The sequence below is a fragment of the Moschus berezovskii genome, chromosome 12, assembly GCF_049115385.1.
Source record: "Moschus berezovskii isolate FMDL1 chromosome 12, NW_MosBer_1.0, whole genome shotgun sequence".
NCBI classification, from domain to species: Eukaryota; Metazoa; Chordata; class Mammalia; order Artiodactyla; family Moschidae; genus Moschus; species Moschus berezovskii.
Genome location: NC_142471.1, coordinates 39,097,910 through 39,169,998, shown reverse-complemented (window position 1 = coordinate 39,169,998; position 72,089 = coordinate 39,097,910).

The following is a 72,089-nucleotide window of genomic DNA, read 5'->3' as shown; positions in this document are numbered from 1 at the left end:
GAAAAGTTTGGCTTGAAGCTCAACATTCAGAAAACGAAGATCATGTCCTCTGGTCCCATCACTTCTAGGGAAATAGATGGGGAAACAGTGGAAACGGTGTCAGACTTTATTTTTTTAGGCTCCAAAATCACTGCAGATGATGATTGTAGCCAGTAAATTAAAAGACGCTTACTCCTTGGAAGGAAAGTTATGACCAACTTAGATAGTACATTAAAAAGCAGTGATGTTACTTTGCCAACCAAGGTCCGTCTAGTCAAGGCTATGGTTTTTCCTGTGGTCATGTATGGATGTGAGAGTTGGACTGTGAAGAAAGCTGATCGCCGAAGAATTGATGCTTTTTAACTGTGGTGCTGGAGAAGACTCTTGAGAGTCCCTTGGACTGCAAGGAGATCAACCAGTCCATTTTAAAGGAGCTCAATCCTGGGTGTTCATTGGAAGGACTGATGCTAAAGCTGAAACTCCAGTACTTTGGCCACCTCATGGGATGAGTTGACTCACTGGAAAAGAGTCTGATGCTAGGAGGGATTGGGGGTGGGAGGAGACGGGGACGACAGAGAATGAGATGGCTGGATGGCATCACCGACTCTATGGACATGAGTTTGAGTGAACTCCCAGAGTTGGTGATGGACAGGGAGGCCTCGCGTGCTGTGATTCATGGGGTCGCAAAGAGTCGGACACGACTGAGCGACTGAACTAAACTGAACTGAACTGAATACTTGGCCAAAAGTTTAATTTATGACTTCATAAAATTAAAACAACCTCAATCATTTGCTCAGTGGATAGCATTGTAGTCTGAGCTTTCTCACCGACCTGCAAAATGAGGATACTTGTTCCATATTGATAACTTGTCATTATATGGAATAACACATGCAAAGTAACTCACAGTGTCCACACAGAAAACATGCATGATAAAGTGCTACTATGATACATCTCACATGGTATTAGGCTCTAGCAACTACTATCTAAATTCAGTGGTCTGATATTTTTGCTTTCTTGCAGGGCTTGGGCTTAATACACATTTTCCTTAATATGTATAAACACAGCAAGCTAATCAGTGCAGCTGTTTAGGGGATTCAGAAATACTTTTATAAGGTAATGTTGAAGTCAGCATTTGTAGAGAGAAGTTTAAACAAATCTTGTGAAATATTTAAAGAAGATAAATGAACAACACTTTAGCTGACTTCAATATTTATTTCTCTAGACCAAAACTTAGATCAACCTTCCCATTAAAATTTCCTCTGAGCACCTTATATATTAGTTAATGTGAAAATGCAGTTTTTCCCTATACTCTAGATTGTCATGAATATAAATACGTATTATTATAAACAGATAGACCTTGGAAATTGACTGCATTTATAAAGGGGAGAAATCACATAGCAATAACTTTCTATTACTATGACTGTGTATGGAAAAAATCCTATGTTACTGTGGTACAAAAAAAAAAATGTGTTTAGCAATGAAAGATAAGTTATAGGTGGGGTCCTGGGAGAGCTGCCTGCCTGTTTCTTTGACTAATGTTCCAGCCACATCTATGCTTGTGTCTTTGCAAGCAGATCAGATTCATTTCTAGCACATTTCTGCTTTTGAGTTAACATTTTAAGATTGACTGTGGCTTAGATCATCTGGCTTCCCAAATAGATCTGGGGGTATGTAGCTGCATACCAATGAGGATTTACAATTCATTTCAAATAAAGCTCAGGGACATGGCAGTAAAAGTCCAGGGCCATTACAGTAAGTGACTACCACCTGTTAGGATTATTCTGTCAGTTTGTCTATTATTTTGTGTTTCTCTACTGAATTACCACTATATACAACTTACAGCCTTGGCATTGTGGGAGTTAGAAAAAATTGCCTGCAAAATTTTGTGATGATTATAATTCAGCCTCAAACTATTAAGAATAAGATTTTTGGTTCCAATAAAAAAGGATTTGTGGCTCATTTACCTTTATATTATTAGTACCCCTGTCGTTTGTTGTCTTAACAATGAGGACACAGATCACTGAGTGATATACCCAGGAATACCTGTTCTTTGGGGATTTCTTCCAAATTTTGAAGAAGACGACCATGTCATGGCTGCCTTATTTTGACCATATAATCTTAATTAAGAATTAGGTTAGATTCAATGAAAGTGTTAGTCGCTCAGTCATGTTTGATTTGTGGTGATTCCCAAGGACTGTAGCCTGCCAGGCTCCTCTGTCCATGGGCTTTCCCAGCAAGAATACTGGAGTAGGATGCCATTTCCTTCTCTAGGGGATCTTCCTGACCCAGGGATGGAACCCGGGTCTTCTGCATTGCTGGCTGATTCTTTACCATCTGAGCCTTCAGGAAAGCCTAGATTCAGAGATAATAGCCTTGAATGGGGAGTTCAAGTCTGTTCAGTTGCTCAGTCGTGTCTGACTCTTTGTGACCCCATGAACCGCAGCATGCCAGGCCTCCCTGTCCATCACCAACACCCGGAGTTTACCCAAACTCATGTTCATTGAGTTGGTGATGCCATTCTGCCATCTCATTCTCTGCTTTCCCCTTTTCTTCCTGCCCTCAAACGTTCCCAGCATCAGCATCTTTTCAAATGAGTCAGTTCTTTGCATCAGGTGGCCAAAGTATTGGAGCCTCAGCTTTTCAACATCAGTCCTTCCAATGAACACCCAGGATCGATCTCCTTTAGAATGGACTGGTTGGATCTCCTTGCAGTCCAAGGGACTTTCAAAGAGTCGTCTCCAACACCACAGTTCAAAAGCATCAATTCTTCAATGATCAGCTTTCTTCACAGTCCAACTCTCACATCCATACATGACCACGGGAAAAACCATAGCCTTGACTAGATGGACCTTTGTTGGCAAAGTAATGTCTCTGTTTTTAATATGCTGTCTAGGTTGATCATAACTTTCCTTCCAAGGAGTAAGTGTCTTTTAATTTCATGGCTGCAATCACCATCTGCAGTGATTTTGGAGCCCCTCAAAATAAAGTCTGTCACTGTTTCCACCTGCAGTGAAGTGAAAAGACCAGATGCCATGATCTTCGTTTTCTGAATGTTGAGCTTCAAGCCAACCTTTTCACTCTCCTCTTTCACTTTCATCAAGAGGCTTTTTAGTTCCTCTTCACTCTCTGCCATAAGGGTGGTGTCATCTGCATATCTGAGGTTATTGATATTTCTCCCAGCAATCTTGACTCCAGCTTGTGCTTCATCTAGCCCAGTGTTTCTCATGATGTACTCTGCATCTAAGTTAAATAAGCAGGGTTTATTTATACAATATACAGCCTTGACGTACTCCTTTTCCTATTTGGAACCAGTCTGTTCCATGTCCAGTTCTAACTGTTGCTTCCTGACTTGCATACAGGTTTCTCAAGAGGCATGTCAGGTGGTCTGGTATTCCCATCTCTTTCAGAATTTCCCACAGTTTATTGTGATCCACATAGTCAAAGGCTTTGGCATAGTCAATAAAGCAGAAATAGATGTTTTTCTGGAACTCTTTTGCTTTTTTGATGATCCAGCAGATGTTGGCAATTTGATATCTGGTTCCTCTGCCTTTTCTAAAACCAGCCTGAACATCTGGAAGTTCAAGATTCACGTATTGTTGAAGCCTGGCTTGGAAAATTTTAAGCATTACTTTACTAGCATGTGAGATGAGTGCAATAGCGCCATGCAGCCACTCCTGCATGAGTGGGGAAAGAACCATAAATTAAGAGATGAAAACTGAGTTTAGTCTTGACTTTCTACACCTCTGGACTCTCACTCAGTTTCTCTGGATTTCCTAAGCTGGGTTTATGCAGTGCTCTCCATCCTTGCTGTCCATCCTAATCGCCATAGGAATCTGTAAAATATACTAATGCTTGCTTTATTCCCAGGTGATTTGGTGAGAATCTCTGTAGAGGAGACCCGATATTCTAATTTTTAAAATGTTTCCCGGGTGTTCCAGTGGAAGCCAGGATTAATTCCACTCCACTGGATGATTCCTAAGAGCCTTTGCCTGCTACTTAATGCAGGTGGGGGACTTGTCCTCCATTCACTTTTTATTTCTTTCCACCAGGTCTTATTTTCCACCCTCTACTTATTTTCTTTTTCCTTCTTATTTGAGTAACTTACCATGATGTGTGACAATGTAAACGTCTATGTTCCAGTATAAAACCAGGCAACATTTTTTAAAATTTATTTTATTTTCGCTTTATTATTTTTAAACTTTGTATTTTACATTTGAATATAGTTGATTAACAACGTTGTGTTAGTTTCAGGTGTACAGCAGAGTGATTCATTTATACATATTGGCAAAATTTTTATATCAATATTTTCCTAGTATGAAAGCTTAGTGCTGAGGTTCCTTCAGGTTTCAGAGCTGAATTCAGTTACAGAAAAAAACAAAGTTATTTGGCAAATGGGATGGGATAGATGTGGCTCTCATTTGGCCTTTTTCTGAGTATTCTGATGGAAAAATTTCTTTGGGAATAAAAGATGACTATTTGACAAAATAGTTATTTCCTGTTGGAAAATGGCCACAATTCTCTCCTGTATCTTTAAAAATAAATTAGTTTGGTTATACTGTGTTGTTTATGAACTGTGCCTGTGAAGACCATACACCCCACGTATAAGAGATTTCTCAATTTCTCCTACTAAAGAACCTGGGGCATATACCATTTTATATTCTGATGATGAGAGTCTGAGTTGACAGTCTGGATTAATGCAGCCTTCAGCATCCATCTCAGGAGATTAGCAAATTGTAGGGAAGCTGTGATTGGTGGATAAAACATTGCTATCTAACGTGCTCAAATTGACACCTGGTGGATAGATTTTTTTTCTATGTCATTGCTTATAAAATTCTCGTAGGTAAAAACTCTAATAAAGAATTTGCTTTGTTATTTATTTTGGCTTGACTTTACCAAATGCACTGCGACCAGTCTTCATCTTCATTTATCTCTTTACAACTTAGAATGAATAACTTTAAATTAATCAACTGGTTACAAATTCCTTAATTCTATGCATCACATTTCTCATTCTTTGCAGTTCTTCTAACTAAAACTTGGAATTAGACTCATGGGGCTATGCTGTCAGTACTGGTTAGGTATTTAGAAGAGGCAGACTTACATTTTTTCTATGCCTCTGGGGAGTTTCTAGGAAGGACAAAATTATATTCATTAAATATCTGAATTACTTGGAAGGAAACTATAATTCTGTCTGGTCATCTCCTTAAGAAATATACATTTTTATTGCTGCAATCTCCCTGAAGTAGTTCTTTGGGGGATCAGGAAAAATCCAGTATGTCAATCTTCCTTCCTGGTGAAATAATCACCCAGAGTATCAGGTAAATGTCACATTCATTCATTCGTTTTTCTCCCCCAACAAATATCCATGAATGCTGACTATGTGTCAGGCGCTGTCATAGTCCAGGCCCTAAGGATGAGAAATTAACTAAATACTTTGCTTCCAGGATTGAACTAACAGAAAAGTCAAATGGCACTAACTACTGTGGAAGAAAACATAGAGGGTAATGGGCAGAGGGAGGGAGAAAGTGCTGTTATATATCTGGTAGTCAGGAAATTCTCTCTGGTATAGTCACATTTGAGCAGCATGTGAAAGAAACAAAGAAATCAGTCAAGCTGGAATCTGGGGAAACATTTTCAAGGGAGTGGTGACATAGTGTGCAAAGGCTCTCAGGCTGCAGAGTTCTTGGTCTGTTTGGGGAAAACTGAGAAAGCTGGTATGGTTGGAACAAAATGATGAAGACCAGGGCTGTAGAAAGAAAGGTCAGATGCTCAACAAAGAACAGGTCATTAAGTCTCTGTAGGTTATGATAAGGATTTTGGTTTTATTCTGAAAGAGATTGTTGAATTACCTCATTATTATTTTTTAATTTAGTTTTTTATTAAAGGATAACTGCTTTATAGAGTTTTGTTGTATTCTGTCAAACCTCAATATGAATCAGCCATAGGTATAACCTCATTATTATTTTCAAAGGATCAGTTTGGCTTCTGTGATGAGACTAGCTTTGGAAGCATTTGTTGGGACAGAGAGACCAGTTCAGAGGCTTCCTACATTGTTCAGGTGAGCAATGATGATGGGTTGGCTTAGAGAAATGTGGCAAAGGTGGTGTCAAGTAGGTAGATTCTGGAGTCATTTTGAAGACAGAGCTGAGAAATTAGATGATGGATTGAGTTGTGGCATGAGAAAAGAGAAAGAAGACTCTCAGATTTGTTCTACAAATCATTGTCTTGAGCTCTGTTATGGAGCTATCTCAGGTTTAGAAGTGAGAGAAAACAGGATTCAAATCTTCTGTACACTGTTGGTGATTTTCTTAAATGATATGAGCTTCAGTTTCTCCAAAGGTGTGTGCCTGTGTGCTCAGTCACTTCAGTTGTGTCTGACTCTTTGTGACGCTATGGACTGAGCCAGCCAGGCTCCTCTGTCCATGGGGATTCTCCAGGCAAGAATAATGGAGTGGGTTGCCATGCCCTCCTCTTGAGGGGGCTTTCCTGGCCCAGGTATCGAACCTGCATTTCTTATGTCTGCTACACTGTCAGGCTGGTTCTTTCCCACTGGTGCCACTTGGAAAGCCCATACTGCACTAATAATTATACTAATAAGATATACTAACTCCAAGGTTTCAATTAAGTAATAACCAAAACTGTATTAAATTGTATATTGACATCTTAATTTTCATAGCAACACTATGAGAGAAGTGATGTTATTCCAATCATATGGACTCCAAAATCACTGCACATAGGTGACTGCAGCCTTGAAATTAAAAGATGCTTGCTCCTTGGAAGAAGAGCTATGATCAACCTAGACAGCATATTAAAAAGCAGAGACATTATTTTACCAACAAAGATCTGTCTAGTCAAAGCTATGATTTTTGTAGTAGTCTTGTATGGATGTGAGAGTTGGACTATAAAGAAAGCTGACTGTCGAAGAATTGATGCTTTTGAACTGTGGTGTTGGAGAAGACTCTTGAGAGTCCCTTGGACTGCAAGGAGATCCAACCAGTCCATCCTAAAGGAGATCAGTCCTGAATATTCATTGGAGGGACTGATGCTAAAGCTGAAACTCCAATACTTTGGCCACCTGATGTGAAGAACTGACTCACTAGAAAATACCCTGATGTTGGGAAAGATTGAAGGCGTGAGGAGAAGGGGATGACAGAGGATAAGACGGTTGGATGGCATCACTGATTCGATGACCATGAGTCTGAGTAAGCTCTGGGAGATGGTGATGGACAGGAAAGCCTGTCCATGGGGTCCATGGGGCCCATGGGGGTCCATGCAGTCCATGGGGTCACAAAGAGTTGGACATGACTGATTGACTGAACTGATGGATGAGGAAACTAAAACATGAAGAGATTACAGAATTTGTTCACGATCATATAAAAAGCTAAATATGGGATTTGAAATCAGATCTGTCTCATAGCAGAACCCAAGTCCCCAAATGGTTCACTGACAACCATAAAAATAATAATAATTATACTAATATTAATGTAGTAGCTAACATTGGACAACATGCTATGTCTTTTGTTTATTTCCTCAAGTACAGTATTTAATTCTTACAACTTACTTGGTAGGAAGTTGTCCACGTATTATCTTTCTTTCACAAATGAGAAAGTAGAGACTTATTCATATTACGTAGGCAATCAGCTCGCACACTTGGAAGCCTGTCTCACAATTCAACTCAACACTACACAAAGTTGTCTGCTCAGCTAATGCCAAGTGGCCTCTCTATACTAAGGATTCAGTGTGTATCCCTTCTTAGATGTGGGGGAAGGGAGAGTATGTGGGAAAGCTGAATGTAGAGATTCTTATAAAAACCCATAAAGCTCTGAGGAACATCAGGTACCTGCCCACATAAGATGCCAGAGCAGTAGGCAGGAAGTGGCCGCTACAGCTCTCTGGCACATTTCTCTGAGGTTAATATTGCGAAATGTTAATCTGCTTCTTCCTCCAAACGCAGAATTTATTGCATTTCTTTGTTTTTATTTTTCAGATATGATATTTATCAGAAAGCACACTTTTGCAATTTATAAGTACTCTCCTTTCACCAATAAATCCAATAGTTTCATATTGACAGGAAAAAAGTGTGCAAGTGAAAACTTGGCTATCTTTGGGATTCTTCTCCTTGGAGAAATAAAAACAAAAAGAAAAGAAAAAAAATCACCAACTATTTTAAAGGTAAAATCTAACTGTATTTGGCAGATAATAAAGAGAAAAAATGTTATTGTTTTTTCTTGCCAGGATCTGGTCAAAATCTCACAGGAATTAAATCAGTTCTTTATAAATCTACTTTTAGAACGGCAGAGATTAAGGTAGATACAGAGACAGTCGTAGACAGAACTCCTTAGAACTGTCATGGTCATTTAAGATGGCAAATCCATTTATTCTGATGGTGAAATGCAGCTACAGGGATGTTTCTGTACCTTTTGCTGCACCATGGGAAATGCAGTAAAAGGAGTACTCAGGACGCTTAATGGTGGTTGACATATGATGTTGTGATCTAAAATATTAAAGGTGCAGGCATTTTTGAACACCCTTGCCATTTTGAACACCCATGACTAAGCATTCGCATATACTAATTCAATCTTCACAGTCACCACCAGAGTGAGGCAGTTTTTGTCCTTCCCATTTCAGAGATGAGGAAATAGTCTCGGAGAATTGAAATTGTCTAAAATACATATGGAGTACAGTATATGGGGAGCTACTAGGGTATACATCCATAATTGCCTGAGAGCTTCTCATGGCTGCTGTACATTGCAGCACCTTTTCTTAGCATCTTAACCCTCTGTTAGGGCTTCCCTGGTGGCTCAGCTGGTAAAGAATCAGCCTGCAATGCAGGAGACCCCGGTTAAGTTCCTGGGTTGGGAAGATCCCCTGAAGAAGGAATAGGCTACCCACTCCAGTATTCTGGCTTGGAGAATTACATGGATTGTATAGTCCATGGGGTCACAAAGAGTCTGACACAACTAAGCGACTTTACTTAACCCTCTACTAACTTCCCTGTAAAATGGGGGTGTGCATTTTCTGAAAAGATTAACTTTAGATAATGTGTATAAAGTGTACAGTATAATGTCTGGCCTGTTTGAGGAAATTTTGTTATTGCTGTTTTCTTCTATTATTTGTTTGTTTTACCAAGTGTACTCATTTCCATTTTATGGAGTTCTATGACCAGAGTACTAAGGAAAACCATCAAAATTCCTAATGGTCTCCTGACATTGAGAAGTAGAGAAGGAATGCAAATTATTAGATTTTTAAGTTAGTAAAGAGCCATTAATTCTGTGTAATATGTGATATATAATATCTAATAATATAATACTGTACATATATTTTAACCTTAATGGTTTTATTCGGTGCATGTACCAGTCAGGGTTGTACAAGAGAAAAAGAACCAGTAGCATGGAGATTTGTACACCATAGGCTTCCCAGGTAGCTCACTGCTAAAGAATCTGCCTGCCAATGCAGGAAACTTTAAGAGACATGGATTTGATCCCCTGGAGGAGGAAATGGCAAACCACTCCAGTATTCTTGCATGGAAGATTCCACAGACATCGGAGCCTGGTGGGCTGCAGTCCATGGGATTGCAAAGACTCAGACATGACTAAGTACACACATAGACCGACAGAAGCCCAGATGTGTATACTATAATATTATATGTGTGCTGTGCTATTATGTTTTACAAATATAAGATATAAGGTTATAGTATTATAATGATTATAAAAGTTATAATGTTATAGCTGTATGTAACATGGCTACAGTCCACAGGCAGAATTTCTTCTTTCTTCGAGTACTTTACTTTTCCCCTCAAGATCTTTCAACTAATCGGAGGAAGTCCACCCGGATTACCAATTGAAGAATAACCTTCAATTGATTGCAGAGTGTTCACCACACCTGCATACTATCTTTGCAGCAATACCTAAATTAATGTTTGATTAGATGGGTACTATTGCCTACAAAATTAACGCATAAGACTATCTATCACAGTACTTATTTGCCTCATTGTGCAACAGCAGGAAACTTGTCTGAATCATTTTATCACACTTGATAATCAAAGATCCAGGCTGTTATTATTTTTTAGATTATCTCCCATGGGGATAGGGGAATCAATAGAGGAAAAGGCATTGCTTTTCCTTGTGTCTGCACATTTTCCTTTAAAAGTAGCTATTGTAGTATTTGTTCTTACTTACTGAATTATTTGCAAAATGCCTTGAATTCAATATTTTCTTGAAGGCAAACACTTGTTAAATTATTCATAGTGCTTCTTTCTAAGAATAATTCGATTACCTGCTGCCTACATCAGCTAGGAGACTGTAGTACCAAAATTTGAGATTTATAATATTTTATGTGCATTTTTCCTTGACTAATCTAGCCTGTATTTAGAAATGGGAAAATGATAAACTCTGAAAGTAATTTATGGAGTGTGCTTTATGCTGATGGGGTTTGGGATTTTAGAAAAGGTGATCAGAGAAAACTTTGCTGACAAATTGACATTTGAATAAACATCAGAAAGAAACGAAGAGAAGAGGCATGTAATCATCTGGGCAAAATGTATTCTAGGCAAAATTCGTCTGATTGAAGAATGTATGGTGTACTCTGAATGTATGGTGTACACAACGAAATGGTGTGACTAGAAGGGATTTAATGAGAGGAAAGTGATAATAAAAGAAAGAAGTTGTTAGATTATTTTTTAATAATAGTCTCTTCCCTACTTCCTTGCTCCAATTTTGTTGAGTTGGCAATGTAACTGGCATTGAAATAGATAAATATGCTGCTCAGATCTTCAAAAAAGCCTGCTTCAACCATCATAACTGGAACTAGAACTTCCAGTTCTAGTGTGGTCCCTCTGATACATTTCAGTGCTCACACAGAGACAAAACTTCTACTGGACTGTTCTTAGCCAGTTACTGTTCATTGCCTGTACATGAGTACCAGTATCATTTTTGTGGTATGTAACCCTCTTGCATGGGACTTTAGACTCAAAGATTGCACATCAGTCTAGCTGAAACTTTCTTAGAACTGTACTGCAATCTGATAGTCACACTACCTATTTCTTCTTCCTCCCCCTCATTATAAAATTATCAGATTTGGATTGCAACTTTGCAATGAAAATTCTTCCACCTAATAGTATCTACTCCCTTTGTCCTTCACTGGCCTTCCCCTACTGAACCTCTTACAATTCCAATCCATTTCTAGCATCTGGTTTTTAGCAGATCTGAGCAGGTACACTTAACCTAGCTTCATATTGTTACATTGTACTCCCTGCAGATTGATTTTGGATGGTCATGTGGCATTCATTGACCAAAGATAAGGGGTATGTGAAGCAAAACCAGACCCTATCTGTAGTTTGAATCAATTGCAGCTGAGCCTAGACTAACCCCAGAAAACCACAGACAATCATTCCATAGCTATTAGCATTAAAGTATTGTAGTTTTAAACTATTGAGATTTAGCATATTTTGTTATGCATTATTGTGACAATAACTAATTGACACACATAATAAAAATTTGGCTTTTTCTCTAGATTAGATGGGAAACCATTGGAGAGGTTGAAACACTAGATGACATAATCTGAATGATCTTGTTCTAGCAGGTTTATTTTTTTATTTTTTTAATTGAAGTATAGGTGACTGACAGTGGGCTTCCCTGGTGACTAAGACAGTAAAGAATCTGCCTGTAATGCCTGGGTCGGGAAGATCCCCTATAGAAGGGAATGGCTACCCACTCCAGTATTTTTACCTGAGAATTCCATGGTCTGCTACAGTCCATGGGGTCGCAAAAAGTCAGACACAACTGAGCTACTAACACACACACACATATAGGTGACTTACAATGCTATACTAATGTCTGCTGTATAGCAAAGTGAGTCAGTTATATATATAAATATTTTTTGTTTAAAAAAGTATTATTTTCCAGCTTTCATATCACTAAAATGGAAAGTATAATGTAACCTAATAAAAGGACTGCTGTAAAAATTAATTGCCCTCATGTACAGGATAAATGTTTTATTTTAGGAATATCTACAAAGAATTTAATTTGTTTAAAAAGGACAAGTTGACAAATAGCTAAAGTGATCATGTGAAAAATACATCCAGTTTAAATTTGGGAAACATGCTGAAATAGATTAAGGTAAGATGTACATAGTAACTGATGGTGATTATAAAATAAGGACCATATTCTCAAAAAACATCCCAGTGACATGTAGTAAGACAAATTAATGAGTGGATCCAAATAGCAGTTATACTTCTGTTACTTAACATGATATAAAAATGTGTAAGCATCATGGCCAGCAGATGAAACTTATAGCACTTATAAGAAAATTTATGACCAATAGCATAAAATAATAAGACCCATGGAATTAGAGGTTTGTTTGTATTGTGGTTTCATGGTCAACTTTAATTCATTCACATATGAAAGGGTTATTTAAAGTTAGAAACAGCTGTTTAGTCACTCAGTTGTGTCCGACCCTTTGCCACCACATGGACTGCGACATGCCAGGCTTCCCAGTTCTTCACCATCTCCAGGAGCTTGCTCAAACTTATGTCCATTGATTCAATGATGCCATCCAATCAGATCATCCTTTGTCATCCCCTTCTCCTGCCTTCAGTCTTTCCCAGCATCAGGATCTCATCCATTGACTTCATGCTTCATATCAGGTGGCCAAAGTACTGGAGCTTCAGCTTCAGCATCATCCTTCCAATGAATATTCAGGACTGATTTCCTTTAGATTGGCCTGGTTAGATCTCTTTGCAGTCCAAGGGACTCTCAAGAGTCTTCTCCAACACCACAGTTCAAAAGTGTCAATTCTTTGGCACTCAGACTACTTTACGGTCTGACTCTCACATATGTACGTGACTCCTGGAAAAACCATAGCTTTGACTATACAGACCTTTATTGGCAAGTAATGTCTCTTTAATATGCTTTCTAGGTTTGTCATAGCTTTTCTTCCAAGGAGCAAGCGTTTTCTATTTTCATGGCTGCAGTCTCCATCCCGGTGATTTTGGAGCACAAGAAAATAAAGTCTGTCACTGTTTCCATTGCTTCCCTATCTATTTGCCATGAAATGATGAGACCAGATGCTATGATCTTAGTTTTGTGAATGCTGTCTTAAGGCAGCTTTTTCACTCTCCTCTTTCACCTTCATCAAGAGGCTCTGTAGTTCCCATTTGCTTTCTGCCATAAGAGTGGTGTCATCTACATATCTGAGGTTATTGATATTTCTCCCTGCAATATTGATTCCAGTTTGTGATTCGTCTAGCCTGGCATTTCACATGATGCACTCTGCATATAAGTTTCATAAACAGGGTAACAATATACAGCCATGACGTACCCCTTTCCCAATTTGGAACCAGTCCGTTGTTCCACGTCTGGTTCTAACTGTTGCTTCTTAACCTGCATACAGATTTCTCAGGAGGTAGGTAAAGTGGTCTGGTATTCCCATCTCTTTCAGAATTTTCCAGTTTATTGTGATCCACATAGTCAAAGGCTTTAATGTAGTCAATAAAGCAGAAGTAGATGTTTTTCTGAAACTCTCTTGCTTTTTCAGTGATCCAGCAGATATTGGCAATTTGACCTCTGATTCCTCTGCCTTTTCTAAATCCAGCATGTACATCTGGATGTCTTGGTTCACATACTGTTGAAGCCTAGCTTGAAGGTTTTGAGCATGACCTTGCTTGCATGTGAAATGAGTGCAATTGTGTGGTAGTTTGAACATTCTTTGGCATTGCCCTTCTTTGGGATTGGAATAAAAACTGACCATTTCCAGTCCTGTGGCCACTGCTGAGTTTTCCAAATTTGCTGGCATATTGAGTGCAGCACTTTCACAGCATCATCTTTCAGGATTTGAAATAGCTCAGCTGAAATTCCATCACCTCCACTAGCTTTGTTCATATTGGCTCTTCCTAAGGCCCGCTCAACTTCACACTCCAGGATGTCTGGCTTTAAATGAGTGATCACACCATCGTGGACATCCGGGTCATTAAGACCTTTTTTGTATAGTTCTTCTGTGTATTCTTGTCATCTCTTCTTAATATCTTCTACCTCAATAATAGAGTAATAGAATTTAGAATAAGAGAAAAGCAACAAAACTGTTTCAACATACATAGAAAAGGCATTTGATAAAAGTCAAATTTCTACCTTAAGGAATACTAGAACAGAATTTCCTTGGCATTATTTCTATAATGAACTTTATGCTTAATTTTGAGATATTTTAATTATTCCAGTTTAGAAAATAATTTAGTGATTATCTTAACATCTAAAATATACATATTCTAAAAAATACACACAACAGTAGTCATTACTTTTTAATATTCTTCATAAGGTAAATTCAGTGTGATATGTTCAGATGAGAGAGTACAATGCATCTCAAGGAGGACAAATTTCAAGACACAATTTTAAGGGAAGAAAGAAATTTAATCAATTAAGTCCCAGTGCAGCACCAATGTTGCCATGCCATTTTTGAGCATTAGATCATTGCAACTTAGGGAGATACATAATTAAAACTGCAAGATTCCCTTATTTTATTTGGTACTATGATATATTTACAGTGTCGTATATAAATCTGAAGACCAAAAATTATATAATGCAAATACGAAAGATCTCTGAAAAATTTTTGACTCATGTAATGTTCTGGCATAGAGATTAGCAAACTCTACTGTAAAGGGCTAGGTAGTAAATATTTCAGTCTTTGTAACCACAAATATGTGTGTGTGCATGCTAAGTCACTTCAGTCATGTCCGACTCTTTGTGACCCCATGGACTGCATGGGCTCCTTTGTCCATGGGATTCTCCAGGCAAAAATAATGGAGTGAGTTGCCAAGTTCTCCTTCAAGGGATCTTCCCAACGCAGGGATCAAACCCACATTTCTTATGTCTCCTGCATTGGCAGACAGGTTCTTTACCACTGATGCTACCTGTTAAGTCCCAACCACAAATGAGCTCTATCAAAAATTCATCTCTGTTATTTTTTTTCAACCATCTAACATGTTAAAAAAAACTATCAGTTCTTTTATCTGATCTAGTGTAAGGACATGCAATAATCCATTAGGTAAATGGAGGTCTTCTGATGGAGCATTCAACATAACTTAGTTACTGTGATTGTTTTATAGACTTATAAATAACTCTGGGGCTTGAAATGGGAACTATTCATAAAAAGACTTGACAGAACTTATGTTGAACACTCACAGTAATTTCAAATAAATACTACTATTTGGTGTCTGATATATTACACAAAGTGCATTTGATTTCAGAAATTAAATTCTGAAAAGTATAACGTTAGTTTCTAGAATGCTAAGTTCTACAATTACTTCACCCTTTTCGTGGTTCTTTCTATATCATCTTTGTTCTTCCCAAACCCTTTTTTCTGCCCAAATTTAACAGCACTGAATTTTTCCTTATTTTTAACATTGTAATCTGTTTTTAATGTCCCTTCAATGTTTTCATTAAAAAAGAGAAAAACCAAATATGAATGGGGAGAAAAACGGTTTTTTATACTCCCATGAAGAACTTATGAATGGAATCTTGGAGTTTATAGTTTCTAAAGGTGTTAAATATTAATGATATACCTATTTATTTAAATAAAACAATGATTATGTAATATAAATAGAGAAAACATTTGGGCATTTAGTATATAAATTGTATCCTGCTAGCCATCAGCACATCTCCACACCAATAACAAAAATGATTTATTTTCTCAATGGAGAAAGTATTTAATACCTACTGAAATATTCCAGAAGCTTTATTTTTGGATTTCCATTTGGCTGTAATGAGAATTCATAAATTTGATACTATTAAGGTATATCATATGTGACAGCTAAAGAACTGTGTATCCAGGAGTTTAAGTAACTTAATTGAGGTCTTTTATCCTATCAGGTTTCCCTTTATCCTGAAGTAAGCATCAGCAACATGTTCTACATCTAACTGTACCTGAGAAGAAGGAGATGAAACCGTAAGAGTTTTAGTGCGTTATGGGCCAGGGGATTAAGCTCAATTTGAGATTGCAAAAAACAGGACAGTAATAGAAGACAATGTTTTTCATTATATAAGTTTCATACTAAGTCATTTAATAAAGACATAGTGATTTCTACTATATTCTAGTACAATAAGGTCCTTGGTGGATGGCAAAGATATTTAAACACCTCAAGGAGTATATACACAATCTGGTGATAGAAGACCAATAGACACAGTTAATAATACACAATAATTAATTGATGATTCAACCTGATTGGACCTAAAATAAATTCTGTATTTTCAATTGGGATATTTTACAAATTTCCCACTGAGAATAAACCTGTCACATCACTTGGTCCTTGCTATGTCAACAACATTCAGAAAACAAAGATCATGGCATCTGGTCCCATCACTTCATGGGAAATAGATGGGGAAACAGTGGAAACAGTGTCAGACTTTATTTTTTGGGGCTCCAAAATCACTGTGGATGCTGATTGTAGCCATGAAATTAAAAGATGCTTACTCCTTGGAAGGAAGGTTATGACCAACCTAGATAGCATATTAAAAAGCAGAGACATTACTTTGCCAACAAAGGTCCATCTAGTCAAGGCTATGGTTTTTCCTGTGGTCATGTATGGAGGTGAGAGTTGGACTGTGAAGAAAGCTGATCGCTGAAGAATTGATGCTTTTGAACTGTGGTGCTGGAGAAGACTCTTGAGAGTCCCTTGGATTGTGAGGAGATCCAACCAGTCCATTCTAAAGGAGATCAGTCCTGGGTGTTCATTGGAAGGGCTGATGCTAAAGCTGAAACTCCAATACTTTGGCCACCTCATGCGACAAGTTGACTCATTTGAAAAGAGTCTGATGCTAGGAAGGATTGGGGGTGGGAGGAGAAGGGGATGACAGAGAATGAGATGGCTGGATGGCATCACTGCCTCTATGGACATGAGTTTGGGTGAACTCCGGGAATTGGTGATGGACAGGGAGGCCTGGCGTGCTGTGCTTCATGGGGTCTCAAAGAGTCGGGGGCGACTGAGCGACTGAACGGAACGGATGTCAACAGCTATTATAAACTTTGAGCAGAGGCAAAGTAAGTTGTATGATGGACATTCAATTAAACAATGAAAATAGCTCCTTATGGAAAGAATGGGAATAATTTTGCTCTTTAGCCATGTGTTTGGGAAATATTTAATAGTTGTTGACTTGAAGCTTTTTTCCTTACCCCAGTTCTCTGATTCCCCAACACCAACAGAAATGCAATTCAGTTCTGACACTGATTAACTGGAGTTAGCCCAGCCTCTTTTGGTTAATTCTGACTCTTATGTTAAGAATCTACTAAGTCACCTCAGTCATGTCCAACTCTTTGTGACCCCATGGACTGTATGTAGCCCAGGAGCTCCTCTGTCATAGGATTTTCTAGGCAAGAATGCTGAAGTGGATTGCCACTTCCTGCTCCAGGGGATCTTCCTGACTCAGGGGTCAAATGTGGGTCTCCCACATTGCAGGCATATTCTTTAACAATTTAGCCATCAGGGAAGCCCACTATTTATTATAAAGAATATAATTCAGTTTAATATAAAAGGTACAATACAACTTATTACAAAGGATACAACAGCCAGATGGAAGACATGCATAGAGTAAGGTATGGGGGAAGCTTTAGGGCTGTGAAACGTCCATGTTTTCTCTGAGTGGACCAGTCTCACAGCACCTGGATGTGTTTACCAGCCCAGAAGCTCTCTGAACCACATCCTGTGGGTGTTTCTCTGGAGTTTTCATTACATAGATACACTTGATTAAGTCATTGACACTGGCAATTGAACTCCACCTCCAGTGAGGTCAGAGGTGGGGTTGAAATTCCATCCTCTAATGACATGGTTTTTGCCCCTGAGAATCAGCCCCCATCTTATGCTATTTAGAGTCTACCAATAGTATAAACTCAGAAAAGATATGAAAAGATATGATTGAAAAGAGTTCATTATGAATGACAAAAGCTATTTCTATCCTTCAGGAGATTCCTTCCAAGCATTTTAGGAGCTCTGTTCCAAGAGCCAGGGACAAGGACTAAAGATTTTTTACTGTACTACAAGGCTGAATGAAACATCTTTAGACCGACTCCGTATTTATTGTCCATTATCAAACAACGTTTGAAGAAATAGCTAAAACTTGGAAAGATATCATTTTTGATAGCTAATAATAATACTAAAATTTATCTGGGGTTCTTATGGGCCAGGTAAACGCATTCAGATTTGAGACTGAGAATAGGACTATGCAATATGTGTACAGGCTAATATGTATGGGGTTTTTTGTGAATTACAAAACGGAATCTTTTTTTCTTAGCTTCTACCTCTGGCAGTTTTTCCTGCGTGGAAAGTAAAAAAGAACTGGTGAATCAAGAAAATTTAGGTGCTACAATTTGCATGATAGCCTAGATAAATCTCTGCATTTCTCTGTTTCTTTGTATACTGAATTGAGCACAGATTCTTCACAACTTTGTTTGCCTAATTATAAATCCTAAGTCTACCAAATTATAATTGAAAACTTTTCTTTTTCCACTACTGATAAGAACCTAATTGATTAAATCTTTTTCCTCTAGAACAGTGTTTGACATTTATAGTAAGTGGACATTTTGTAGGGTTCCTAAATTTGTGAAGTTCTCTATTGATTTCTCATTACCGTGTTTATGGATGTTTTCTTCATATTAGGGACATCCCTGGTGATGCAGATGGTATAGAATACGCCTGCAATGCAGGAGACCGAGTTTTATCCCTGGGTTGGAAAGAGTCCCTAGAACAGGGAATGGCAAGCCACCCCAGTATTCTTGCCTGGAGAATTCCATGGACAGAGGAGCCTGATGGGCTACTTCATATTTTGAAACAGATCGGCCTGCACAATGACCTTAATAAAATTCTTGTTGTAGAGGTTCAGAGATCCTAGATTTGATTAAAAATGATCTATTATTATTTTTAACCAGGCATCTGATGTTTACTTTTCCATCTCATTCATCTTTTTAAAATTAAATATATATGTGTGTGTTTATATATTATTTATTCAGATTATATTCCCATGTAGGTTATTACAGAGTATTGAGTAGAATTCTCAGTGCTATTCAGTAGATCCCTCCAAAAGTATTGCTTCTGTTTCCTCTAGTCTTGAAGAGATCCTGTGATCAAGCCTCACTGGCTTTTAAAATCAAATATCTGGGGGTGCCTCTTCTTGAAGCCAGACCCCCAAACTTGGGCCTCAGAACTCTCACTCCTATGGGAGGACCTCTGTGATGGAATTATTTTTCAGTTTGTGAGTTTCCTACCCAATGGGTATGGGATGTGAGTGCTTTGTGAATCTCATCTCATTGTGCTTCTTCATTGTCTTTGGAAGTCGAATATATTTTTTGTTAGGTTCCAGACCTTTTTTGTCAATGGTGGTTCAGTAGTTAGTTGTGATTTGAGTGTTTCCTGAGAGGAGGTGAGCTCAGTTCCCTCTATTCTGCCATCTTATCTAGGCATGGGCCAAAAATTATCTATTATTTTTAAAATGACCTATGTCAGTATTTGATTTTATACTTTATCCAAAATAAAGTGTCTTCTTTTGCTGTTTGTTACTTGCAACTTTGAAGGAGTTCAATTTCTTAGAAAAATAAGCTTTTCCTCTGTGGTGAAAGAAAGATATATTTTGGCAAAACCAGATGCATGGCCAGGCTTCCCTGGTGGCTGAGGCAGTAAAGTATCCACCTGCAATGCAGAGACCCAGATTCTGTCCTTGGGCTAGGAAAATGCCCTGGAGAAAGGAATGGCAACCCACTCCAGTATCCTTGCCTGAAGAATCCAAGGGACGGGGAGCCTGGCAGACTATAATCCATGGGGTCACAAGGAGTCAGACATGACTGAAATGTGTAAGAAAACACGCAAATGTATGGGCAGGTAAGCCAGATGATCCAATTCAGGAAAGAGATGAGCTTTTAGCCAGACTGGGAGCTATGGTTTAAAGATTGAGCTTCTGGAAACTAAGTAAGGAATAGTTTGGGCTAAGATGCAGTCCATATATAACGAAGGAGTCCCTCCAAATAAAAGAAGGAAAGGGGTTTAATCCTAGAATTAAATACATTTATTGAGAATTAGAAATGGAATAAGATACATCCTAGAAATTTCACCTAGAGCCAGACATCCTGGAATGCAAAGTCAACTGGGCCTTAGAAAGCATCACTATGAACAAAGCTAGTGGAGGTGATGGAATTCCAGTTGAGCCATTTCAAATCCTAAAAGATGATGCTGTGAAAGTGCTGCACTCAATATACCAGCAAATTTGGAAAACTCAGCAGTGGCCACAGGACTGGAAAAGGTCTGTTTTCATTCCACTCCCAAAGAAAGGCAATGCCAAAGAGTGCACAAACTACCACACAATTGCACTCATCTCACATGCTAGTAAAGTAATGCTCAAAATTCTCCAAGCCAGGCTTCAACAGTAAGTGAACCATGAACTTCCAGATGTTCAAACTGGATTTAGAAAAGGCAGAGGAACAAGAGATCAAATTGCCAACATCCGCTGGATCATAGAAAAAGCAAGAAAGTTCCAAAAAAACATCTACTTCTGCTTTATTGACTACGCCAAAGCCTTTGACTGTGTGGACCACAACAAACTGTGGAAAATTCTTCAAGAGATGGGAATACTAGACCACCTGACCTGCCTCCTGAGAAATCGATATGCAGGTCAAGAGGCAACAGTTACAGCTGTACATGGAATAACAGACTGGTTCCAAATCGGAGAAGGAGTATGTCAAGGCTGTATATTGTCACGCTGCTTATTTAAATTACATGCAGAGTATATCTTGCGAAATGCCAGGCTGGATGAAGTACAAGTTGGAATCAAGATTGCCAGGAGAAATATCAATAATTTCAGATAAGGAGATAACACTGCCCTTATGGCAGAAAGTGAAGAAAAACTAAAGAGCCTCTTGATGAAAGTGAAAGAGGAGAGTGAAAACGTTGGCTTAAAACTCCACATTCAGAAAATTAAGATCATTGCATCTGGTCCCATCATTTCATGGCAAATAGATGGAGAAACAATGGAAACAGTGAGAGACTTTATTTTGGGGGGCTCCAAAATCACTGCAGATGGTGATTGCAGCCATGAAATTAAAAGACACTTGCTCCTTGGAAGAAAAGCATGACAAACCTAGACAGCATATTACAGTCTAGGTTGAAACATTACTTTGCCAACAAAGGTCCATCTAGTCAAAGCTATGGTTTTTCCAGTAGTCATGTATGGATGTGAGAGTTGAACTATAAAGAAAGCTGAGTGAAGTATTGATACTTTGAATTGTGGTGTTGGAGAAGACTCTGAGAGTCCCTTGGACTGCAAGGAGATCCAACCAGTCCATCCTAAAGGAAATCAGTCCTGAATATTCATTGGAAGGTTTGATGCTGAAGCTGAAACTCCAATACTTTGGCCACCTGATGTGAAGAACTGACTCATTGGAAAAGACCCTGATGCTGGGAATTATTGAAGGCAGGAGGAGAAGGGGAGGAAAGAGGATGAGATGGTTGGATGGCATCACCGACTCAATGGAAATGAGTTTGAGTAAGCTCTGGGAGTTGGTGATGAACAGGGAAGCCTGGTGTGCTGCCGTCCATAGGGTTTCAAAGAGTCGGACATGACTGAGTGACTGAACTGAACTGAACTGAATATGATTTTAAAAAGTATCTAGTAAATATTATTTGTGGTTGTTAAATATTGAAAACTTTCTCTTTGAATTCAGAAATGAGGTAGAATACACATTTTATAATCTCCAACTTTTAATCAATATGCTCTTGGAAAACACAGATGGTACAATAAGACAAGAAAAAGAAATAAACACTTTTAGGAACTGGAATTGAAAAAATAAAACTCATTATTCATGGACTAAATAATTTAGTATACACAGAAAATCCAAAAGAATCTATATGTGAACTTGTTAAAATTAATCATGAATGCCTTGTGATTTGTAGATTGAATGTTATATCAAAATCAATTGTATATCTATATAATCAACAGATGTTTAGAAAATATTGTAAACACTTTTTGTAATGTTATTAAAGTCTACTATACTTAAAATATTGAATTCTGTTTAATATTATCTGGGAATGTTAGTAACTATATTTCTAAAACCTAGAAATTAGACTGCCCTTGAAAAGTCTTCATACTGCAGAAATGAGTATATCAATGATTGTGGAATGATATCCTGGAATCCTAGGTTTCCAATGGGAAACTGCTTTGAAGTAACCAGGACTCTAAAACTAGCCTCCAAGAAAGCCTGGCACTATAAAGGAAATGGAGATACACAACTTTCATAAGAAAATATTATAGGACTGAATTTTCAAAGATTAAGTTTCAGAGCCATTCAATGTGAAGCCTGTTCATACAAACACAGTGACCCCATGAGGGTCCTAAGATAAAATCACAGCGAGGTGTTGCTATTTCCATTCTTTTGGTTACAGCATCCTTGGACTGAAATATAAAAGCTAAATTGGAATTTATGAGTCAAATCGGATGAGCCTCAAAGATTCAGGCCAGTCCAAGAATAATCTTGCACAATTTCTCCTTCAAATATTGTTGAGTATGTGTTCTTATGAGTATTTACTCATGATTTGAAAAACTGATCGCTAACAGTTTTGCAATTTCATGTACTTTAGCCCAGCAGGCTCCTCTGTTCATGGGACTTCCCAGGCAAGAATGCTGGAGTGGGTTGCCATTTCCTTCCTTGGGGGATCTTCCTGACCCAGGGATTGAACCAGTGTCTCCTGCTTTGCAGGAAGATTCTTAACCACTGACCCACCTGGGAAGTCTTTGGAAAAACTAGGGTATCCCTTGAAAATAAGAAAAGCTGTGCCTTCCTCCCAAGTAGAGTTGTAGTAATTAGTAGGATGGCTAGTGAGGGTTCCCACACTAGCCCTCTGTCAGAGGTTGCTGTGTCACCATAGCGGATTGTTTGAAGCTTTTGTGATCATGTGTCTTAATATATGCCTTCCAATACGAAAATGCTTGAATTTGTTTCTCCTGTATTCAAACATCACTCTACAATGTGTATGTGCAGCAAGTATTTCTCATTTCTCCTGTGATATCCAATTAAAGTGTATTTTAGCTTTTTACTGAGAGCAACTAAAATCTATTTCATGTAATACCAACTTTGTTCATTTATTCATTCAGCAAACATGAATCAAACACCTGTATATTGTAATGATTAAAACAAAACCAAGATATTCTGCCTCATAGAGAACTTAAAGTCTAATGGTGGGAGACACCAAAGGAATACAAAAGAAACATGTAATATACTTAATTTTATATCACTGTGCAACTAGTTTCTACAAGTGGACAGTCTTCCATCAAAGTCAGATGCAGTTCAAGTGAACCTTGTGAAAATCCATTCACCATGAATTTAAAAGAAGCCTCCCTGTACCATAGGCTCACACAATTCATTTATTTATGACAACCATCAAAATTCAGGAACTAGAATCATCAGAGACAGCATAAGACATACAGATTAATTTTAAAAGTTAATTTTAGAAAGTCAGTACAGAATAATTAAATACGTTTAAAACCATGACAGAAATGTCTATGAGGAAGAGTTTGACCAGGGCACATACTAGGGTAGGCATACAATGAAGATAAAATATGAGACTGTCAAAACTTCAGCTTCCCTCAGGGTTGAATTTTCCTTGGGACAGGATGGTAGATTAGTTTCATTTTTGTGCCAACCCTGATTATTTACCCTGGCTGACATAAGCACTGTGTTTGAGGAGTCTAGTTCCTGTTAAAAATCTATGTATGATTCTTTTTCTTCTATGCTTAACTATAGGCAATACAAAGGCTTCACCTGGGAAGCTGCCCTCCTGTGCTAGGCAAGGTGCAAGAATGCACTGAAATCTTTGACAGGAGGTGTCATCAAGGACTCAAACCCTTCCAACTAGTCATGCTCTTTGCATCTTTGCATTTATAGCCAAGTCTTCTTCATTCCTGGGTCTCTTTGTTTGATGCTTCACACAGAGATTCTCTTTAGGCGCCTCTGCAGAGATCTCCTTATAGGAGCCAGGGAGGCCAGGAGAACTTTGAAACCTTTTCCCTCCCTCTGACTCAGTACCCAGTACTTTCCACTTCTAATCTGACCCCTTCTCCATCTCCCCTGGCCTCTATCTAAAAAACTATAGGACTGTTGTTTGGAGCTCAACTCTCTCATCAGTTAGACAACCTCCACCTGGACCCTGGACCCATGAGCCCTTGCAAGGAGGAGAATAAAAGGGAGAAGTCAGGGCTTTCTCAGTTTATCCAGGGGTTTACACAGTCGTTCTCTGAACCCACGTGTTTCGCTTTTGTGGTTTCGCATACTCGGATTCAATAACGAAGGATCCTCGGTTGGTTGGTAAGTTAACTGATTTGAAACCAAGGATACAGAAGCCTGACTGTTTAATTGTACGATGCTATTTTCCATGAGGGATTTAGAGATCTGCAGATTTTTGTATCCACGTGGGCCCCTGAAACCAGTGTTCTGAGGGACAACTGCACTGTCATTAAGTAATGAAAATCTTCACCATTATGTTCATTTCGGCTCATTGTTGCCTCAGTAGGCTACTTCCACACCTAGCGGTTCTCTGTCTTGGTTGAGCTCCTGACAGTATGACGCAAAGTCTCACTTTAGCACTCATGGATATCTTTTCAGTGATGGGCACTTGCCTGAACCAAGCCCAGGGTGACCAGCACAGTCATCCTGAACCACTCAAGGGTCTCAAGAGTGTGGCCTGGGAATCAGCCCTGTGTGCATGTTAGGTTGCCAGGTGTTCCTGTTTGCCCATCTTGCTTTATCTCACCTCCACCTGATGCCCTCAGGTCTGAATTGTTTGGGTCTAGGAGTTCTCACGGAGAAGGCAATGGCACCCCACTCCAGTACTCTTGCCTGGAAAATCCCACGGACAGAGGAGCCTGGTAGGCTGCAGTCCATGGGGTCGCTAAGAGTCAGACAGGACTGAGTGGCTTCACTTTCACTTTTCACTTTCATGCATTGGAAAAGGAAATGGCAACCCACTCCAGTGTTCTTGCCTGGAGAATCCCAGGGTCGGTGGAGCCTGGTGGGCTGCCATCTATGGGGTCGTACAGAGTCGGACACGACTGAAGCGACTTAGCAGCAGCAGGAGTTCTCATCCAAGGTTCCTCAAAGCTCATATCCACAGTCATATTCTTCTAACTCTGTTTGAAAACAACTTCAAGTGTCCAGTACTAGCAACAAGAATGAGAGGAAGGTGATGTATCAGGGAGGAGAAAACTACAGCTGGCCCTTGAACAGTGTGGGGGTCAGGAGCTGCAGTCTCTCCTTCACCTCTGTCCCCTACTCAGAGAAAAATAAAAATTCCTGCTCTACTGTCTTTACCTGAAAAACAAAGGGATGGGTAAATGATTCACCCAAGTATAGGAAACTGAAACCATTTGCACATAATTAGGACTCAAACCCTTGTTCTCTTGATTTAACATATTTTTTTAATCTCCAATCTAACACATTTTCTCCCTCACATTTAATTACTTTAAGATGGGCTTCCCAGGTGGCTCAGTGGTAAAGAATCTGCCTGCCAATGCTGGAGACTCGGGTTCACCAAGAGTTAGAAATGGCAACCCACTCCAGTATTCTTGCCTGGAAAATTCCATGGACAGAAAAGCCTGGTGGGCCATGGGGTTGAAAGAGTCTGACATGACTGAATGACTGAGCACACAGGCATAATGAAGATAAAGAGACTATATTGTTTTATTTTTAAATCCACAAAAAGTGGACCAGAGTATTTGTATTTCAAACCCCCATTGTTCAAGGGTCAACTGTAATCTTAAGTGATCTCAGGCCCCTAAAATTGGTATATGCTTTATTTGTATGTAAGAATGATTCCATGTGTCACCTAAGATCCATTTGGAAATGAGCTTGTGACTATTAGGCTTCCCTGATAGCTCAGTTGGTAAATAATCCATGTGCAACGCTGGAGACCCTGGTTTGATTTCTGGGTCAGGAAGCTCTGTTGGAGAAGGGATAGGATGCCCTGACTCTAATATTCTTGGGCTTCCCTTGTGGTTCAGCTGGTAAAGAATCTACCTGCAATGGGGGAGACCTGGGTTCGATTCCTAGGTTGGGAAGATCCCCTGGAGATGGGAAAGGCTACCCATGCCAGTATTATGACCTGGAGAATTCCAAGGACTGTATAGTCCATGGGGTGGCAAAGAGTTGGACATGACTGAGCGACGTTCACTCGCTTTCACTTGGTACTTGGTACTTAGGCTTTATTTAGATTCTAAGGAGTATGTGGGCCTTTTGGGTAAGGCTATTTAACTGATGTTCCAGGAAGTCCAGGCAATCATAGCAAGTCCCACAATTTTCTATTAATAAATTTCCTAGATCTCAAACAAATTCACAGATTAGTACTGCTAGGGATAGGGTTATATGGATGTGGGTACTGAACTTTCTGTAATTATTGTTACCAGACTAGGAAATAAAGTAGAGTTTATTAAGAAGGGTGCACTGACTTTGGAGTCAGCACACCTGAGCTAAATTTCTGGTTCCATCCTTGGGTGGAAATGTGACTTAGGCAAATTTTTTCCTAGCTCTGAGTCCCAATTTTCATAACAAAAATGCCAACAGTACCTAGCAGGGTTAGAGAAGTTAATGTATTTAAAATTTCTAACCCCGGAAATGGGATTAGAACAAATAGGGTACAGAGCAAATGTTCAACAAGAAAAGGTATCTTCTCCTTGCTGCTGCTGCTGCTGCTAAGTCACTTCAGTTGTGTCCAACTCTGTATGACCCCATAGACGGCCTTCTACCAGGCTCCCCCATCCCTGGGATTCTCCAGGCAAGAACACTGGAGTGGGTTGCCATTTCCTTCTCCAAAGCATGAAAGTGAACAGTGAAAGTGAAGTTGCTCAGTCATGTCTAACTCTTAGCGACCTCATGGACTGCAGCCTACCAGGCTCCTCTGTCCAGGCAAGAGTACTGAAGTGGGGTGCCATTGCCTTCTCCGATCTTCTCCTTAGAGAAAGATAACTATGGAACGGCAATGGCTGGTCACTGGAAGAGATAACAGGAAGTTTATTTCATCTTACAGCTCTCAGTGGAAACTTATTTTGGTAAAGTGATATCCTTTGTAAACCAAAAAATAGGTAATGCAGCTAGGACCCAGGAGGAATTGAAATAGAAATAGTGACAGTATTGGAGTTTCAGCTTTAGCATCAGTCCTTCCAATGAACACCCAGGATTGATCTCCTTTAGAATGGACTGGTTGGATCTCCTTGCAGTCCAAAGGACTCTCAAGAGTCTTCTCCAGCACCACAGTTCAAAAGCATCAATTCTTCAGTGATCAGCTTTCTTCACAGTCCAACTTTCACATCCATACATGACCACGGGAAAAACCATAGCCTTGACTAGATGGACCTTTGTTGGCAATACTTTGGCCACCTCATGTGACAAGTTGACTCACTGGAAAAGACTCTGATGCAGGGAGGGATTGGGGGCAGGAGGAGAAGGGGACAACAGAGAATGAGAGGGCTGAATGGCATCACCGACTCGATGGACATGAGTTTGAGTGAACTCCGGGAGTTGGTGATGGACAGGGAGGCCTGACATGCTCTGATTCATGGGGTTGCAAAGAGTCGGACACGACCGAACAACTGAACTGAACTGAATAGTCATACCTTGGAGATATTGCATGTTTGGTTCCAAATCACCATAGTAAAGTGAATATTGCCATAAAGTGAGTCCTAAGAATTTTTTAATTTCCCAGTGCATATAAAAATTGTGTTTCCAATACACTGTAGCTTAATTAGTGTAATAGCATTATGTCTAATATAAACAATGTACATACCTTAATTAAAAAGTACTTTATTATTAAAAATAAAAAAGCTACCAATAACTTGATCCTTAAGTGTATTGTAATGCTTTTGCTGAGTATTTGAATATTGTGAGAATTACCAAAATGTGACACACAGATTTGAAGAGAGGAAGTGCTTTTGGAAAAATGGTGCCAATAGACTTCTTAATGCAGGGTTGCCAGAGACCATCTAAATGTAGTGTCTGTAAAGCACAATATAATGAAGGATGCTTGTACACAAAATGAAATAATAGCAACTCCTGTTTTTCTTTATTCTTTTTTCTGGTGTTTCATGACCTCTTGACTTTTTAAAGTTCCTAATTCTGTGTGTTTCTGTTTGCAATTTGAGTACAATTAGTCTCTCAATTTCAACAGTTTCTAATTTCAAGTTTCAACTGCCTAGGAGAGAAACCAGCCTCTCTATATAAGCAGGTCTTAGATCTAAATTGTCAGTGAGATCTGACTGGTTTAGCATGAATCAGATGCCCAGGCCTGGACTGATCAACTTTATCCAAGGTGGTTGAATTATGTAGCTGTACTTGCAGCTTTGACTGTGGTTGCAGAATGTGGGAGAGGAGACGGAAATACTTTTTGCAAATTGACTAAAGTGGAGGGAGAAGAAAAAAATGGGCATCTCTATCAGAGAAAAGTTATCAATATTTTATTTGCTCATAACCTAGTTAAGCACATGTTTTTACCTGAGTTCTTAATGAAGGGCAGTGTGTTGGTCACGTCTGTAACTGCTGCTGCTAAGTCACTTCAGTCGTGTCCAATTCTGTGCGACCTCATGGACTTCAGCCTACCAGGCTCCTCTATCCATGGGATTTTCCAGGCAAGAGTACTGGACTGGGTTCCCACTGCCTTCTCTGCACGTCTGTAAAACACTGAAAAAATTTGGCCTTGGAGCATGGAATGAAGCAGGGCAAAGGCTAATAGAGTTTTGCCAAGAGAACGCACTGGTCATAGCAAACACTCTTCCAACAACACAAGAGAAGACTCTACACATGGACATCACCAGATGGTCAACACCGAAATCAGATTGATTATATTCTTTGCAGCCAAAGATGGAGAAGCTCTATACAGTTAGCAAAAACAAGACCAGGAGCTGACTGTGGTTCAGATCATGAACTTCTTATTGCCAAATTCAGACTTAAATTGAAGAAAATAGGGAAAACCACTAGACCATTCAGATATGACCTAAATCAAATCCCTTATGATTATACAGTGGAAGTGAGGAATAGATTTAAGGGACTAGATCTGATAGATAGAGTGCCTGATGAACTCTGGACGGAGGTTCATGACATTGTACAGGAGACAGGGACCAAGACCATCCCCATGGAAAAGAAATGCAAAAAAGCAAAATGGCTGTCTGAGGAGGCCTTACAAATAGCTGTGAAAAGAAGAGAAGCGAAAAGCAAAGGAGAAAAGGAAAGATAGAAGCATCTGAATGCAGAATTCCAAAGAAGAGCAAGGAGAGATAAGAAAGCCTTCCTCAGTGATCAATGCAAAGAAATAGAGGAAAACAACAGAATAGGAAAAACAAGAGATCTCTTCAAGAAAATTAGAGATTGCAAGGGAATATTTCATGCAAAGATGGGCTTGATAAAGGACAGAAATGGTATGGACCTAACAGAAGCAGAAGATATTAAGAAGAGGTGGCAAGGATACACAGAAGAACTGTACAAAAAGTACCTTCACGACCAAGATAGTCACGATAGCATGATCACTGACCTAGAGCCAGACATCTTGGAATGTGAAGTCAAGTGGGCCTTAGAAAGCATCACTACGCAGAAAGCTAGTGGAGGTGATGGAATTCCAGTTGAGCTATTTCATGGTGCTGTGAAAGTGCTGCACTCAATATGCCAGCAAATTTGGAATACTCAGCAGTGGCCACGGGACTGGAGAAGGTCAGTCTCATTCCAATCCCAAAGAAAGGCAATGCCAAAGAATGCTCAAACTACCTCACAATTGCACTCATCTCACACGCTAGTAAAGTCATGCACAAAATTCTCCAAGCCAGGCTTCAGCAATATGTGAACGGTGAACTCCCAGATGTTCAAGCAGGTTTTAGAAAAGGAAGAGGCACCAGGGATCAAATTGCCAATATCCGCTGGATCATGGAGAAAGCAAGAGACTTCCAGAAGAGCATCTATTTCTGCTTCATTGACTATGCCAAAGCCTTGGACTGTGTGGATCACAATAAAATGTGGAAAATTCTTCAAGAGATGGGAATACTAGACCACCTGACCTGCTTCTTGAGAAACCTGTATGCAGGTCAGGAAGCAACAATCAGAACTCTACATGGAACAACAGACTGGTTTCAAATAGGAAAAGGAGTACGTCAAGGCTGTATGTTGTCACCTTGCTTATTTAACTTATATGCAGAGTACATCCTGAGGAACGCTGGGCTGGAAGAAGCACAAGCTGGAATCAAGATTGCTGGGAGAAATATCAATAACCTCAGATATGCAGATGACATCACCCTTATGGCAGAAAGTGAAGAGGAACTCAAAAGCCTCTTGATGAAAGTGAAAGTGAAAGAGGATGAATGTGAAAGAGGAGAGTGCAAAGGTGGCTTGAAGCTCAACATTCAGAAAACAAAGATCATGGCATCTGGTCCCATCACTTCATGGGAAATAGATGGGGAAACAGTGTCAGACTTTATTTTTTTGGGCTCCAAAATCACTGCAGATGCTGATTGCAGCCAGGATATTAAAAGACGCTTATTCCTTGGAAGGAAAGTTATGACCAACCTTGATAGCATATTAAAAAGCAGAGACATTACTTTGCCAACCAAGGTCCGTCTAGTTAAGAATAATGTTTTTCCCGTGGTCATGTATGGCTGTGAGAGTTGGACTGTGAAGAAAGCTGATTGCAGAAGAATTGATGCTTTTGAACTATGGTGTTGGAGGAGACTTTTGAGAGTCCCTTGTACTGCAAGGAGATCCAACCAGTCCATTCTAAAGGAGATCAGTCCTGGGTGTTCATTGGAAGGACTGATGTTAAAGGTGAAACTGCAATACTTTGGCCACCTCATGCAATGAGTTGACTCACTGGAAAAGACTCTGATGCTGGGAAAGGTTGGGGACGAGAGGAGAAGGGGACGACAGAGAATGAGATGGCTGGATGGCATCACCGACTCTGTGGACATGAGTTTGAGTGAACTCCAGGAGTTGGTGATGGACAGGGAGGCCTGGCGTGTTGTGATTCTTGGCGTTGCAGAGAGTCGTACACGACTGAGCGACTGAATTAACTGAACCCATTACTATTGTCTCGTTATTATATTACATATTTTAACAGACATTTTAATATGCACGTATATATTGTTTTATATAGGAAGTACATTGTATATACCTGCTTTTATACCTCACCAACATCTTTTTATGTTTATCATATGGACAAGTTATTAAGCATATAGTTTAATTCCTATTTAAAACAGCACATATATAAACATATATTTTGGATGTGTAAAAGTATGTATAAGATAAAATCATATAAATGATAAACATTTAGTTTTCTAAATATTGAACTCTAAGATTCAAATTAACTTTCTGAAAGAGTATCTCAAATGTAAGCCAGTTCCTAGGATCTAAATTTTCTTCCACATTTTGAGATATTTGTGTATTCTCCATGGTAGAATGTACTCTTTATTAACTCAATATTTTTTTTAATGTTAAAGGCTTCTATGATCATATCTTCTTTCTTAATTAGGCTTGCAAGTGATTTTCTGTTTTTTTGTTTTGTTTTCCCATAAAATTTGCTCTTGGGTATATTAATTTTTTTACTCAATATCTATTTTCTAAGTTATTATGTTCGGCCATTATTTTTATTGATCCCTCTCTTTGGATTTCATAAAATCACTTAGTTTTGTTTTATAAAAAAGATTTGCACCAAATTCCTAGTCCATTTTATTTTACTTTTCTTTTTTAATCATAAATTGTTTATATGATTTATGGATTAGCCACCTAAGAAGACTTGGCCTACATGGCTTACATTTTGTTATGCAGTGTTTTTTATTGTTCTTTTAAAAAATATGTTGCATTTTTGTTTTGATTCTCTTTTCCCAATTTTTACTTACAGATATCTGCTAAAAGTATTGTAGAAATCAAAGTTTAATTATTATATTCATTCATAGCTTTTTAACATTTTAAGCATTGCATAAGATTCTAAAATTTCTGTTTATATTGAGAGTTTTCATGTCTAATATAGAATTAGTGTCATTGTATATGCAACAGGACAGTGTATAATATACATAAGTGAGTTCACAAAAAATATAACTTGAATGACATTCTTCTTACCTGAAAAAGCAAAAACCGTCGAGAACTGAGGAAGGAAAAAACAGCCCTGTTGATAAGCAGCCTGCAGCAAACACAGAAAAGGCCATTGGGAAAACCAACATAGAACAGTGATTCTCCGAAGGCTAAAGGATAGCTGCGAAATTCCTTCATGAATGTACCCAAATGAGAGCTGATTCTCACTTCCCTGTTGTTAGAATCACCCTGTACAAGTTTAAAACTCAGAAAAATCTTCCTGCCTCTTCCTTATTATATACTCCATCTTTCCCTCTGTCCATTCTCCCTGTAACAGCAACCTACTAGACCCACCTCTGTTGGACTGAGTGACCTAAAGTGTTTTCCTTGTGCTCATTCTCTGATGGCTTTACCTCCCCCAATTCCATAAGTGAGCTGAAGTTACTACTAAAATTATTATATAGAAATATGAGAAAATCTGCATAGGCACTAAATATGATGAAAGGTACCAATAATGTCCCATATATTTTAGGGATATTCTTTTTTTTTTCTTTTTTTTTATGTCAAAATGTTTATTTTTATTTATTTATTTTCGTTTCACATATGACAGCATACATGTTTTAATGTCATTCTCTCAAATCATCCCACCCTCACCGTCTCCCACAAAGTCCCAAAGACTGTTCGATACAACTGTGTCTCTTTTGCTGTCTCGTATACAGGGTTATATTTCCATCTTTCTAAATTCCATATATATGTGTTAGTATACTGTATTGGTGCGTTTCTTTCTGTCTTACTTCACTCTGTATAATAGGCTCCAGTTTCATCCACCTCATTAGAACTGATTCAAATACATTCTTTTTAATGGCTGAGTAATACTCCATTGTGTATATGTACCAAAGCTTTCTTATCCATTCGTCTGCAGATGGACATCTAGGATATTCTGTTATATGAAGTACTGTTGAAATAAAACAGAAGGAAGACAGGACAAGTTGGGAACTTCCACTGGTGTTTTTTATTTTTTATTTTTAATCTTTTGATTTTTTTTTTTTTTTCTCTTTGAGCCTCGCAGAAACACTGTGTGATTTGGAAGGTTGTGCTGTAGCCGTGGTCTCTGGGCACACATTTTTTCTTCTTTAAAATGCTTTTTAAGGGAACTAAAACTTTTAAATTGCTATTCTCTAGGAGGGGGGAACGGAGAAGGCAATGGCAACCCACTCCAGTACTCTTGCTTGGAAAATCCCATGGATGGAGGAGCATGGTAGGCTGCAGTCAATGGGGGCACTGAGTCGGACATGACTGAGCGACTTCACTTTCACTTTTCACTCTCATGCATTGGATAAGGAAATGGCAACCCACTCCAGTGTTCTTGCCTGGAGAGTCCCAGGGACGGGGAAGCCTGGTGGGCTCCCATCTATGGGGTCGCACAGAGTCGGACACGACTGAAGCAGCAGTAGCAGCAGCAGGAGGGGGGAAATTTCCCCCTACCCTTAGTTCTTTCAGCTGATCTAGTAATTAAGGCAATGCAGGACAGATAACAGGAGGAAAAAAAATTGTAAGAACAGAGTTCTTGTAGAACTGGAATCTATGGACTGACCAAAATGAAGTGACCAAAGCAGACTGTTTATATATTAGATTAATATATAATTAATAGACTGTTTATATTTTTAGATTAAAAAAATGTGTGAATATTTAATAAAACAAAGGGGTTTTTGCTTGGAAAACAAAGGAGTTTTTGCTTGGTTTTTGTTCAGTTGCTAAGACATGTTCAACTCTTGCAACCCCATGGACTGTAGCCTGCCAGGTTCCTCTGTCCACAGGATTTTCCAGGCAAGAATGGTGGAGTGGGTTGCCATTTCCTACTCCAGGGGATCTTCCCGACCCAGGGATCAAACCCGCATCTCCTGCATTGCAGATAGATTCTATATCACTGAGCCACCTAGTGTAGTAAACTAATGAAGAAGTAACAAAGTTTGTCTATATAGCTTTCTGAGCCTTGACTTCCCTAATTCTGGAGATAAGGATGCTTTCTATCCTTCTGGTCTAGAGGAGATACCTTTCCATCTGAGATTTATTTCCCACTTTCATAGTGCAAGTAGGGGTGTCAGAGTGATTTATTTATTTATTTTTATTGAAGTATAATTGATTTACAGAGCTGTGCTAATTTCTGCTGTACAGAAAAAATATGGTTCATGAATTTTTTAAAAGTATTCTTTCCATTATGGTTTATCACAGGATATTGAATACAGTTCCCTTGTTGTCTATCCATTATATATATATATATAATAGTTTGCATCTGCTAACCCCAAACTCTCAGTCCATTCCTCCCTGGACCCCACCTCCCCCTTGGCAACCACAAGTCTTTTCTGTTTGTCTGAGTCTGATTCTTTTTCATTGATAAGTTCATTTGTGTTATATTTTAGATTCCACGTAAGGGATATCACATGACATTTGTCTTTCTCACTTACTTCACTTAGTATGGTAACCTCTAGTTACATCCATGTTGCTTCAAATGGCATTATTTCACTATTTTATGCTTGAGTAGTATTCTGTTGTATATATGTACCAAATTGTCTTTATCCATTCACCTGTCTGTGGATATTTAGGTTGATTCCATGTTTTGGCTATTGTATTAATGCTGTTATAAACATAGGGGTACATATATCTTTTTGAATTATAGTTTTGTCTGTATATATGCCCAGAAGTGGGATTGCTAGGTCATATGATAACTTTAGTTTTAGCTTTTTGATGTACCTCCACTCTCTTTTTTTCCATCCTCTTTTCAATATAAGTACTAACTTATTTTGAAAAGTATAAGTACCAGCTTATATTGAAAAGTACCAACTTATATTGTTATTCCCTATAACAGTATAGGCAGATCCCCCTTTCTCCACATCCTCACCAGAATTTGTTATTTGTAGACCTTTTAATGATGGCCATTCTGATTGGTGTGAGGTGGTACCTCCATTGTTGTTTTGATTTGCATTTCTCTAATAATTAGCAACGTTGAGCACCTTTTCATGTGCCTATTTTCCATCTGTATGTCTTTTATGGAGAAATATTTATTTAGGTCTTCTGCCCATTTCTCAGTTGGCATTTTTGTTTTTGTGTTGTTGAGTTATATGAGCTATTTGTATATTTTGGAAATTAAGTCCCTATGACTCATAGTTTGCACATATTTTCTACCATTCCATAGTTTGTCTTTTTTTTTTTTTTTTCATGGTTTTCTATGTTGTGCAAAAGCTGGTAAGTTTAAGTCCCATTTGTTCATTTTGCTTTTATTTCTGATGCCTTGGGAGAGCTAAGAAAATATTGGTACAATTTATGTCTGAGAATGTTTTGCCTGTTCTCTTCTAGAAGTTTTATGGTGTCATATCTTATATTTAACTCTTTAAGCCATTTTCACTTACCAGGTGGTGCTAGTGGTAAAGAACCCGCCTTCTAATGCAGGAGAAACAAGAGATGTGGGTTCGATCCCTGGGTTGCTAAGATCCCCTTCAGTCAATTCAGTTGCTCAGTCGTGTCCAACTCTTTGCGACCCCATGAATCACAGCACGCCAGGCCTCCATGTCCATCACCAACTCCCGGAGTTCACTCAAACTCATGTCCATCGAGTCGGTGATGCCATCCAGCCATCTCATTCTCTGTCGTCCCCGTCTCCTCCCACCCACAATACCCCCTTGGAGGAAGAAATGGCAACCCACTCCAGTATTCTTGCCTGGAGAATTCCATGGACAGGGGAGCCTGACCGGCTAGAGTCCATGGGGTCTCAAACAGTTAGAGACAACTGAGCAACTAACTCTTTCTTTCTTTCATGTCAGAGAATGTTTTGTCTGTTCTCTTCTAGGAGTTTTATGGTGTCATATCTTATGTTTAACTCTTTAAGCCATTTTGAGCTTGTTTTTGTGTATGATGTGAGGGTGTGTTCTTTTCTCAACACCCTTTGCTGAAGAGACTACCATTTTCGTATTGTATATTCTTGACTACCTTGATGAAGATAAATTGACTGTAAGTGAAAGTTGCTCAGTAGTGTCCGACTCTTTGTGACCCCATGGATTGTACAATGGAATTCTCCAGGTCAGAATACTGGACTGGGGAGCCGTTCCCTTCTCCAAGGGATCTTCCCAACTCGGGGATCAAACCCAGGTCTCCTGCATTGCAGGCAGATTCTTTACCAGCTGAGCCACCAGGGAAGCCTCAATTGACTGTAGGTGTGGAGATTTATTTCTGAGCTCTGTAATTCTGTTCCATTGATTCACATATTTGTTTCTTTTGTTTTTGTTTTTTTCTTGTAGCATGCTGTTTTAATTATGGAAGTTTTACAGTATTGTGTGAAGTCTGGGATGGTTATGTCTCCTGGTTAGTCCTTTTCCCTCAGGATTGCTTTGGCAATTCTGGATTTTTTATAGTGCTGTATAAATTTGGGGATTATTTTTTCTAGTTCTGTGAAAAATGTCATGGGTAATTTGATAGGAATTGCATTAAGTCTGGGGCTTCCCTTGTGGCTCAGCTGGTAAAGAATCCACCTGCAATGTGGGAGACCTGGGTTTGATCCCTGGGTTGGGAAGATCCCCTGGAGAAGGGAAAGGGTACCCACTTCAGTATCTGGCCTAGAGAATTCCATGGACTGTATAGTCCATGGGGTCGCAAAGAGTTGGACATGATTGAGCAACTTTCAATTTCACATTAAATCTGTAGACTGCTTTGCATATGTAGGCATTTTAACAATGTTAGTTCTTCCAATCTATGAGTGTGGGGTATCTTTCCATTTCTTTTATTTTCCTTATTAATGTCTCATAGTTCATAGCTATTTTTTTAGCTCATAGGTTGAGGATATTCCTGTTTTTTTTCGTAAAATTTCAAAAATTGTATATATATATATATTTACATTTCCTTTCTGATATTTCATTCCTAGTGTAAAGAAGTGCAACCAATTTTTGTATGTTCATCTTGTATTCTGCTACCTTCTTGAAGTTTTTTATCAGTTGTAGCAGTTTTTGTATGACGTCTTTCAGTTCAGTTCAATTCAGTCGCTCAGTCGTGTCCAACTCTCCGCGACCCCATGAATCACAGCACGCCAGGCCTCCCTGTCCATCACCAACTCCCGGAGTTCACTCAAACTCATGTCCACAGAGTCGGTGATGCCATCCAGTCATCTCATTCTCGGTCGTCCCCTTCTCCTACCGTCCCCAACCTTTCCCAGCAGCAAAGTCTTCTCCAGTGAGTCAACTCGTCACATGAGGTGGCCAAAGTATTGCAGTTTCAGCTTTAGCATCAGTCCTTCCAATGAACACCCAGGATCGATCTCCCTCAGAATGGACTGGTTGGATCTCCTTGCGGTACAAGGGACTTTCAAGAGTCTTCTCTAGCACCACAGTTCAAAAGCATCAATTCTTCGGTGATCAGCTTTATTCACAGTCCAAGTATCACATCCATACATGACCACGGGAAAAACCATAGCCTTGACTAGACGGACCTTGGTTGGCAAAATAATGTCTCTGCTTTCAAATATATTATCAAGGTTGGTCATAACTTTCATTCCAAGGAGTAAGTGTCTTTTAATTTCATGGCTGCAGTCAGCATCTGCAGTGATGTTGGAGCCCAAAAAAATAAAGTCTGACACTGTTTCCAGTGTTTTTCCATCTATTTCCCATGAAGTGATGGGACCAGATGCCATGATCTTTGTTTTCTGAATGTTGAGCTTCAAGCCAACCTTTTCACTCTCCTCTTTCACTTTCATCAAGAGGCTTTTGAGTTCTTCTTCACTTTCTGCCATAAGGGTAGTGTCATCTGCATATCTGAGGTTATTGATATTTCTCCCAGCAATCTTGATTCCAGCTTGTGCTTCTTCCAGCCCAGCGTTCCTCATGATGTACTCTGCATATAAGTTAAATAAGCAAGGTGACAATATACAGCCTTGATGTACTCCTTTTCCTATTTGGAACCAGTCTGTTGTTCCATGTCCAGTTCTGACTGTTGCTTCCTGACCTGCATACAGGTTTCTCAAGAGACAGGTCAGGTGGTCTGGTATTCCCATCTCTTTCAGAATTTTCCACAGTTTATTGTAATCCACACAGTCAAAGGCTTTGGCATAGTCAATGAAGCAGAAATAGATGCTCTTGTGGAACTCTCTTGCTTTCTCCATGATCCAGCGGATATTGACAATTTGATCTCTGGTGCCTCTGCCTTTTCTAAAACCTGCCTGAACATCTGGGAGTTCACGGCTCACGTATTGCTGAAGCCTGGCTTGAAGAATTTTGAGCATGACTTTACTAGCGTGTGAGATGAGTGTGATTGTGGGGTAGTTTGTGCATTCTTTGGCATTGTCTTTCTTTGGGATTGGAATGAAGACTGACCTTTTCCAGTCCTGTGGCCACTGCTGAGTTTTCCAAATCTGCTGGCATATTGAGTGCAGCACTTTCACAGCATCATCTTTCAAGATTTGAAATAGCTCAACTGGAATTCCATCACCACCACTAGCTTTGTTCCTAGTGATGCTTTCTAAGGCCCACTTGACTCCACATTCCAAGATGTCTGGCTCTAGGTCAGTGATCATGTTATCATAACTATCTTGGTCGTGAAGATCTTTTTTGTACAGTTCTTCTGTGTATTCTTGCCACCTCTTCTTAATATCTTCTGCTTCTGTTAGGTCCATACCATTTCTGTCCTTTATCGAGCCCATCTTTGCATGAAATGTTCCCTTGGAATCTCTAGGTATTGCGAGGGGGCATCAGAGGGCAGACACACTGAAATCATAATCACAGGAAACTAGTTGATCTGATCACATGGACCACAGCCGAATGTGGTCCACTGGAGAAGGGAATGGAAAACCACTTCAGTATACTTGCCTTGAGAACCCCATGAACAGTATCAAAGGGCAAAATGATAGGATACTGAATGAGGAATTTCCCAGGTCGGTAGGTGCCCAGTATGCTACTGGAGATCAGTGGAGAAATAACTATAGAAGGAATAAAGGGATGGAGCAAAAGCAAAACCAATACCCATTTGTGGATGTGACCGGTGATAGAAGCAAGTTCCGGTGCTGTAAAGAGCAATATTGCATAGGAACCTGGAATGTTAGGTCCATGAATCAAGGCAAATTGGAAGTGGTCAAACAGGAGATGACAAGAGTGAACATAGACATTCTAGGAATCAGTGAATTAAAATGGACTGGAATGGGTGAATTTAACTCAGATTACCATTATATCTACTACTGTGGGCAGGAATCCCTTAGAAGAAATGGAGTAGCCATTATGGTCAACAAGAGTCTGAAATGCAGTCCTTGGATGCAATCTTAAAAATGACAGAATGATTTCTGTTCGTTTCCAAGGCAAACCATTCAATATTACAGTAATCCAGGCATATTCCCCAACCAGTAATGCTGAAGAAACCAAAGTTGAACGGTTCTATGAAGACCTACAGGACCTTTTAGAACTAACAGCCAAAAAAGATGTCCTTTTTATTATAGGGGACTGGAATGCAAAAGTAGGAAGTCAAGAAACACCTGGAGTAACAGGCAAATTTGGCCTTGGAGCATGGAATGAAGCAGGACAAAGGCTAATAGAGTTTTTTCAAGAGAACGCACTGGTCATAGCAAACACCCTCTTCCAACAACACAAGAGAAGACTTATCGGGGACCAGCCTTGATATGGCCCAGGGTATCCTCGGGATGAACGGCGTCGGTGTCAGAGAGAGAGAGAGAGAGAAAGAGAGAGACAGGGGCTGATGATTCCTTAGTTTATGCTGGAAACCAATAAAACCACAGCATGGGGTTTGCTCTGTTTATGTAGGCCGCAGGCGCCCTCTCGAATCACTGGAGGCACCCCACCAGGGCACCCCGTTGAGTGGGTCTTAGAAGCCCAGGCAGATAAGTAAACTCAGAGGGCCCAGAGCTCCAAGGATCTCAACCAGAAAAAGGAGAATAGAGAAAAGGATGGAAAAAGAGAAAGAACGACACGGGGAGACCAAGCTTCAGTGAGCAAGGCCCAAAACTTTATTTTCCAGTGCTGCTTTTATACCCTAAGTTGTGCGCATAAGAAACAGAGAAAGGGAGGTATAGAGTCATGCCAAAATCAAGTGGGGTCAGCAGTCTTGATTCTTATCAGGATCAGGGCTTATTTTTTTGTGTCTCGAGATAAAAGTTTTAGGTGGTTTACATCATCTTCTGGCCAGGGGGCCTGCTAACACTTTATGGCCCTCTCTCCTAACAATAGGTTAGTTAGCAAGTAAAAGGCTTATATTCTTTTAAGGTGACTTTCCTAAAGTCAGGTGCTAGACACATAACAAATTTACATTCCTATAAGGCACAGGTGTAGTGAGCTGCAAGAAAGGAATTTATTAACTTAAGATCTGATGTGGTTAAATCAAAGGCTACTACTTATATTCTCTATATGTGATTAATATATTTCCAAGGATACAATAGATAGAGGAAACTTTGCAGCAAGCATTGATTCAACAATGAAATCTTTTTTAGTACTATTCTAATGATTTTAACTTCTTCAACAGATTCCTGTATTTTAGAATATTAGGCTTTCTGTCCTTGCATGGCTGGGAGGCTATAAACAGTCAAACTCATAGTTGTAAAAGCCCGGACAAACTTGTCATGCAAGTTAGAAAGCTATCAGAGGGGCTTGGATTGGAACACTCCTATTAAGCCGAGGAGAACTTTTAAACTACAGCTCTGAATTAATGTTTTCAGAGAAAGGTGGTTGGGGGGAAGCCCCCGTAAGTATTAGAGGACTTGATAAGAGGCGTAAGATAGTAAGGCAGTCAGACTCCGGTTTTCTTTGGGGTAGATGCTCAGGTAAGTCCAGGGGGTCCCTAGAGTCCTGATTAGCCTTTGCCCGTCAGGCCTCTTCCCCAGTTGACCTTTGCCACGGGTAGGATTTCCCTCGCTGGCTCCCGGCAAAGATTCTACACATGGACATCACCAGATGGTCAACACCGAAATCAGATTGATTATATTCTTTGCAGCCAAAGATGGAGAAGCTCTATACAGTTAGCAAAAACAAGACCAGGAGCTGACTGTGGTTCAGATCATGAACTTCTTATTGGCAAATTCAGACTTAAATTGAAGAAAGTAGGGAAAACCACTAGACCATTCAGATATGACCTCAATCAAATCCCTTATGATTATACAGTGGAAGTGAGGAATAGATTTAAGGGACTAGATCTGATAGAGTGCCTGATGAACTCTGGTCGGAGGTTCGTGACATTGTACAGGAGACAGGGACCAAGACCATCCCCATGGAAAAGAAATGCAAAAAAGCAAAATGGCTGTCTGAGGAGGCCTTACAAATAGCAGTGAAAAGAAGAGAAGTGAAAAGCAAAGGAGAAAAGGAAAGATAGAAGCATCTGAATGCAGAGTTCCAAAGAATAGCAAGGAGAGATAAGAAAGCCTTCCTCAGCGATCAATGCAAAGAAATAGAGGAAAACAACAGAAAAGGAAAAACAAGAGATCTCTTCAAGAAAATTAGAGATTCCAAGGGAACATTTCATGCAAAGATGGGCTCGATAAAGGACAGAAATGACGTCTTTAGAGTTTTCTATATATAGTATTGGACTTTCCTGGTGGCTCAGATGGTATCATGTCATCTGCATGTAATGACATTTTATCCCTTCCCTTCCAACTCAGATATCTTTTATTTCTTTTTCTTGTCTGACTACTGTGTTAGGACTTCACTACTGTATTGAACAGAAGTAGTGAGAGTGGGTAGGTTTCCCCAGTGGCTCAGTAGTAAAAATCTGCCCGTAATGCAGGAGCCTTGGGAGATGCAGGTTTGATCCCTGGATCAGGAAGATCCCCTGGAGGAGGGCATGGAAACCCACTCCATTATTCTTGCCTGGAGAATCCCATGGACAGAGGAGTCTGGTGGGCTACAGTCCATAAGGTCTGTCAAAGAGTCATACACAGGTGAAATGACTTAACATGCACCCAGTGAGAGTGAGCATCCTTGTCTTGTTTCAGATGTTAGGGGGAAGGCTATCAGCTTTTCATGTTGGCTGTGAGTTTGTCATTAATGGCTTTTATTATGTTAGATATGTTCCCTCTATACCCACTTTGGTAAAAGATTATATCATTAATGGAAGTTGATATTATCAAATAGTTTTTCTGCATTTATTGAGATGATCATGTACTTTTTGTCTTTTGCTTGTGTGGTGTACTCTGAATAGAAGTTAAATTATCAGGGTGACAATATACAACCTTGACATACTCCTTTTCCTATTTGGAACCAGTCTGTTGTTCCATGTCCAGTACTAACTGTTGCTTCCTGACCTGCATACAGGTTTCTCAAGAGGCAGGTCAGGTGGTCTGGTATTCCCATCTCTTTCAGAATGTTCCACAGTTTATTGTGATCCACACAGTCAAAGGCTTTGGTATAGTCAATGAAGCAGAAAGTACACCATGAGGAATGCTGGGCTGGAAGAAGCACAAGCTGGAATCAAGATTGCCGGGAGAAATATCAATAACCTCAGATATGCAGATGACACCACCCTTATGGCAGAAAGTGAAGAGGAACTAAAAAGCCTCTTGATGATAGTGAAAGAGGAGAGTGAAAAGGTTGGCTTGAAGCTCAACATTCAGAAAACGAAGATCATGGCATCTGGTCCCATCACTTCACGGGAAATAGATGGGGAAACAGTGGAAAAGTGTCAGACTTTAATTTTTGGGCTCCAAAATCACTGTGGATGCTGATTGCAGCCATGAAATTAAAAGACGCTTACTCCTTGAAAGGAAGTTATGACCAGCCTAGATAGCATATTGAAAAGCAGAGACATTACTTTGCCAACCAAGGTCCGTCTAGTCAAGGCTATGGTTTTTCCTGTGGTCATGTATGGATGTGAGAGTTGGACTGTGAAGAAAGCTGATCGCTGAAGAATTGATGCTTTTGAACTGTGGTGCTGGAGAAGACTCTTGAGAGTCCCTTGGACTGCAAGGAGATCCAACCAGTCCATTCTAGAGGAGATCAATCCTGGGTGTTCATTGGAGGGACTGATGCTAAAGGTGAAACTGCAATACTTTGGCCACCTCATGTGACGAGTTGACTCACTGGAAAAGACTCTGCTGCTGGGAAGGTTTGGGGACGGGAGGAGAAGGGGAGGACAGAGAATGAGATGGCTGGATGGCATCACCGACTCGATGGACATGAGTTTGTGTGAACTCCGGGAATTGGTGATGGACAGGAAGGCCTGGCGTGCTGTGATTCACGGGGTCGCAAAGAGTCGGACACGACTGAGCGACTGAACTGAACTGAACCATATAATTGTTTTGAGTCATGGTATTTATTCAGGTTTTTGCCCCATAAAATAAAATCATAATCTTCTAAACATTTAATGAGCTCTTATCATTCAGTTACATAGTTTGGTTTTTTAAAAAATCCTTCCATTAAACATTACTTAGAATCCTATATTTTCCCTCCACTATACACATGTCATCTGGATAGTTAGCATAAACCAGATAAAAGTCACTCTGCCTGGGTCCCTCTGAACAAACAGGGAAGCAGGAAATACACAAAAGACACATCAGACAGAAAAATGTTTTGTGTGAGTGCATTAGGTAAAAGTAACCCCTTACTACTTGGTCAGTCTGGCAAAATAATTTTTGATTCAGTGAAGTTATGAGGTGCAGATAATCTGGGTTTCTTTCCTTGATGATACTAGAAGATATCGTTTAACCTGGAAACTCCAGAATGAAAAACCAGGCATCAGTTATTTAATACCTGAGTTGAAAATAAGGAGATGAATTGAATGCATTTAATTTCAATTTACTTCTGCTTCATGATGAATAATTAATACATGGAGTGATTCTAGTGTTAGCTCCAGTCCCATCACACTTAGGGATGGTGGAAACTCAGAGCCTGGTGTACCTATGGAAAAGTACTCTATAATTATATTTGGATCTTCTTGTTAAAACCAACTCAGTGAACTTCAAGGCCACCTCAGGGCTAAGTATAGTAGCAAGTTATTTAAAAACAAAACAAAACTCCCATCTTCTTTGTTCATATCCCTCCGGTTGCTTTCCAAGAAAGTCCCTGTCTCCCAAATGCCCTAAACCAGGCATAAATACCTTTCTTATTCTCTGCCTGCCCTCTTAATCTTGATGAGTCAAACTTAGACGTGCCATCTGACCAGTCAGACCTAGATTCAGCCTGCAGTCCCTTTTTCTCTTATACTCCTCAATATGTATCCCATTTTCCCCGTTAATCTCTTCTCTGAAATCTACCACACAGTGCTTTGCCACTTGTTGGAACCAAATGGGAGGATCCAGCCCTATCTTCCATCCATATTTAGATTGATCCTTGTGAGGATTTTCACTTCTGTGCTCCAAATTCAGATGTACTATAAATGGAGTTGCCAGAAAAAATTGGGATGCCCAGTGCTATGGATTGTTTGTGTCCTCCCAGAATTCACATGTTAAAACCTAATCCCCAGTGTGATGGTATTTGGAGACAGGGCTTTTGAAGTTAATTAGTTCATGAGGGTGGAGCCATCATGTTGGGATTCAGTCAGTTCAGTTCAGTTCAGTCGTGTCTGACTCCTTGCGACCCCATGAATCACAGCACACCAGGCCTCCCTATCCATCACCAGCTCCTGAAGTTCACTCAAGCTCACATCCATCAAGTCGGTGATGCCATCAAGCCATCTCATTCTCTGTCGTCCCCTTCTCCTCCTGCCCCAATCTCTCGCAGCATCAGAGTCTTTTCCAGTGAGTCAACTCGTCACATGAGGTGGCCAATGTATTGGAGTTTCAGCTTTAGCATCAGTCCTTCCAAAGAACACCCAGGACTGATCTCCTTTAGAATGGACTGGTTGGATATCCTTGCAGTCCAAGGGACTCTCAAGAGTCTTCTCCAACACCACAGTTCAAAAGCATCAATTCTTTGGCAATCAGCTTTCTTCACAGTCCAATTCTCACATCCATACATGACCACAGGAAAAACCATAGCCTTGACTATACGGACCTTTGTTGGCAAAGTAATGTCTCTGCTTTTTAATATGCTATCTGGGTTGGTCATAACTTTCCTTCCAAGGAGTAAGCGTCTTTTAATTTCATGGCTGCAATCAGCATCCACAGTGATTTTGGAGCCCCCAAAAATAAAGTCTGACACTGTTTCCACTGTTTCTCCATCTATTTCCCATGAAGTGATGGGACCAGATGCCACGATCTTAGTTTTCTGAGTGTTGAGCTTTAATGATGGGATTAGTGCAAGTATAAAGAGACAGAAAAGAACTTGATTCTCTTCTCTCTGCTCTTGGCCAAATGAGGATACCAAAAAAAAAAAAAAATGCTGTGGACCAGAAAGAGAGCCCTCACAATAAACCAGCCGCTGGAACTTTAATCTCAGACTTTGAAGCTTCCAAAACTGTGATAAGCAAACTTCTGTAGTATTTTTTTTATAGCAGTCTAAGACTCTCATATAAATTTGAATTTCATCTTTAAAGACAATGTAATCAGTGTTTAATAAGTATTAGGTGTTTGACTAAATTTCATATTTAATTGTATTTTTTGTTAGATCTGGTAAGCCAAATTGTAAAACATCCCCCTTTCTAAAATACTTAGCTATGTTCTCTCAGATAGTTTCTGAGATTGGGAGATTAGGAAATGTAAGCCCCAGTTCTACACAGCAAGATAATTTTCACTGTCAAAGTTTATGTCTTGTCTGTGGGCAGTAGCACATGTGGTTAAAGGGATTCTCATAGACTTTTCTACTTTTTTTCAGGAAGAAAAGAGCATGTCTATATCTGAGAGCTCAAATACACAAATATGTCTGTATTTGAGAGCTACCCACACTGTGTAGAATTTGTTAGGTCTGAACTTATTTTAGGAGACCAACTTTCTGTCCAATGTCCTCCTCCCTGACACATGTTGGAATGTGACTCTTAACCCTTAATATGTGGTATATTGGAGCTACAGTCAGGTCTGAACTCACAAGGCAGAGGCAGGGATTGCAACATGTACTTTATAACTTACACATTAGTCAGATAGCTCCTTTTAGGACATCTGTAAGTTGAAAGTTTCTTCTGTAGTCATCTCTCCTTGCTGCTCAAAGGATTTTTTGTTTTGTTGTCATTTACTGGAACAAAAATGTTATCAGCATCTGTATTTCTATGTATTGGACAGAAAATCTAACACAAATATACTGACTTGTTGTTTCTTATCTTTATGTTAAATCCTGCTTAGAGGTTCTTTCAAGCAAATGGCAGAATTTCTCAGCCTCACTAACGTGCCCCCACTGGTCTAAGTCTTCCTCCACTTCCTTTTCTATTCCCTTTTCGTTTTCTTCGTTTCTTTTATCTTCCTCTTCTTCCCTCTACTCCTCCTCTTCCTTCTGGCACTAAGTATGATAGGAACTGGATGAGTTTCCCATCAACTAGATAAGTCTGTAAATTTCAACTCAGTCACGAGAAAAGACCTTGGGAACATTGCCTGGGCTTGGTCTTTCCATCTAGAAATGAGTATCAGTTTTGTGTAGTCACTCAGTTGTGTACAACTCTTTGCAACCCCATGGACCACAGAATGCCAGGCTTCCCTGTCCATCACCAACTCCCAGAGCTTGCTCAAACTCATGTCCATTGAGTTGGGTAATGTTGCCCAACTATCTCATCCCCTGTCATCCCCTTCTCCTCCTGCCCTCTATCTTTCCCAGCATCAGGGTCCTTTCAAATGAATCAGCTCTTGGCATCAAGTTGCCAAAGTATTCGAACTTCAGCTTCAGTTCTTCCAATGAATATTCAGGGTTGAATTTCTTTAGGATTGGCTGGTTTGATCCCCTTGCAGTTCTAGGGACTCTCAAGAGTCTTTTCCAACACCACAGTACCAAAGCATCAATTCTTCGGCATTCAGCTTTCTTTATGGTCCAACTCTCACATCCATACATGATTACTGAAAAAACTTTAGCTAGACGGATGTTTGTTAGCAAAGTAATGTCTCTGCTTTTTGATATGCTGTCTAGGTTTGTCATAGCTTTTCTTCCAAAGAACAAGGGTCTTTTAATTTCATGGCTGCAGTCACTGTATATCAGTGATTTTGGAAGCCGAGAAAATAAAATCTGTCAATGTTTCCATTGTTTCCCCATCTATTTTCCTTGAAGTGATGGGACCAGATGCCATGATCTTAGTTTTCTGAATGTTGAGTTTTAAGCCAACTTTTTCACTCTCCTCTTTCACTTTCCTCAAGAGGCTCTTTAGATCCTCTTTGCTTTCTGCCATAAGGGTGGTGTCATCTGCATATCTAAGGTTATTGATATTTCTCTCTGCAATCTTGATTCCAGCTTGTGCTTCATCCAGCCCAGCATTTCTCACAATGTACCCTGCATATAAGTTAAATAAGCAGGATGACAATATACAGCCTTGACATACTCCTTTCACAATTTGGAACCAGTCCATTGTTTCATGTCTGGTTCTAACTGTTGCTTCTTGACCTGCATTTAAGTTTCACAGAAGAAAGTTAAGGTGACTATTCTCATCTCTTGAAGAATTTTCCACAGTTTGTTGTGATATGCACAGTCGATGAAGCAGAAGTAGATGTTTATCTGGAATTCTCTTCCTTTTTCTATGATCCAGCTGATGTTGGCAATTTGACCTCTGGTTCCTCTGCCTTTTCTAAATCCAGCTTGTACATCTGGAAGTCCTCAGTTCATGTACTATTGAATCCTAGCTTGGAGAATTTTGAGCATTACTTTGCTAGCATGTAAAATGAGTGCAATTGTATGGTAGTTTGATCATTCTTTGGCATTGTCTTTCTTTGGGATTGAAATGAAAACTGGCTTTTTTCAGTTCTGTGGCCACTGTTGAGTTTTCCTACTTTGCTGGTATATTGAGTGCAACATTTACACAGCATCATCTTTTAGGATTTGAAATAGCTCAACTGGAATTCCATTACCTCCACTAGCTTTGTTTGTAGTGTTCCTTCCTAAGGCCCACTTGACTTCACACTCTAGGATGTCTGACTCTAGGTGAGTGATCACACCATTGTGGTTTTCTGGGTCATAATGATCTTTTTTTTTTATAGTTCTTCTATATATTCTTGCCACCTCTTCTTAATATCTTCTGCTTCTGTTAGGTCTTTGCCATTTCTGTCCTTCATTGTGGCAGTGTTTTCATGAAATATTCCCTTGGTATCTCCAACTTTCTTGACAAGATTTCTAGCCTTTCCCATTCTAATTTTCCCCTCTATTTCTTTATATTTTTCACTTCGGAAGGCTTTGTTGTCTCTCATTGCTATTCTTTGGAACTCTGCATTCAGATGCATATAGCTTTCCTTTTCTCTTTTGCCTTTTGCTTCTCTTCTTTTCTCATCTATTTGTAAGACCTCTTCAGAAATGAGTATAATATTGTGCATTACTCTCACAATTTTCTGAAGATTAGATTAGGTAATGTTTATAGAGTTCTTGACCTGTAGTAGTTGCTTAAGAAATTCCATAGTCTTTCCCTTTCTTCCAGTCAGCAACACATACAACATATAAGGTTGTTAAAATGTTTTTGCACACTAATGTTAACACAACTAGTTTGTACTAGCCTTACTTGTTCTTTGAGGGTATAGTACAAGTTAATGATAACATTTTCTGGAATCTCAAATTTCTAGCTTCCCTTTGAAATGAACACTCTTTTTGCCTATCAGCTTGTTTATTTAGTGCCACAGTCAAAGATAATACTTTGTCTTAAGTCCATTAATTTCCTGAGGTCCTCTCATTTCTATTGGGCTTACTGTCTAAAAGTCCCATCTCTTTTCCACATATGACTCCAACAGTTTCCCTACTTGAATAACTTTACGTTTTCAGACTTGTCAGCATACCTGGTAGCTCAAAAATCCAGGGATGGAAAAAGTGCTATTTGACTTCGAATGCAACATAACCCCACCTCCAGTAAGATATCTGTGTTGAAAGATGTGCTCAGTAATTACATAAACACATGAATGTAGAAATGACTATCTACTATCTCTCTATTACAAACCTTCAGCAGCACCCCATCATTCTAAGGAAATAAGTTTGTAACATGGCCTATAAGTCACTGTAACAGCTCTGCATCAGCGTATACTATCCAATCACTTATTCATACAGTCAGCCAAGAAATATTTATTGTACCTACAATGTATCAGAAAAGACTATATCTAGGGATTGAGTGTAGAACTGTATAAAGCAGAGAAATCCATTTCCTCATAGATCTTAATTACAATTAGGTGAAGGGAAACAGGTAGTAAAGCATACAGATAATTATATACATGATATGTAAATAGTGCCATATGTTCTGAAAGGACAAAGCAGGAAAGGAGTTTATAGTTCTATTACTCTGCAGAGCTTAGGCACTTGGACCTCTTTTTACCCACTTATTTTCTCAAGGGACCTCTGTAGATGTTATTTCCTTTCCTTTGAACAATGTTTTCTGCAATTTGCCTAGTTTTCCTACTATTTACCTTGCATTATTTAAACTCAAGTGTAACTTCATTTCCTTGGGTTAACCTTCCCTAACCCTCTGCCTTCCCATCCCCCAAATTGCCCTGCCCCCACCCCAATGCTGCACCATTTGGTATGTGGAACTTCTGCCACTGGAGAGCAAACCTGCACTCCCCCAACCCCCCCCAACCCCCATAGCGGAAGCATGGAATCTTAACCACTGACCACTAGGAAGTCCCTGGAGCCAATTATTTAATATGTGTCCTCACACTAGAATGCGACATTTTCAAGAAGAGGAACAGCATCTGTTCTTTTGCCCCACTCTTATCCCCAGAATAAGGAGTGTCATGCAGTAGGCATGAACTCACAGATGTTCACAGGAGGGCTCGCAGTAATAACTTGCAATAACCATGCTGTCCACATGCCAAGAGTCCTACACATGTTAGCAATAAAGCAGCAGAACAGGGACTATAAATTGCTTTAAATCCAGCTTTATTTACATCACAATTTTGCCTGGGGTCAAATCTATTCCAAGAATTGGTGAAGATATCACAGTGCTTTCAACATAGGGCTTTTAAAATTCCTAAGTGATCAACAAGGAATCAGGATGTGTCCTCCACCTATTCTGTAGAGCCAAGAAATGAGATGAAATAAATATGACATAGATCATGTCCTCAAAAACTGAAATTTCCCTCAAAAATGAAATGTTCCTACTTGGGGTAATCAAGTCTCTGACCTTTCAATTTTATTGATATAACTAAAAGGAAGTATAGACTTGCCATCTGGAATTCTTGGCTAATTGCTGAAATTTTGTTTTGTTTTAGCAAAAAATAAAAAAAAAACACCTCTTTCCACCCTTGCCTTTCTCTCTGAACTGTTGAATTTGAAGAGTATATAGTGCCTTCTGCTACATTATTTCCCAGCTCCTGAATCCTGTCTCCAGAGGAAACTCTATTTGATGTAAAGGCATTGAGATTATGAGGGGAGATTGAAGGTTTGTGATTTGTGGGTGGAGGGAATGGTCACCTTGCCCAGGTAGGATAGCAGCTGTCCAGGATGCTGAGTCACCCTGGTACCACCTGCTTGGCAGACCCACTAATCTGCCAGCCCGTTTTTGTGAATACCGGAATTTTTTCCCAGTGGAGATTTCCTGAAACATCTCTTACATCAATTAAAGACTAAAGAACAGATGGTGATTTCTTGAGATAGTGAAGATTTTAACTGATTCATTACTCATGTAGGGAACAGTGATGATAACCAATTCGGCATCATATGCTTTGGCTTACTTTTGTTTTTTGTTGTCAGTTTCCAGTATGTTGGGAGATTTCACGCTTTAAGAATGAAAATATTCTCGCTTCAGATCATGGAGACTTATCAGGATGCCCTAGGAAGTCAGAAAGCACAGAGATCAGTCTCAATAAAGTCAAGGTCAGGTTTTAGTGGAATGGAGGTGGTATTTATCACCTTTCAGGTACCAGAGCAACTCCATGGACACGCATCAAAAACTAGAGACTTGTCAGATTTGATAATGTCTGCCAAAGCATAGCACTGTGCCCAGTACATAGAAAGAACTCAGAACTATATAGCTGGCATTCCATCACAACAGAAATTCTAGGAATTTAACAGCAGGTTTTATTGAGCTATGTATTCGTTTTAGCATACTGTTGCAAGGATGTTCCTATATGTCTGATAATGTTACTTATTTGTCACTCTCTTTTTCTCCAACTCTGCTCTGTTAGTTTCTGCTGCTTTCCTTCTTTTCTCTCTCTCGCATCCATCTCCCTCCACCCTTTCATTTGGAATCAAGATTCCCCAAGAGAGAGAATCTGATGAGACATGTTATTCACTATCCTTTGTCAGAGCACTCCCACAAATCTGTTGCTCAGGAAGTAGTTGGGTGCTGACCTTGTTAGACATAAAGAACTGTTTGGAAAATCTGCAGTGGTCCACAAAGAATCTTCCCATCATGTGTCTCTGCATGCCTGGAGCCTGGCTAGGCCACCAAGTTCATTTTGGAAGCAAACTCAGGACTAAGTGAATACTCTCCAATTCCTTGCAGGATAAGATATTAAAGAGATCAGAAAGGAGATAGACTTTGGTTTAATTCAGTGTTCTTTCAACAAGTAATCAACATGTCACTCAGCCTTTCTGGAGTGCAGTTGATTTCATCTGTAAATGGTTCTTAGAGATAATGTACACAAAACACCTAAGCAATAAATACTAGCTCTTTTCCCCTATGAGATCTATTCTGTACATAATTCATATCTCTTCTGACCTTTCTTTGCTTCTTAGGTGAGCAATGGGTCCTTCCGGTGTTTGTATTTACCAGGCTGGAGCTCTGGTGATATTCTGGAGATGTGTAGTCACATTTCACATTGAGGTGCTGGCAGTGCAGCATCCGTTGGTAGGAAGTGGGCATGAGGAACTGCAGAGGCGCAAACCCTGAGTGACTCATGTGATGAGTGGATGGAACCCAAGTGTAGCCTGGGCCAGGCCTGGCGGGGGTCAGGCTCTGGATCAGACCAGCTGTCCCCATTGATGTGAAACCCAGCCTAAAAATCATAAGAGTAGAAATCGTGGCTTTGGTTATGAATTGCCTTTTGTTCCTGCTCAACACACTGCATCCTACCTTGATTCTTATCCTCCAGGCACAGATCTTGCTGATTGGAAGATTTACCTCTTGCTACTGCATCTTACCTCTTTGAAGGTTTAGGAACACCCTCCTTTTATGAAAGGATCCCAAAGAGAAGTAGCATAAACAGGTCTTTTTTGAAAACTATTGACACCTTCAAGTATATTGAAGGAATATGCTTTTAGGGGTCTAAAGTTCATACAGCATTCCCAAATATCAGCTCCAGATGTTAAGATCTTGTTATTTAAATAGAGACAAACTGCTGGGACCTTGATTCAGATGAAAACTCCTATTAGAATGTAGTTTATACACAGTCCATGCTAGATTTTATCTGTGTCTAAGTAGAATACAAGTTTAGAAGAAAATTTGTGACAATGTCATTTAAATTTCCTTATTAAAATCTATATTCCTTGAAAAATAAAACTTTTCTTATGCATCTTGGATTTTTTTTTCCCATTGGTGCTATCACAGCTACTTGAAGATATTAAGTCTTTGACATATATTTATTTAATGAGTACATGCTGATCATTTTATTAATGTTACGGCTGTTCTTGGAGTTAAGAACCACCCCAGAATATTGCTTCTACACAGTGCCATCTGTTTAGATTACAGAATATTCTGAACTCTTCTCTGTAGGTCATCCACCTTCGTATGTTCATGAAGATCTTAAAGAACTTATTCTGCCCCAAATTATAGGCCTTTCTGCTCAACACCTACTCTCTGAACCCAAAATTATAACACATCTTCATATAAATGCAGATTATCTTGAAAGAAAAATAGAGTAAAACTTATAGATGGTATAAGTCCTACTCATTTTCAAAATCAAATAAAATAGATCTATGACGATCCTTTAAAAAGAAATAAGAACAAAAAGAAATGCAAATGCTCCAGGGAGGAATAGTTAGCAGATGTAAAATAGATGAAGATGCAACATTTCCTAGTTGGGAATATTCAAATCCAAAATGGGATGAAGAAATCAAGGTATAAGAAAACCCAAGATTAGTGCTCTTTCATGTCAAGACCTTAAGTCCCAATAAGATATCAAATATTGTCAAGCATTATATTAAAAGAATAAGGCAAATATGATTTATTCAGAGAATGCACATATGGCTTGACATTGGTTATTCTATTAATGTTATTCATCATAGTTAAGAGTTAAGAAACTTAAGGCTATTTATAAAACCCTGGTACCAGAAATAAACATTACATTATAAAACTAAATTATACCTGGTACTAAGAGACTTGACTATATATGCCTCTACAATATCCATTTGTTATCCTGGGGTAGCTACTGACATCGATTTGTTATGTATATTTTTAGATAATTTTTTGTGAAACATATATACATGTACCTGTAGCAATATATGGTCAATAATTCTGTAATTATTTAGGTTTTACTGTAGAAAACCACAGCAAACTTAGTTGTATAAAATAATATACATTTATTATTGTATTGCTCAGGGGTCAGTGGGTACATGGTTGGTAGGATGGGCAGCACTGCTGAACTTAGGTATTTCTTGCATGTTTCGGGGAGTTCCTGGCTTAGGCTTGTTCAAACTCTTTTTCTTGTGCTTACACACACATTGTTAGATTGAGAGAGGGGTCCACACAGGGAGGGGAATAATTACAGCTGTTTTCTTTTTTTTTAGCAAGCAGTATATCTCAAGATCCAAGAAAGAACACTGTATCAGAGCCATGTATTCTGAAAAAATTTTGATGAAATTTAATGTCCATATGAAGAAGAAAAAAATTGCTCAGGAAGAGAAGTATTTCCTGAAATGATAATATACAGCACTCATGCCAGTACTCTGTAACATGTTTAATGATAAAATATTTCATGTATTCCTAATAGAATCAACTTAAGACATGGGTGCCCTATATCATTACTAGGGAGGAACTGGGCAGACCAATAGACTGCTTGGACACCCCCTGCTCTTGTCTCTCCTACCCTCACCCTATTGACTGCTGCTGCTGCTAAGTCACTTCAGTCGTGTCCGACTCTGTGTGACCCCCATAGACAGAAGCCCACCAGGCTCCCCCGTCCCTGGGATCCTCCAGGCAAGAACACTGGAGTGGGTTGCCATTTCCTTCTCCAATGTGTGAAAGTGAAAAATGAAAGTGAAGTCACTCAGTCGTGTCCGACCCTCAGCGACCCCACGGACTGCAGCCTACCAGGCTCCTCCATCCATGGGATTTTCTAGGCAATAGTACTGGAGTGGCTTGCCATTGCCTTCTCCGACCCTATTGACTAGTGAACCTCAATTTAGTTTATCTCCAGTGCTGCTTTCGGAGAAGGAAATGGCAACCCACTCCAGTGTTCTTGCCTGGAGAATCCCAGGGAAGGGGGAGCCTGGTGGACTGCCGTCAATGGGGTCACACAGAGTCAGACACGACTGAAGTGATTTAGCAGCTGGAGCAGTGCTGCTTTAATTGACAGGTGTAAAGGATATTTCCCAAAGGGTGATTTTTTTTTTTTAGAAATATGCCAGAAAACTGGGATGGAGCTTATTATTATTATTTTTTAATTTTTATTGGAGGCTAATTATTTTACAATATTATATTGGTTGGTTTTGCCATACATTGACATAAATCTGCCCCGGGTGTACATGAGTTTCGCCTCCCGAACCCCCCTCCCACCTCCCAAACCCCCCTTATCCTCCCTCTGGGGATGGAGCTTAGAACTGATTTTGTAAGTAGAATGGGAACTTGGCACAACTGGTCCCAGTTGATGCACTGTTAGCAGTTGCTTCCAACAACAACAACAAAATAGTAAAATTCCAGGAATGGTTTTCATCTAGTATACTACATCAGAGGAAAGTTTGGAACTCGAGTCTGTTAAATTTGAGATATCTGACGTTATTGTTTATACTCTTGCAAATGAAGGTTAGAAAGTCCTGCATTAAAGACAAGACAATGTTTTGTGAGTGTTGATACAAACACATTTTGGTAATGCACAGTATTATGGTACACAGAAAGCTCATATCTGATTATGAAACTGTTCAAGCAAAAACATTTTTGGAATTAGCTATGGTACACATATAATTCATAATTGTATCCAAACAATCTTTTTATATCCATCCAAATGGAAGTTATAATTGTATACATTTGCATATTGTTATATACGCACATTTAGAGTACAGTAACATTTAAAATTTCATGATGATGCAAATGAGTACACAAACATAGATTAGCAGAGCAGTGCACAAGTTCTGCTTTTGCTGCCCATTATCACCAGTCTGTTAAAATAATTTGAACCTTCAAAATTCATCTGTAAACCAGCCTACATTTCTTAAAATGGCATTAAACTATTTTTTAATGTGATTTCCATATACTTTGCTTGAAATTTGTTTAAAATCTGTGGAAATGTTTACTCAAAGAATACAGTAAACTTATGTTCATCCTATTTAGAAAGGCAAATAGTATACCAAAAATAAAGAAAAATCAAACCTAGTGTTTGGTAGTGTTATTAGATATCCAAAATTATATATTTAAAAAAAAATCATCTAAATATGGAATAAAAATAAACATATGCTTTGTCAGATAATGCCACATACATTTTGCCATATAGGGACCAAAATTATAAACATTATTAATCTAACAATTCCAATAATGAGATAAAAATCATGAGTATTAGAATCTAAGGTTTGGTCATTAATGTGATCAAACAACAGTAAAACTATTTGTTGTCTATGAATAAAGAAATGAGGAAAAAGAACCATATTTCATAGTCTAAGATTAAAATGTTCACATATCAAAAATTTGGAAATTTAAATGTCTTAAGATCATTTAAATATTTTTTAAAATTTTATTGGAAGATAGTTGATTCACAATGTTGTTAATTTCAGATATACAGCAAAGTGATTCAGTTGTACACATACATTTTTTCATTTTTTTCATATTTTTGATTATAGGTTATCACAAAATATAGTTCCCTGTGCTTACAGAAGGTGGTTGTTGGCTATCTATTTTATGTTAACTCATATGTGTATTTTAATCCCAAGCTCCTGATTTATCCCTTTGCCCTGTGTTTACCCTTTGGTAACCATAGTTTCCTTTTGATATCTGTAAGTCTATTTCTGTTTTGTAAATAAGTTCATTTGTATCATTTTAAAAATTAGTTTCTACATATGAGTGATATCATGTGATATTTGTCTTTCTCTGATTTACTCTACTTAATATGATAATCTCTAGGTCATCCATTCTGCTGCAGATAGCATTATTTCATTCTTTTTATGGCTGAGTAAATCACTGCAGATGCTGATTGCAGCCATGAAATTAAAAGACGCTTACTCCTTGGAAGGAAAGTTATGACCAACCTTGATAGTATATTAAAAAGCAGAGACATTACTTTGCCAACAAAGGTCCGTCTAGTCAAGGCTATGGTTTTTCCCATGGTCATGTATGGATGTGAGAGTTGGACTGTGAAGAAGGCTGATCACTGAAGAATTGATGCTTTTGAACTATGGTGTTGGAGAAGACTCTTGAGAGTCCCTTGTACTGCAAGGAGATCCAACCAGTCCATTCTAAAGGAGATCAATCCTGGGTGTTCATTGGAAGGATGGGTGCTAAAGCTGAAACTGCAATACTTTGGCCACCTCATGCGACGAGTTGACTCACTGGAAAAGACTCTGATGCTGGGAAAGGTTGGGGGCGAGAGGAGAAGGGGACAACAGAGAATGAGATGGCTGGATGGCAGCACTGACTCTGTGGACATGAGTTTGAGTGAACTCCGGGAGTTGGTGATGAACAGGGAGGCCTGGCGTGCTGTGATTCATGGGGCCACGGAGAGTCGGACATGACTGAGTGACTGAACTGAACTGAACATTCCAATGTATATATGTACCACATCTTTTTTATCAATTCCTCTGTTGATGGACACTTCAGTTTTTCCATCTTCTGGTTATTGTAAAATAGTGCTGCAGTGAGCATTGGGATGCATGTATCTTTTGAATTATAGTTTTCTCCAGATAATGCCAAGATGTGGGGTTGCTAGATCGTATGGTAGTTCTATTTTAAGTTTTTTGAGGAACCTCCATACTGTTCTCCATAGTAGTTGTACCAATTTACATCTCTACCAACAGTATAGGAGGGTTCCCTTTTCTATACACTCCCTCCAGCATTGTTTACAGACTATTTGATTATGTCCATTCTGAGCCATGTGAGGTGATACCTCATTGTAGTTTTGACTTGAATTTCTCTGATAATAGGGTTGAGCATCTTTTCATGTGTTTGGCCATCTATACATCTCTTGGAGAAATGTCTATTTAGGTCTTCTGCCCATTTTTTAATTGTTGTTGGTTTTTTGACATAGAACTGCCTGAGCTCTTTGTATACTATATAGATGAATCCCCTGTCACTCACTTCATTTGCAAATATTTTCTCCTATTATGTGAGCTGTCTTTTTTCCTTTTTAACTGTTTCCTTTGCTGTGCAGAAGCTTTTAAGTTTAATTAGGTGCATTTGTTTATTTTTGTTTTTATTTTCATTATTCTAGGAGGTTGATTGAAAAAGATATTGCTGAGATTTACATCAGAGAGTGTTCTGCTTGTGTTTCTCTCTAAGAATTTTATAGTATCTGGTCTTAGGTTTAGGTCTTTGATCCATTCTGAGTTTATTTTTGTGTATGGTGTTAGAGAATATTCTGACTTCATTCTTTTAAATGTAGCTGTCCAGTTTTCCCAGCACTATTTCTTGAAGGGACTGTCTTTTCTACATTGTATATGCTTGTCTCCCTTGTAGATTAACTAACCATAGGTGCATGGACTTATTTCTGGGTTTTCTATCCTGTTCCAATAATCTATATTTCTGTTTTTGCACCAGTACCACACTGTTTTGATTAGAGTGGCTTTTTAGTGTAATCTGAAGTTCAGTCCAGTTCAGTTGGGAGTGTGATTCTTAGAGCTCCATTTTTCTCTCAACATTGCTTTGGCTATTTGATGTCTTTTGTGTTTTCATACAAAGTGAAAAAAAAATAGTTCTAGTTCTGTGAAAAATGTCAGTGGAATTTGATAGGGGTTGCACTGAATCTACAGACTGCCTTGTGTAGTATGATCATTTTGACAACATTGATTCTTTCAATCCAAGAACATGGTATATATCCATCTATTTGTGTCATCTTCAATTTCTTTTGTCAGTGTTTTGTAGTTTTTAGAGTACAGGTCTTTTGTCTTCTTCAGTTCAGTTCAGTTCAGTCGCTCAGTCGTGTCTGACTCTCCGCGACCCCATGAATCACAGCACGCCAAGCCTCCCTGTCCATCACCAACTCCCGGAGTTCACTCAAACTCATGTCCACAGAGTCGGTGATGCCATCCAGCCATCTAATTCTCTGTCGTCCCCTTCTCCTCCCGCCCCCAACCTTTCCCAGCATCAGAGTCTTTTCCAGTGAGTCAACTCGTCGCATGAGGTGGCCAAAGTATTGCAGTTTCAGCTTTAGCATCAGTCCCTCCAATGAACATCCAGGATTGATCTCCTTTAGAATGGACTGGTTGGATCTCCTTGCAGTATAAGGGACTCTCAAGAGTCTTCTCCAACACCACAGTTCAAAAGCATCGATTCTTCGGCGATCAGCTTTCTTCACAGTCCAACTCTCACATCCATACATGACCACAGGAAAAACCATAGCCTTGACTAGACGGACCTTGGTTGGCAAAGTAATCTCTCTGCTTTTTAATATACTATCAAGGTTGTTCATAACTTTCCTTCCAAGGAGCAAGCGTCTTTTAATTTCATGGCTTCAATCAGCATCTGCAGTGATTTTGGAGCCCAAAAAAACAAAGTCTGACACTGTTTCCACTGTTTATCCATCTATTTCCCATGAAGTGATGGGACCAGATGCCATGATCTTTGTTTTCTGAATGTTGAGCTTTAAGCCAACCTTTTCACTTTCCTCTTTCACTTTCATCAAGTGGCTTCTTAGTTCCTCTTCACTTTCTGCCATAAGGGTAGTGTCATCTGCATATCTGAGGTTATTGATATTTCTCCCAGCAATCTTGATTCCAGCTTGTGCTTTTTCCAGCCCAGCGTTCCTCATGATGTACTCTGCATATAAGTTAAATAAGCAAGGTGACAATATACAACCTTGATGTACACCTTTTCCTATTTGGAACCAGTCTGTTGTTCCATGTCCAGTTCTAACTGTTGCTTCCTGAGCTGCATGCAGGTTTCTCAAGAGGCAGGTCAGGTGGTCTGGGATTCCCATCTCTTTCAGAAAGTTCCACAGTTTATTGTGATCGACACAGTCAAAGGCTTTGGCATAGTCAATGAAGCAGAAATAGATGTTTTTCTGAAACTCTCTTGCTTTCTCCATGATCCAGCGGATGTTGGCAATTTGATCTCTGGTGCCTCTGCCTTTTTTAAAACCTGCTTGAACATCTGGGAGTTCACGGTTTGCATACTGCTCAAGCCTGGCTTGGAGAATTCTGAGCATGACTTTACTAGCGTGTGAGATGAGTGCAATTGTGTGGTAGTTTGAGCATTCTTTGGCATTGCCTTTCTTTGGGATTGGAATGAAGACTGACCTCTTCCAGTCCTGTGGCCACTGCTGAGTTTTCCAAATCTGCTGGCATATTGAGTGCAGCACTTTCACAGCATCATCTTTCAAAACTTGAAATAGCTCAACTGGAATTCCATCACCTCCACTAGCTTTGTTCGTAGTGATGCTTTCTAAGGCCCACTTGACTTCACATTCCAAGATGTCTGGCTCTAGGTCAGTGATCACGTTATCGTGACTATCTTGGTCATGAAGATCTTTTTTGTACTGTTCTTCTGTGTATTCCTGCCACCTCTTCTTAATATCTTCTGCTTCTGTTAGGTCCATACCATTTCTGTCCTTTATCGAGCCTATCTTTGCATGAAATGTTCCCTTGGAATCTCTAGTTTTTTTGAAGAGATCTCTTGTTTTTCCTATTCTGTTGTTTTCCTCTGTTTCTTTGCATTGATCACTGAGGAAGTCTTTCTTATCTCTCCTTGCTATTCTTTGGAACTCTGCATTCAGATGCATATATCTTTCCTTTTCTCCTTTGCTTTTCACCTCTCTTCTTTTCACAGCTATTTGTAAGGCCTCCTCAAACAGCCATTTCGCTCTTTTGCATTTCTTTTCCATGGGGATGGTCTTGGTCCCTTTCTCCTGTACAGTGTCACGAACCTCCGTCCAGAGTTCATCGGTCACTCTATCTATCAGATCTAGTCCCTTAAATCTATTCCTCACTTCCACTGTATAATCATAAGGGATTTGATTTAGGTCATATCTGAATGGTCTAGTGGTTTTCCCTACTTTCTTCAATTTAAGTCTGAATTTCGCAATAAGGAGTTCATGATCTGAGCCACAGTCAGCTCCTGGTCTTGTTTTCGCTAATTGTATACAGCTTCTCCATCTTTGGTTGCAAAGAATATAATCAATCTGATTTCGGTGTTGACCATCTGGTGATGTCCATGTGTAGAGTCTTCTCTTGTGTTGCTGGAAGAGGGTGTTTGCTATGACCAGTGCATTCTCTTGACAAAACTATTAGCCTTTGCCCTGCTTCATTCCGTGCTCCAAGGGCAAATTTGCCTGTTACTCCAGGTGTTTCTTGACTTCCTACTTTTGCATTCCAGTCCCCTATAATGAAAAGGACATCTTTTTTGGGTGTTAGTTCTAAAAGGTCTTGTAGGTCTTCATAGAACTGATTAACTTCAGCTTCTTCAGCATTACTGGCTGGGGCATAGGCCTGGATTACTGTAATATTGAATGGTTTGCCTTGGAAACAAACAGAAATCATTCTGTCATTTTTAAGATTGCATCCAAGTACTGCATTTCGGACTCTTTTGTTGACCATGATGGCTACTCCATTTCTTCTAAGGGATTCCTGCCCACAGTAGTAGATATAATGGTCATCCGAGTTAAATTCACCCATTCCAGTCCATTTTAATTCACTGATTCCTAGAATGTCGACGTTCACTCTTGCCATCTCCTGTTTGACCACTTCCAATTTGCCTTGATTCATGGACCTAACATTCCAGGTTCCTATGCAATATTGCTCTTTACAGCACCGGACCTTGCTTCTATCACTGGTCACATCCACAACTGGGTATTGGTTTTGCTTTTGCTCCATCCCTTTATTCCTTCTATAGTTATTTCTCCACTGAGCTCCAGTAGCATACTGGGCACCTACTGACCTGGGGAATTCCTCATTTAGTATCCTATCATTTTGCCCTTTGTTACTGTTCATGGGGTTCTCAAGGCAAGTATACTGAAGTGGTTTGCCGTTCCCTTCTCCAGTGGACCACATTCAGCTGTGTTCCATGTGATCAGATCGGCTAGTTTCCTGTGATTATGATTTCAGTTTGTCTGCCCTCTGGTGCCCCCTAGCAATACCTACCGTCTTATTTGGGTTTCTCTTAACTTGGTCGTGGAAAATCTCTTTGCAGCCGCTCCAGCAAAGTGCAGCCACTGTACCTTACCTTTGTCTTCTTAGATAGGTTCATTTCTAGGTATTTTATTATTTTCGATTCGTGATAAATGGAATTGTTTCCTGCATTTCTCTTTGTGCTCTTTCATCGTTAGTGGATAGGAATACAAGAGATTTCTGTGCATTGATTTTGCATCTGGCAACTTTACCAAATTCACTGATGAGCTCTAGTAGCTTTCTGGCAGCATCTTAGGGTTTTCTATGTACAGTATCATGTCATCTGCAAACAGTGATAATTTAACTTCTTTTCCAATTTGGATTCCTTTTATTTCTTCTCTGATTGCCATCGCTTGGACTTTCAAAACGGTATTGAATAAAAAAGGCAAGAGTGGACATCCTTGTCTTCTTCCTGCTCTTAGAGTAAATGTGTTTAGGTTTTCACCATTGAGTATGATGTTAGTTGTAAGTTTGTCATATGTGGCTTTTATTATATTAAGGAATGTTCCTGTCCACTCTGTGGAGAAGTTTTTTGTTTTTTCAATCATAAATGGGTATTGAATTTTATCAGGTTTTGCTGCCTCTATGGAGATGATCATATGGTTTTCATTGTTAAGTTTGTTGATGTGGTGTATAACACTGATTGTTTTATAGATATTGTAAAGTCCTTATATCCCTGGGATAAATCCCACTTGATTACAGTGTGTGAGCCTTTTAATGTATTGTTGGATTCAGATTACTTGTATTTTGTTGAGGATTTTTGTGTCTGTGATCATCAGTGAGCTCAGGACTTTTCACTTTTGTGGAGAACTTTTGAATTGCAATGATTTTCTAGTTTGTGTGTAATCCACTTGGCGAGTATGAGGTTTGACTGTGTCACGAAGGTGTCTTTCTACCATTTTGTTGCGGCCTTGTCTTTGTCTTTGGATGTAAAATCTCATTTGGTGGGTTTGTTTTTTTTGGTCAATAGTTGTTCAATAGTTAGTTGTGATTTTGGTGTTTTTGCAGGAGGAGGTGAGCATCAGACCTTCTATTCTGCCTTCTTTTCTGGAGTCGAGGGGCTGTTTTTAGTTTGGATGTTTGCTGCCTTTTTCCTCATTGTGTGCCAGCTGTAACCCACTTGATATGAGATGTGTAGGCAGAGCAACTCTTGCACACTCCCAGGGTGGCAAGGACAGAGCTTGGTGCCTGATTTTAGGTCACCTACAGGTAGCTGTGATCCACACACTCCCAATACAACACGGCAAGGGCTCCACACTTGCTCACTGGTCTTCTAGGGGCAGCTGCTATCCGTGCACTCCTGGGACAGTGGGACAGCCCTTAGCATCTACTCTTAGGTCTCCTAGAGATGGCTGGGCTGCTGTTTGCACACTCTTATTACAGTGGGGTTGGAGTTTGGTGCCTTTTCTGGAGTCTAGAATGGGCAGCTGATCCCCATGCCGTTCAGAAATGGGGAGGACGGTGAAATTTTTGGTATGGAGATTGGGAAGTAATTTTAACTATTCAGGTGAAGACACTTAGTAAGTAGTTGAATAATTCTTTCTGGCGCCAAGAGAGAGAACTCTGTCAGGAAATCTCCAAGCTACAGTAGTATGATCCCATGTTGGCAAATTTTACCTTTCTGGGCCTCAGTCCCCACAACTTGATAGTGCAGTAGAACATATGGTCTATCTGGTGGAGGATTTCTCAATGCACACTGCAGGCTCAAGTCAGAAGTCACTCACCTTGACTGCTCTGGGCATCTCATAATTGTTTTTAGCCAAGAAGTAGCTATGATAGAGTTGTCACTGCAGGCTTCTATTCAAACTGAACATAGTTATTCATGCTATCATTGTATTCAGTTGAGCTATGTGCATTGTTGATGCTACACATGGAGAGTTAAATTGTTGTTTGAAATGTCTTCTAGCAGGACTAATATGATCTTAAGTAAAAATGAAAAGTTGTATTCAGAAAGGTGTAGAAATACAGCATTAAATCATAAGTTGGATATTGTTAAAGCAAATATCCATCATAGTAAGCCTAACAACAATTTCATACTTCCCTTTTTCAAAGCAGTAAGTGAGAGTTTTATAGGACATAAGAAAGGAATTTAATCACTAGTAGGAGCTACATTATTTTTTTTATTTATTAGTATTAAGAATTTTTAATGGTATTTTATTACTTTTTGTTACTGAGATGTATGCAGAGGTATTGACTTTTACGAGATTAGCCTGTCACTAAAGCTTGAGAAATTGTCAGTTCCCTCAAAATGTTGAACGGAATTTCAAATCTAAGAGCAACATTGAAGAATTATCAAAGGTACTTTTGTAGATTAATTGGCAGCACTTTTTAGATATTTTTTAAGGAGACAAGATAATAGTATATCTTATGACTTACATCATTTTTAAGATTTTATGTAAAATGTATTCATAACAAACCAGAACAGACTCTAGGTAATAACATCAAAAGGTAGGGAGGCAATACTGCTGACTATAGAGTGCTGGGGGAAATATAGAACAGTGATTGTCTTTTTACAGGGGACTGTATAGGTCTTGATAAATTTAATATATAAATTACACCTATAAGTAAAATCAAGATATAAAGTTGTTTCAATTTTACTAAATTCTAAAATTTTCAAATTTTACATTTTATTTCTCCATAATTTCTGAAATATTCAGAATTGTGGGTTTTATTGTAAATGTATGGAGTAGAATTGGCCAGCATCCTAACTACAAAAGGATCATTTGAAGGAGGTGGTTGCTGAAAATATTTAGAATTTATGTTTTGAAGGGAAGACCACAGAATTTATCAATAGATTGGATTTAAGTTCTGAGATAAATTGTTGTTATTGTTCATTTGCTAGTTTGTGTCCAATTCTTTGTGACCCCATAAGTTATGTTTTTCTGGGCAAGTAAAAGGATGGAGTTACCAGTATGTGAAATGGTGAGAGATAAAAGAGATCTGACTTTGGGAAGAGGTAGATAAAAGAGATCTGACTTTGGGAAGAGGTCAGAATTCCAGTCTTACACTACTTAATTTGAGATGTCTGTGAGACATCTTAGTAGATATGTTGTAGGTTTTGAATATAAGAATCTCAGGTTCTCAGGTTTACTTTGAAATACTGCTATAACATTTGAAATCTTTACCATAAAAATGAGAGTAGATGAAATCAGTTCAAAAAGAATATACAGAAAGAAAAATTTCCAATTGAAACTATGGGTCATGCCAAAATTTATAAGTTGGAACAGAAGGAAGGAAATGAGACTGGGAAGGAGTGACCAGTGAGGCAGAAAGCAAACTAGAAAAGTTTGGGAAGGGAGGTGACAAATTGAAATCCAAATGAAGAAAGTGTTTGAAAGCAGAGGAAGTCATCCACTGTGTCAAATGATACTGATAAGTCAAGCATGATGAGGACTGAGAAAATTGATTATAGTATAACAAAGTGGAAATTGTTGGTCACCTGGATCAAAATAGTTTCAGATGACATATGGTTATAAAAAACCCAACTAGAGCAGATTTTAGAAAGGGAGGAGAAGAATTTAAGAAAACACAGATAGGCAACAATTTCTGAAAGTTTCACACTCAGGGAGAGGGGAGAAAGTAGGGATGTATTAATAATTAAAGAGAAAGGTGCCCAAGATAGTGTTTGACTTAAAAAAAAAAAAGAGAAAATAATTCCATGCCTATATTTTTCTAACAGAAAAGAAAGAGTAAGGAGAAATACTTGGTGATGTTGAAGAAAGGATAAAACCTACAAGGAATGGTGTATAGTGTGCAGATTGAGAAAATTGTGTAAATCATTGACAATAACAGGAATGGAAATCAAGTTTGTGAGCACAGAGCCCTGCGGATGTATAGACATAAAAGTGGAAACTTGAGGAAATTCTTATGACTTTGCTTTTCTTATGAAATAGAAACCAGTGTATTGATGAGCATGAAGATGGGGGGCGTGAGAGCAAAGTATTTTGTTCCCTACAATATATGTTTGAAAAGAATTTGTTATGTAAGTATTTCTCAGTAATGCCCTAGATGTGTATGTTATAGCAAACTTGCTGATTATCTTAACTTTTATATATTTGCTACACTCTTTGCCTCATCTGTTTTCTTTACATCTGTAAAATGGGGATGGTAATACATATCTTAGACTATTGTTGGGATGTGTGATGTTAATTTAGATGAAAATGTATAAAAATATCTTGGGCAACATGGTATAACAATAAGATTTTCTTTTTTGCCATTGAGATCAAGAGGAAGCTTTATTTTTAGAGAGATGTATTTTGCCTTATAAGATTTCCAATCTGGGGCCTTGTGAGCAAATGAGGACTCATCTGGTTATTAATTAGCAATGCACACCAGGGCAGTTATAATTAAATGCATACTCCCTGTCACTTGGGCAGGTTAAATACTTGGTTCATTGCATCAGTCAGGAGGAAAAGCTTTATGAAGGGTGCTCTCAAGTGTAGTTTGTTTCATGATGTAAATTTATTGCTGGGAAGAAATTGCTCTTGGCAACATAATTATAGGTTAAAAAGGACTGAGGGGAAAACAGTTCAATGTATAGCATATGTCATGGCTGACACAATCAGGGGGTGACTGCCTGGCAAAAATCTGTACTAGTGTGACTGGATTATTATCAGCTCTGATGCCAGAGGTCTCTTATAAATTATTTCACCCATAGTGATCAACTGATTGATTTTCTTTTACCCAGGAACAATGACCTTAACCTTGATAGAAGGATCCTAAAGTAAGGAAGATGAAACCCCAATTCTCAACGAAATGCATTCTTGAAATATTGCTGTTAGAGTCCTCTCTGTAAACCTGAAACTTAGCAGTGCTTCAGATAACTTCCATCCCCCTGCTCAAACGTGTTTGAGAACTAGAAATTGGAGAGGAGAGTGCATGGGCCAGAAGATACCTTCCTTATTTGTGTGGTGGTGGTTTAGTTCCTAAGTTGTGTCTGACTCTTGAGACCCCATAGACTGTAGCCTGCCAGGCTCTGTCCATGGGATTTCCCAGGCAAGCATACTGGAGTGGGTTGCCATTTCCTTCTCAGGTGATGGAAATATGAAGAGGAGGGGAGCAGAGAAGGGCCCCTTTTCTGAGAGTAAGGCTCTGCTTAAGAACCTCTGCAGTGTTTAGGTGACAATTATAAGGGATCACCCAATTGAGAGTGACAGCCCTAATCCAATACAGCAGAAGACTAATTGAACCAAAACTTCATTCTACAATCTCATATCAGGAGCATGCATGAGCAGAGTTCTGGACTTTCTAATAAGGGGCTGTTTATCTGGATGGTGAGCAAGTAATTAGCATTTGATATATCTTTATCTAAAACTCAGAGTGACTCATACTCCATCCAAAACATTATTTCCTTTTATTCTCTTATGTGAAGTTTGAGTTTCTACCCATTGAAACTACAGATGATGATTCATACAAGTCTTAGAAAGAGGAATAATCACAATCCAAATCTGTTTCAGGCACTTGACACCAGGTGATAACTTTCAAACCACCAACTTCTAGATAAACTTAGTTACTTTTAATGAATTACTGGTGGCTGAGTGTGAACTAATGTGAAACTCGTGAAACCTGCAGTCTTAGAAGACTGTGGGGTTTCCTGCCAGGAACCGTATCACAGTGTAGATGAGAAGAAGATCCTTTCCTGTATCTGATTGGGAGATGGGAGGGTAATCACTGTGAATTAAACCCAGAGTATTCCCACAACAAAGGCCTACCTGGCAGGGGGAAAACCCTTCACAGAACCTTCACCTATCTGGGTGAAGGGCAGTTACCCTACTCTAATCCCCTCTAGCCTTCCTAGGCACCCAAGAGGAAAGGAGGAAAAAACACATTTAAATCACAGCCCAGGGAACCAGCCCACTTAAAAGATGGAGTTTACAGTTATAGAACATTCCTCCCCACACATGTAACCATACAAACAAGTCTCTAAAGTAGTTACAGTGGAGTATAGCCAAAGAGTTGCAAGTTACAAACTATTTAAAGAGAATTCTCAGGGAAGCTGAAAGATAACAGGGGAGACAAAATCAAATACTTCTGGGGAATGTCTATTTTTGGAGAATGTCTTCCTCCATTCCTGGACTATCGATTTAACATACAGAATGCAACTTCAATTTTTATTTTTCAGTTTCTTTCTGAATACTTGGCCACGCATGCTTTCTCTGCTTTCTAAATTTCCACCGTGCTTGCAAATATCTCACTAGTTAGCTCTCGTGTCTTGACTTTAGTTTTATTTTTCTTTATACACAGTTTTCTTTTTCCCAAATCAGTAAAACTCCTAGAGGAAATGCCTGCACTTATACATCTTTGATTTGTTCATAGAACATAGCTTATAACAGACATGAAATACTTTTTGAGAATGTTATTTTATAACCTGTTACCTTCAACTTCTGGTTGTGTGTGAAGAACGTTTCAATGAGTCCTGGCACCATTACCTGTAGGAGAAAATATCTGGTTTGATGAATTGCATATGTGGATGCTAACTCTGCCTTTAACCCTGGCTCCACTAAACACCACAACAGGTGTATTTTGTATCTTCTTTTTAATCTCTGAAACTTCTTTTATGGCCCACTAAAAGCTTTTATTGTACATGAGTGATCAAATTTTTTCCAAGTATGACTTTTATCAGGATATGTAATTTTGATTTTCTGGATGAGAGATGAATCCTTTGCCATAACACAGATTGTCCTAATATATCTCAATATATAAGATCTAAATATAAAGATACTTTACCTATTACCTAGAGTCCCTGAAATCTGACAAATGAAGGGCATGGCAAGTGACAGGCTAGTTAACATTATGACAAAATGAAAATAGCAGTATGGGATATGCTTACAACATATATTCATGCTTCTTTACAAGCTCAGAAAAAAAGAAAATTGGGCAATGACATGCCATTTATAAACTGGACTGTGGAAATCAGCATTCATTAGAATGACAGTCTAAGATATTTTGTTGAACAAAAAGTCATATTAGCATTTGAAGCATGAAATGTTATTAAAACTGAACCAGATGTTGCATTAATATTCCAAGTTGTGAAGTCATCCTAGCAGTGACAGTGTAACAGCAAACAAAGTAAAATAAACAATATGATAACATTGGGCTTGTTGCCCAACTAAAGCATAATCTCAAAGAAAGTCACCTGGAAAAAGGAAACCAAAGATTGTTACTGGTTTTTAACTGACGAAATCTAGATAGATCAAACATAGATATGGCTCTGAAAATAATTATGTTTTATATTAAGGGAAATAATAACATTCCCTAAATTCACAAAGGCAGTCCAAGCTAGATTTTGTATGTTTGTTTTCCCATATGTATAATTGGGAAAAAAAAATTAAGGCCTGTGACTCCAAGTGAACCTTTAGAACAACTGAAATTAATGCATTCTGTGAGCAGAACTCAAAACATTGAAATACTTGATTGGTTATGTTACATTTTATTTTTGCCTATTAGCTCTGTACAATTTGGGCAAAATGGCCAGGTGAGACTTTGGTGTCAGATCTTATTCCAAATCATGAAATAAAATATGATAGGGAGATAAAATCAAGTCTCAGGATTCTCATTCTTAAAACAGAAATCATAATTATGTTATAGGGTAGAATGAAAGTCTGAAAATGATGCAATGTAAGAAATGCATCAAACCATATGCCTGGCACCCAATATATAGGCACTAAATGTTAGCTATTATTTTGCAGCTTTTTGTACAAAATTATAGCCAAAGAAAGAATAGTTTAAAAACAAAAACATTTAGCAGACAAAGAGATATAAACACACAGCTGGGTGATGCTGTTTTTGGAACTTATGCCCCACTTTGCATGCACTGTATTTGTAAATATTTGTTAGTAGCACTGAATATGCCAGCAGATTTGGAAAACTCAGCAGTGGCCACAGGACTGGAAAAGATCAGTCTTCATTCCAATCCCAAAGAAAGGCAATGCCAAAGAATGCTCAAACTACCGCACAATTGCACTCATCTCACATGCTAGTAAAGTCATGCTCAAAATTCTCCAAGCCAGGCTTCAGCAATATGTGAACCGTGAACTCCCAGATGTTCAAGCAGGTTTTAGGAAAGGCAGAGGCACCAGAGATCAAATTGCCAACATCCGCTGGATCATGGAGAAAGCAAGAGAGTTCCAGAAAAACATCTATTTCTGCTTCATTGACTATGCCAAAGCCTTTGACTGTGTGGATCACAATAAACTGTGGAACATTCTGAAAGAGATGGGAATACCAGACCACCTGACCTGCCTCTTGAGAAACCTGTATGCAGGTCAGGAAGCAACAGTCAGAACTGTACATGGAACAACAGACTGGTTCCAAATAGGAAAAGGAGTGCATCAAGGCTGTATATTGTCACCTTGCTTATTTAACCTATATGCAGAGTACATCATGAGGAACGCTGGGCTGGAAGAAGCACAAGCTGGAATCAAGATTGCTGGGAGAAATATCAATAATCTCAGATATGCAGATGACACCACCCTTATGGCAGAAAGTGAAGAGGAACTCAAAAGCCTCTTGATGAAAGTGAAAGAGGAGAGTGAAAAGGTTGGCTTGAAGCTCAACATTCAGAAAACAAAAGATCATGGCATCTGGTCCCATCACTTCATGGGAAATAGATGGAAAACAGTGGAAACAGTGTCAGACTATATTTTTTGGGGCTCCAAAATCACTGCAGATGCTGATTGCATCCATGAAATTAAAAGACGCTTGCTCCTTGGAAGGAAAGTTATGACCAGCCTAGATAGCATATTAAAGAGCAGGGACATTACCTTGCCAACCAAGGTCCGTCTAGTCAAGGCAATGGTTTTTCCCGTGGTCATGTATGGATGTGAGAGTTGGACTGTGAGGAAGGCTGATCGCCGAAGAATTGATGCTTTTGAACTGTGGAGCTGGAGAAGACTCTTGAGAGTCCCTTGGTCTGCAAGGAGATCCAACCAGTCCATTCTAGAGGAGATCAATCCTGGGTGTTCATTGGAAGGACTTATGCTAAAGCTGAAGCTCCAATACTTTGGCCACCTCTTGCGACGAGTTGACTCACTGGAAAGGACTCTGATGCTGGGAGCGATTGGGCGTAGGATGAGACGGGGAAGACAGAGAATGAGGTGGCTGGATGGCATCACCGACTCGATGGACATGAGTTTGAGTGAACTCCGGGAGTTGGTGATGGACAGGGAGGCCTGGCATGCTGTGGTTCATGGGGTCGCTAAGAGTCAGACACGACAGCGACTGAACTGAACTGATAGCTGATTGACAAGGCTAGAATAGTTTCAGATGAACAGGAAAGGAATTCAGCCATACATATATATGTATCCATTCTCTTCCAAACCGCACTCCTATCCAGGCTGCCACATAATATTGAGCATAATTCCCTGTGTTAAACAGTAAGTAGGTCCTTGTTGGTTATCCATTTTAAATAGAGCAGTGGTTCTTCTTTTTGTGTGTTTCTTAAATATTAGTTGATCCCTAGTTGATTTCTTTGCTCATCACATGGTCCAATTTATCATCTACAGATTCTTCAACATTTATTTTGGTCTTCTAATGATAATCTCTCCTTAATTTGACACAATTGTGAATTTATTCTTTTTTTTCATTTACTTTTTTTGTGATCCAGTTTGATTTGGGAAGAGAACACAGTAAAACTTACAAGCTCAGTTTTCCATTTTCATCTAGAATTCTGCTTTTAACCTTTGGGGTAAAGTTAATCCTGTTTTGTAGCCCAGGATTATCCCAAACTGTTTGATGGTTTCAACCAATTGGTTTAGTTCACAGGCCTGGATCACTGTTTTCATCTAACATGCTAACTGATAGATTATAATGAAAAGAGAGCAACTGCCCATTCAGTTTAGTAAACCCCACAAATATCTCAGAAGGTGTTTCTCTCTGACATCATTGTAGAGACCTTTACCTGTAGATCTGAATCAATGCCTATACAGTCACTGCCACTGCAGAAACTTAGGTTTAAATTTGAGTGATTGTTTTACTATCTTTCTTCATTGTATATAATTTACTAAGAAAAATGACACCCCAGTTATGCCTTTTTCCTTGTTTGATAAATATTCATTTCTTCCTGGTGATATAAAAAATTGTTGAAAGTTTCAGGTTTTCCTGGGGAGGAAAAAAGGACAATTTTCAATTACTGTACTGCTTATCACAAAAGCAGTTTCATTTGCCTGATGGCTTCATTGACTGGTGTCAGGATGATGTCAAATGGAATGTTTTGCTAGCTTAATGCCACCCACAAAGATAGACAAAATATTGCTTTTCATATACTTTACAAAAATCAGTTCCGTTCAGTTCAGTCGCTCAGTCGTGTCCGACTCTTTGTGACCCCATGAATCAGAGCACGCCAGGCCTCCCTGTCCATCACCAACTAGTAACTATTAATTGTGCTGCTCAACCATAAGCTGATCAAGCTGGAGAAAACAAGAAATGTGACATTTATAGTTTGTAAGCCAATTCTTTCATTTCTAGTCATTAATTCATAATTTAAATCTTGGATTTAGGAATATTTACCAAATTCCTTTAGGTCTCTTGATTTACTATATTTAGTTATTTCGTGTGAATGAAGTAGAGTTCTAAAAAAGTTTGAGGCCACTGAATATTTACTGCAGCATTATAACTTAATGTGTTTTTGTACTCTGGTTTAACGTGTTAAACGTTAAAATA